Source organism: Mugil cephalus, chromosome 4 (assembly GCF_022458985.1).
Source record: "Mugil cephalus isolate CIBA_MC_2020 chromosome 4, CIBA_Mcephalus_1.1, whole genome shotgun sequence".
Taxonomy (NCBI): Eukaryota; Metazoa; Chordata; class Actinopteri; order Mugiliformes; family Mugilidae; genus Mugil; species Mugil cephalus.
Window position 1 is genome coordinate 3,971,317 of NC_061773.1, and position 54,394 is coordinate 4,025,710.

The 54,394-nt window shown below is 39.6% G+C and overlaps 1 protein-coding gene across 3 annotated transcripts; it reads right to left on the bottom strand.

The window, feature by feature from the left end:
* Positions 1-17,112: 17,112 nt before the first annotated feature.
* Positions 17,113-44,769, bottom strand: rad18 (RAD18 E3 ubiquitin protein ligase). 3 transcript variants are annotated; one of them, XR_007112675.1, is made up of 14 exons: positions 44,620-44,769; positions 43,852-43,930; positions 42,884-42,945; positions 42,499-42,569; positions 37,980-38,410; positions 36,799-36,901; positions 34,442-34,629; positions 33,600-33,670; positions 32,538-32,598; positions 26,657-26,785; positions 25,511-25,637; positions 22,210-22,254; positions 20,237-20,493; positions 17,737-20,145 (listed from the first exon to the last, which is right to left on the bottom strand). XR_007112675.1 is itself a non-coding variant. In XM_047584069.1 (13 exons), exons 1-13 carry the CDS (start codon positions 44,668-44,670, stop codon positions 17,631-17,633), a joined length of 1,509 nt encoding a protein of 502 aa, XP_047440025.1. In that variant the 5' UTR covers positions 44,671-44,769; the 3' UTR covers positions 17,113-17,630. The 3 variants fall into 3 exon arrangements, 2 of the variants coding, with proteins under 2 accessions (XP_047440025.1, XP_047440026.1); XM_047584069.1 differs by lacking the exons at positions 17,737-20,145; positions 20,237-20,493 and adding an exon at positions 17,113-17,721; XM_047584070.1 differs by having other exon boundaries at positions 17,737-20,493.
* Between the last annotated feature and the right edge of the window lie 9,625 nt (positions 44,770-54,394).

Consider the following 54,394-nt stretch of genomic DNA (forward strand, 5'->3'; position numbering starts at 1 on the left):
TAATCTGTGGTTTGGCATTTCTTCTATACGTGCAGCATAAAGGCCTCTGGAGGGAGAGAGTTGAAAAAGCCAGCTAGAGTTACCAACTTTACATGGGCGCCCAACTAAATGTTCTGAAAAAGAGATGTGTGTTTACATCGACCACCCCCAGACCCCTCAAACCATCTATCAGAGTACAACGTTTGTTTGTGCAATATGGTTCTGCTGTTTGTGGGGAACTGAATCCAATGTGAACTAAGGGAGGGGAAGAAGAAAAATTGTTAAAAATAATTATAAAATAAATAAATGTATTTTATTTTTTATTTTTTAATTATCTTTATTATTTTTATTTTTCACCTGTTTGATCTCTTTTTCTCTTTATTAGTGGTTCTCAAGCGTGTTTTTCTTATATGCAACTGAGCTACTGTGACCAAGCAGTGAATTACAGTAAGTCTGTCTCAATTTAATAAGCGGTTTCCCCAATTTAATTAACTAATTAATTTCTAATTTTTACAATATTGCCACCCACATCAGTACCAACTTGAATAAATCTTTGGAATTATTCGTTTTAAAACTAACAGTTTTTCCTGCCACCATGTATCTGACCGTCCCCGGTCACCTCACCTAACGTGGGTCAGGCCAGTCTGTGTTGGAAGAGATGGAAATTTTCTACCTCATGATCACTTTTAAATGGCAAAATTCTTTGAAAATGATTTATTCTGTGAGGAGAACCTGGGCCTAGAATCACATCATCTCAAAATAAAGCTTTATATTTGAAATTATAATAACTGGTAGCTAAAACATATTAAATAGTCTCGTTGGATTGTGTGACACGGGCATTTATGTCGTAACAGGTGATTCTTAACACTGAATCTAGTGAGGTGAGACATTCCACCTGAGCTCACAAAGACAGACGAGGAGAGGTCACTTCTACGCTTTCTGTCTCTGCATGTTGCCGAACACGTTGGACTGTGAAAATTAGGGATGATCTCATCCAAACACGAAACAGTGATCTCTAGCACACGTTCCCCTGCACAGGCCTGAGTCTCCAAAGGAGGTTTTAATGTCGCTGTGACCCCCAGAACCACGGTAGTCAGTCGTATAATCAGACTGTCTGACTGTCTCGGCTGTTCCGTTTAGAAGTTTGACACGTAGACTTGGTTTGCCACCTAGGAATGGAATAACTTTCCATAAAGTGTAATGTGAGAGCCTAATTAGTTCCACAGAAGTTAAGACTCGATGCAGTCTGGAGAGCTCGTAGCATGATCTGAAAATATTATTTTATGAGTAAGGAAAATAATTCTTTTTAGACTTAAAAGCTTAATATGCACGCCAAAGATCTAACTACTGTGTGTCCGGATAGAATAGAGAAAAGGTGAGACAACATTTTGCTGTGTACACAGTGTTGTTATAGAGAGGAACTACTACTACTGTGGATTTAGTATCTTAGAACAGGTTTAATCTGAGGCTTCAAAATAATAATTCAGAATGCTGTTCAAAATATAGCCGCCCCATTTCCAGCCGGTCTGTATGAAGGCAGGTATTTTGCTTTATCACATTGTGTCTTCACGAAAAGGCCGCTCAAAATATATGTAATTTTCAAAATAACTAATTACATTTTCCAATATACTGCACTAACCAGGCAACTGACAACATCTGTCAAACAGCCCTCCAGGACTTCGCTATGCTCTTTGGCACAGCTTCTACCTCAAACAAACTGATAAATTCAATTGTTACCGCTGTGAATAAACAGCTTACGTTTCTTGGCCTGCAGATGGTAGATGGCGGGAGGTTTTCCAGACCTTGGGTGAAATCCAGTGGTCGGTTGTAACAAAAGCATTTGTTAGATGTAAGTACAATTTTGAGGTTGCTGAGTGCTTCCCTTTCTTCTACTTTATCTTTCTGCTTTTATTTTCCTCCAACATAAAGCATAACTCCATGTTATTAATGTTCCTGTGTACATTTTCACCTTTTAATCCCTCCTATGAGCATAATATATATATATACTTTTTTTGTACAGTTGTTCTAATACAAATGTTGTATGTTGTTCACTTAATCTGTTTTATTTCCATGTAAGTCAGTGGTTAGATTAAGTCTGAGTGTTTTTTGTTTTAATTTAAAATAAAATCTGAGTAACTGATTATGACTAGTTATTTTCCATTAAACTACCCATCAATTAAATGAGCTCCACATTACCAGGTGCAGCTTTAAAGCTTTAAAAACAAGACTGCATCCTTTATTATTATACAGTAATACATATTGTTTGGCAACCACTGATTAACTGTAATTTTGATCCTTGCAAAACATACAATCTGCCTCATCCACACATATCAGTGACGATGTTGGCATTTGCAGGTATCTTTTGCACATTTGAACTTAAACAATATTTGCACATTCTGAATGTCCTGTACTGAGACAGCTGCACCTTACACACTTGCTCACTTAATTAATTTATTTATTTTTGACATGATTAGAGTAAGTTTATTTCCTTCGTTTAGTTTAGTTCACTAACTCACACAAAGTAAGAATTCCACTGCTCAGTGTAACCCCTGCTGTGTATATGACAGTAAACTACTTGAATCTTATTTGTGAGGAACCGTGATCTAATTTGATGCTGTGCACAGTTAAATAAATCGCTCCTTCTTGTTCCGTTGCGCACAGTATTTCAGACTGATCTCCTGTCAGACAAGTTGCATTTCCTGTGACTACTCAACAATAAAAGTCAGCTTGTGTCTGTCCAGTAAAACGTAGCAGGAGGACTGTCTTTCTGTACGTGCCCACCGACTCAGACAGATTCAGACTGCCTCTAAGCTCACCAGCCTTCATCCACTGACAATCTGACACTAATTTCTACCTGGATCGAATCAGAATGAAAGATGTTACACTTAAAAGAGTTGTCTCAAATGTCTTTATTATGGGTCTCTCCTAATTAAAATGCTTTTATTGTGGAGTTGCAGCAAACCTCTCACACCTTCAACCTCTCTTTCATAAGGAACTGTTGTGTAACAACCCCCATCACCTATTCCCCCGTCCCCCTGCACTCTACATCAGTGTCATGTTCATTCACCGTTGTACTAACTACATCCATCTGTCTAATACTGTGTGTTTTATTGTATGTAGTGTATTTTATTATGTATTGCTGCTATTGTTTTAAATTATTTTTATTGCTTCCCGAAGCAGAGAGCTGTTAAACTGTATTTTGTTGTTTTTCACCTGTCAATGACAAAAAAAAAAAAAAAAACTTTTTCTTTTTCTTAATTAGATTTATAATTAATTATAATTAGGATGTGGTCTAGTAGTTAAAGAAGCAGGTTTGGGTAAGGTGGTAAGGTGAACTGTGCAAGTCCCTGAATCTCTTCAAATTGTGCTCCAAGGTGCCTCACATGTCAGTCCACTGCTCCAAGTGTGCTCCCATGTATACAAATGGCTATATAGGTTTTGTAAAGTGTCTTGATGTAATTTATATTATTATTGTTGATACTATATAAATAAAAATGTAACTGAATTGATCTGATATGGCATTTTCTTCTGGAGACACCCAATTTGTAATGATGTGCATACAGGTGTTTTCATCTGTGGGACATAGTGTCACCATTGTAATCCTGAGAAAGGCAGGGACCTAGATGAACATATTAGACTTTGCCACTTTCAAAGGATCAGTTTGATTTCTTTTTATATAGGAAAACAAAACACAGTGTTTCCTGCAGAACTGGTAAAGTCTCCAGAGAAGAGAGGAATGAGTGGCAGAATGGGCCCTCGAGTCTTTAATAGGCGTAGGTGAAGACAAACAGGCGTACGAACATAGATAAACCGTAGAGGCGTTTGGAATATTTTCAACGTTTTGCTTCCTCGCCGTCAGATTTTGTAGTTTCAGCAAACAACCACCCTCCTATATTTAGCCTTGTTTGTATTCATTGTTTCATGGGAAGCCTGACAGGCTTGACGTTTAGCTGCTTAAGTGTTCCCCAAATTGCACGGTGAATAGCAAGTATCTCTACCTCCAGGTTCTTTTTTATCCACAGTGAGTCTCTTAGGTTCAGAGGCTCCCTGGAAAACACACACAGAGAAACAAAAGGCATATTACAAAACAGAAGTCTGGCATTAAATTGCCCCATGCCGCTCATTCAAATCAGAGCGAGGCGTCCCTCTGCGCCCGAATAGAAATGTTAGCGGGAGCCACTCCTCAAAGGATGCTGCGGTGGTTTGAAGGTATTACACCACAGCAACAGTAATGAGGGCAAATTAAACTAATTTCAAATAAAAGATTTAAAGCAAAGAAAAACTGAATGAGAACGGAAATGTGTTGTGCTGCTTTACTTTATTTAAATGCTGTTTTTATGGTGGTGTCTTTATTCAACCCTAACAGGTCAGAATGTGCCCAAACAACATTTAGCAGCTGTCAATTAAACTCATTCTGTTGGAAATGAGCAGCTCAAGGCATTGCTAGTGTGATTTTTATATCTTATGAACGTGAATTATGCACATGCTGCAACAGTTTGCTTGGGACTGGTGTAGCGGAGAATCAGCCTGAGTGGAAATCCTGCATTTTTATTTCTCTTAAAGGGAAACACTGTTACTAAATGGGAATAAATGCACACGCGGCGTCCTATGAGGCACGGTGCAGATGGTTTAATGCTGCAGCTTGGGACCTATGTGGGAGTTTATGGATATAAATTACATGAAATGAGGCATCTGTCAGCGCGGGCAGCAGAGAATACGTCATGTGTACACATGTGTCTCTTGGTCCTACACCATGATGACAGAACAAAGCGTACAGTCAACAGCGCATAAGGTAGAGGTGGACAGCTGTAAAGTCATAGGCACACAGGCTCATGCGCTTGGCCCCCAGTGACAGCCCTCTTGCAGATAATAGGTTTGACAATGCGAACACTGTGTGCTGTCTCCAAGGAACCATTTAATTTACAAGCCATTGAAATGATTACACGCACAATGTTCTCAACGTATTAATGGCGAGCTGATGTTTTCTCTCCCCCGATTGCATTATCCTATTTACAATCCCCCTGACAACTGGAAGCGCTCAGATCTGGCTCTATCAAAACTAATTTCTCCCACACCCCCTTCCGCTCCGACTAAAATCATTCGGGGTCACGTCAAAAGAGTGTGAGGGAGTGAGAAGAAGGTTTATGGAAATGGCACTGCGTGAGTTAATAAAATCAATTCAGTGAAAAATGTCAGCAGTCTCGAAAAACAGCGCAGGTGACTCAGTCAGACAAGCCGCAACTAAGCTCCTGACCCGTTCCACTCCTTCCTTTGACACAAAGCTTTTAAATCTGCTTCTTAATGATGTTTTTTTTTTTTCGTCAGCAAGTTCTGTGAAATTTTATTGTTTTATACCTTTCACAACATCCATGTAAGGCACAGAGGCGGATCAAGACTTGCACCCTGCTGAGCCTGAAGAGGCTGGCAGCAGTAACAAATACGGTCCTTTGTGGCACATTGCAAGATGAGAGGAAATCAAATGAAATGCTGCCCTCTGGAAGGACAGCTGTGTTTCTTATTACAGGAACGCAGCTTTGACCTGTGAATTGAGGGACACATCAGTACGCATAGCATGCCTCAGCTCAACTCTCATCCCCACAATAAGGGGATATGGGGATTGTGCCGCTGGAGTATATATAAAAAGCAAATGAAAGAACTGCGAGGACAAGCACCGAGAAAGTACCTCGGAAAAAGAGACGGTTCCTCTGACCTTAAAAAAAAACAAAACAAAAAAAACAAAAAAACTTTTAAAGGGTGACGCAAAAAAAGATGAGTGAGAATGTGAAACACTCACCTCTTCAGTTGGTGGTCGAAATCCAGGCAAAACCAGATCATGTCACCCATATTTCTCCTCGCTCTCCCTATTGTAGTAGTATAATAAATTTTAAATTATATGACATCTCTCACTGATATGGTCCTGAAGCGTTTGCTTTAGGGTGGAAAATACGAAAGAAGAAAAATGGCATGTTCAGCAACAGTTGGTTAAAAATAAACAGAAAGTTATTACCGTGAGCTGAAGTGCCTACTGCTCTGGATAACGCAGATGCTGATACCCGTGAAGCCATCAAGAGACAATCTAAGAAGAAAGACGCCTCACACTGTGTATCTGTGAAGTGTTTTTTTTTTTCTTTTTTTTTCTTTTTTTTCGAGAAGTGGATGTGGGCTTTTTTCTGTCTGTCCCCCCTGGTTCTGCCTACTTTATTTGTGAAGGAATGGGATTTCATGCTGTTCAACTTTGGCTTCCCGCTTTAAAAAAGTTTTATCTTAATTATCCACATTGTGCATGTTCTGCTTTGCATGCTACTTGCGTTACACCTCTGGGCTTTTTCATCCTGTTTAGCTGCCAAATGTTTGTGCTTGCTTTCTCCTGTGCTGAGGCTATTTGATGCTGTTCCACTATTGATATAATGGCTAATAAAAACACCTGGCCAATAGATGAAATCACTGGCACACTTAGAACGCCACAACATTATGACCACTGACAGGAAAAGCGAATACCAATAACCATCTTGTTCTCCTGGGAAATGTTTGGACCTGGCATTCATGTGGATGTTTTAGCACCCACCTAGACCAGACCAGACACCCCCACCCCATAGCAATGACACTCCTTGATGGCAGCAGCCATCCCCAGCAGGATGCATCACTGTTTGTAAATTGTATCTGAGGAAACATAATAAAAAAATATATATATATTTATGATTAAATTAAAAATGCGAAACTCTTATGTATATCTTTTGTTAGTCTGTGGCTGTGTAATTCTTCACCAAATGAAGTTGGCGAATAAGAAAAATGTCATCCTAAGAGGAAAGGGAAGAGGGTTCATTACTAAGAGGAAGCGTGGGACAAAAATAATCCCATGACCTTCAGCTTTCGTGGCGCAGAGCATACATGGATCTCCTGGTGTTTTCAATTTCCTGCTGGGTTTCCTCAATATTTACTTTTATTTAACCTCCATTTCTGCATAACCTTTGCATAATACCCAGGCAAACCATTAAGGACTGATTGTGGAAGCCAGCACCGAAGCAACACCTGCTGAAATGATCCCAGGATAAAAAAAAAAAAAAAATTTAAAAAAGGAAAGAGAAAGTTTACATAAAAGAAATGTTTCTTCAAAGAAGGCCTGGCAGAAACAGTTGCATATACGCCAGGATGCTGTCTCATAAATTGAGACCTGTGAGGTGAAGATAGAAATGAAATTGTCCAATTCCAGAGTCTTTTTAAACTCATTCTAGTTCCTGGGAGCAGCAAACCAAATTCGCTAAGAGACGTTGTCAGGCAGATGTTGCAGGAGTCCAATGTGATTTGCAGTGATGTGACATGCTCCATAGGGAGAGAGGGAGGACATTAGTGATAAACCTGATAAACATCAAGCCACTCAGAGACTCAGAGACACCCTCAGAGGAAAACATGCATGGCAACAGCATCATTTCATTTCAAACATAAATTCATATTGTTTATGTATTTTCGAGCAGCACAGGAGTGTTTTCTTCTGCACTCCCCACTGCTATATGTAGTTGACAAATTAATTGCTATTTCAAAAAAGTTGATATACCGAAACAATTTAAAAAAAAAAAAATCTGTTTATCTGCTTACCTTAAAACAGGGTTATATGTAGAGTTACTGACATCTGCACTGATCAAAAGACCCACAAGGATATTTTAAACCTAGTCACATCACTGTAAACCTATGTAGACTGAATTTACACTCACGGGCATTAGTGTAAAAATAAACAATAGGAGGAAAAGCTCATGAATTAATAAAATTCAGATTCACTTCTTGGAAAAGATTATTTATTTATTTTTTTAAATCTCTTTCTTGGTGAGATAAGACAGAAGAAATTTCATACAGGAGACAGTGCAGAGCTGCTTCCACGCTATCTTCACACTAAATTAAATGAGCAGCTTCTATGTCCAAAATGTGCCTTGGCTCAGGCAAACAATCAACTGTCAAATGTGAAAACAGAACGGAGGTTGTGTTAAACAATGGGCCAACTGATAAAGATGAAGCCTGTGACATTGACGAGCATATTTCATTGTGGTGGTACAGCGGTGTGTAACGTTATACTCTCCCACACACAACAAAGAAGAGGGTGGCAATGCGAGACAAACAATTATATACGTTGAGCTCAGCTTTGTGAAATCTTTTTTTTTTCCTTCTGTCCTTCGCTGGAACACAGTCATTTTGCACAAATGGATGTACGGTGCTGTAACAGCTCACATTAGACAGGAGAATGATTCAGAGAGAACTGTGCTAATCGTTGCAGAAACACATCATAATGAGGAACGCCAACGGTGTGACAGATTACAGTATGTCATGTTGCGAGCGGTGGAGATGCGACTATACGTATTTTATCTGTCTGTTCATTTCCAAAGCTAATTTGAAACAATGTTACTACAGCTATGGAAGATGCTTTAATAAAATGTTTAGCTCTAGGCAGAGTTTTCATAGTGTTGTCTTTGGAATCGTGATATTTAAAACAAATACTTGCAAAGATTCTATTGTTTTGTCTTCCTCGACAAAAACCTTGCTCCAACCTTCAACACGATCCAACCTCCAGTCACTGACAGTTTTGTAGATTCGCTTATAGCAGCTCATGTAACCTTGAACTGCTACAGGGGTTTTGAAGCTCGACACGGTGGCTCTTTCCATGTCTATGGCCATTTCCATCTTGGCGGTGCCTGACCTCACCTAACTCCTGGGTAATCAAAAATGTGCAAAGAGGTGGAGTGTGAGCAGAGTTCAGACAAGCAGGTGATGCCAAGGCAGAAAACCTAGTGACCCATGAAGGCCCCCACTTGCCGCTCAGGGCGGCCAGAGCTTTACACTGCACTGTAACCCACGCAGATGATAAAGCAGTGATTAATGGGGATGTTTGCCCTTTGTTCCCCTCTGATCGGTCTGCCGACCACCAACCACAGGGCTCATACCAATGTCCTATGTTACTGTTGCTGGGTAAAACAAACATCAGCAATGTCAGGGCACATTTGCGTGGAAATAGGTTGAACACCTGTAGACTTGAAGCTCGTAATTGTAATTCTTTAAAAACATGAAAAACCTAAGTGTGGGCACTGCTGTGGAAAGTCTCCTGATGTTGACATGGTGGTTGACGTTAGCTGTCTCGGCCCTTCACTATCTCTAGACTCTATTATTTCTTGTTTTTACCATTTTTCTATGGGAATGGATGCACGTGTTGCTATTGTTTGTCTAGGAACAACAACTCTGTGGCACCTAATAAAGCAGTTACGCTCAGCATTCATCCAGAGGTGGACCTTGAAATTTCACAGTCCTACAAATGCTTGTACCTTTAACCCTCCTCAGTGAATTTTTCTGCATTGTCTGTCCATCCCTATTGATCCAAAACAATCAATTTGAAAATTGTGGAGATGGAAATACTAAATGGAAATACGCTACTACCAAGCAGAACAATCACAGCTCTTGTGGTCTGAGTGGTCGTGACGTTACATTTCCGGGGAGGTGTACGTCAGGGGTCTGGGCTGACACTGTAGCTACGACAGAAGCATAAACCACCTATTAGGCCGGGGAAAGGTTTGTGGTCCTCCATATGACTGGAGACACAACATGTTTATCCACAGCTTGAAGCTGCGTCATCCGATTTGAAGCCACCAAAGATCTTACACAAGCTTTTTCCCATACAGAGTAGGGCATAAACATACTTTCGAGTGTAGAGTGGGTATGGGCTACTTCCGTATAACATAAACCATTTAAAATCCCATTCCACAAAAAGCAGTTTTAATAGGACACGGAAACACTCAGGTAATAATTCCACGTACTGCATATGAATTTAACACACTTAACACAACCATTCTAAACACAGGTAGGCACTGATGTGAAATGTTATCCAGGCAATCACGAAGGGAGCACATTTCAAAATATTATCATAATTTAGAGTGTTAAAAACTGATCATGTTTCCTGGATGAGCATGTACTTCACCTCTAATTAACCTCTCATCTGCCTCATTTGCACATGTCACGCCTCTTTTGGTGGAAGTCTCTCGGCGTGATATTACACACGGTAACAGGCACTGACAGTGAGCACTCAGGAAATGCCACTCATGGCAAGATTCCAAGTGAAAAATATCCTTGTGATAGAAAGTCTGTTGAACACAAACTGAAGGTTGTTCAAAGTTTGACAAGGGGGAAACGCAGACTGCTGCAACTCTCAGGGCATAGATATACCAGATGGAAATTATCTATTTTTATGACTTACTTATTTCTGAAATCTACTTGCCTTGCTCCACGCCGGCCTCATCACAAAAACTGTCAAAGGCACTGTACAACTGAACCTGTGAAGATGGGGCATGCAGTATTTTGCCACTTGAGTGCTGAAAGATGTTTGTCTTCTGTTATCTAGTCAAAAATGAGTTCTTTCAAGTCATTTCACAGACGATTGTTGAGGGAGTCATTGAGGTCTGTCATAGTTAGATAAGCCATTGAAAAAAAAAAAAAACTGTTGGCTTGGCTTTTTACTTTTAGATTAGATTCTGGGCACAAATTCAGGCCAAAATCACAATACTTGGCCCGCTGTTGTATTTTTGAAGTTGAATACGTCCAAAAATATCTTAAAAAGAAATAACAGATTGTTTTCATTGTCAAGAATAAACTTCAGTCATGCCAGTGTTATAATTCTGGTTGTGCTATAAGCTCCCTGTGAGCTCACTCTCTGAACTTCAGTTTATATGAAGACGCCTCGTTCAAAGTGGAACCAGGCTTGACACCGGATGAATTCCTTCTTCAGGACAAACACGAGAGTCAAAGATCAGTCAGCATCACTGGCAGGTTTTGCTCACATTATTCAATTTGAAGGAATCTCTACTGTGTTTATGCAAATGTCTTACATAAGACTTCATGCATTACAATAGTCATTGTGTGCAAACACTCCACAAATCTCTCCGCTGTCTATTGATGCAGGAGGCTAACTGGATCTGTTCAAAACTTGCACAAAGAGGCCTGAATATAAAACAGGGCTAAATGTGTCCATACCGGGAAGTGTCTGCTTATCTGCTCATCTGCTACAGCTGTCTACATACAGAATGTATGCTATTTTATGGAAATAGGATCTCCTACTAAACGTATGCACCTGCACTGAAAGGAGAGCATATGCCTTCTCTGGAAACCTACAACAACAGATTGAGTTCACCACATAATGCATATGTTGAGTGTTTGTGAGAAGGCAGAATCTGTCAGGCTGCATTAAATCATTTGAGCGTGCCTGTGCTGGAATAGCATCGCTGGTGCGATTCTCCCCTCTGCTAAGGGAAGAATTAAATGAACTGCCATGCTCTCATCTGGCACAGTGCGTACAAGTGGTGTGATGCGGTCAACCAACCTGTAAAGATGCAGTGAAACTTGACAATGAAATGAGTTTCAACAACTCTTTCTGTGTTCCAAACATACTGAAATCAGTCTGATCAAAGAATCCCACTTAGCTGGTGACATGGACGGTAAATAAAAGGATCAGATACGTGTGTTTACATGCGGTTAAAACATCCATCAGAATAAAACATTTTTGTCATAGGGAAAGTGGTTCTGCCTGATGTGCTGTACTGAATATGGTGGGTGTACACCGATCAGCCACAACATTATGAAAATTGACAGGAGAAGTAAATAACACTGATCATCCTGTGACAATTCAATGTTCTGCTGGGAAACTTTTGGACCTGGCGTTTATGTGGATGGTTACTTATGTACCACCCACCTAGACCAGACCAGACCCCCCCACCCCATAGCAATGACACTCCTTGATGGCAGCAGTCATCTGGCTGGAGTCTATCCCAGCTGTCATCGCGTGAGAGCCGGGGTACACCCTGGACAGGTCTCCTGTCTATCACAGGACTAACACAGAGAAAAACAACACATAGAAAAAAATAAAAAGCAAAAACACTTTTGCACTTAGACAGTAATTCTAAATTTATCACTAATAGAATCCGTTATCAAATGTGTAATATGAACATTTGTGAAATATGAACATGATGAACACAGTCTTTACTCAAAAAGCTGCCGTTTTCTGCCGATTTATGTTCTGTAACTTCTGTGCTAAATGATGGCTGCAGTATGCAGTACATCTCTTGGCTTTATCCTACTCGAGGAGTCTCTTTAAGCCACAGAGAAGCTTTTTGTTGCGTGTGCAAATCACCATGATTTAATCTGTCAGTCCAATTCAACACTCTGAGTTAAATCCTAAAAGTGAGCCGGCAATTGTCGTTGCAGACAAGTAAATGAAGGACTGAGACGGAAATGGGTCTCTCTTTTCTCTCTCTCTTTTCTCTCTCTCACGGCCTCACAGTCACACTTTACAAGGATAACAAAAGACAAAGAACTCACAAGTGCGTTCTTAAAGCCTTTCATTGTTTTGCGTCCGTTAGAGGGAGGATTATCACAGCTACAAATGGTAAAACATCAAAGCAGCTAAATTCAGGTTAGTCGCCTTCATATCAGTTTCATTTTAAAATTAAGATTCAGGAGCTCTTCAAGAATCTTAAGAGTCTTTTCAGAACAACTTGCAGAAGTAAAAAATAAAAATGTTCTGCATCAGTTTATCTGCTGCACAAGATGTTTATTATTTATCATAAAATACACCATTTAATTACAGGTTTTGGCTCATCTCCATGAGCTCCCTTTTATCTGCTAGTACGCCTCTGAGCCCGTGACATGAAGTTGTCTGTGCTGCTGGTGTTTCGTCCGACCAGGCAGCTGATTGCATTCATTTGGCAAGAGGTCTCAATAATTTTCTTTTTGATTGCAAGGAAGGAAACACAGCTCCGTTCCTGCAAGCTCGAAATAAATTTCGCACTGAAAGACGATAGTGTAAGCAAGGTTCAGTAAGTTTAAAGGAGGAAAAGGAGCCACATACATGGACGTACAGTCTCACGTCAGTAAGATTAGATCTCGCTCCGATTAAAGCTAATATGCCACTGTTGATGATCAACAACATGAAAAAAAGTCCTTTAATGGAAGTAATTCTACTGCCTGCATCCTATTTCATTTCTTATTTATAGATCATTACTCCTATTGGGTACGGAGGGTGCAGTTGGTTGTTGCTATGAGCAATCCAGAACTTGTATAACTGTATCTGTATCCTCGACACATTAGTCAAAAATGTTTCCGGTGGGTGTTGGGCCAAGGCTGTCCTTTGTCTTTGAATCTCAAGAATCTCAAGACGCAGGTGGGGTGATGAGGGTGTCTGGCACGGGAAACTCAGAATCCCGTCTCTGATCGTGGCCCTAAGCAAACAGAGCAAATGGAAGGTGGGTCAGTGCGGCAGCAGATGTAATGCAGGCACTGCACTGAACCATTGTAGTGAAGAAAGCACTGAGCAGGAAGGCAAAGCTTTGGATCTACCATCAGATCCAGGGTCTGACCCTAACGTACGGTCATGAACTTTTCTCTAAAGAGGAAGGCCTTAGAGCTGGGGTGAGGAGCTTCAACATAACTAGAGGGGCCTCAGAGTAAAGCCACTGAGTTAAAAGGGACCAGATGGTGGGTTGAGCTTGCCACCCTTTTAGAGGTACTACCGAATGGTGTGGAAATATAACAGAAGAAGTCACCTTGGGGGGAGAAAGCCTCGGAGCTCCTCATGGGGCACCAAAATGTGTCGGTAGGGAGGGGGACATTTGGGATACCATGCTTAGCGTGTCCCCACCAAGTCCAATCTTCAGATAAGAGGATTAAAATGAAAAGGTGGATTCTCAGTGGTAATTGTACCATGATAATAATTTGCGGACAAGGACCAGCAGACTTTTCCCCAGAGCTGTGACCATACTAAACTCTGCCCTCCGCTGACCCCTACACATCACTCCATTCCCTCTGACTGAAGACTGTTACAACATCACCACTGCACGACTAGGCTGTTCTGCACTTGAAACAATCTGTTTGCACAATACTATGCACCAAATATTGCACTAGTTTACTAAGATTAGGTCGCTACTGCTTATTATTTATGCACTGGTTAATGTTCACTTTTTCTGTATTTGTGTCACCTAATTTATCATCTGCTCACTTCCTCTCGTGTAAATGATGCTGTAGGTCCTGTATATAGTCTACTTACCTCTAATGTAAAAATCCATCTGTATAATACGTTCATAGCACCTCAGTCAATCATTGTGTATATTTTGCTCACTCATCTGTACATAGGTTTCCATCTGTAAATATTGTCCATATGCTATAAAACCAACCTGTAGCATACCTCTTATATACCACACTATTTATGCTACATGCACTTACTGCTTATTGCACTTTATCTACTTGCTCTGTACCTGTACATGTGCAATGACAATAAAGTTGAATCTTAATATCCATATATATGTATATATATATATATATATATATATATATATATATATATAATATATATATATATATATATATAATATTCAGTAATCTAAGTAATCAGTAATCTAATATTTTTCATATACGTTCCAATGAAAAACCAATGATTTTCTCCATTGCACTATGAAAAACAAACAAAAACATAGGAACTTCACATTTGACAAACAAGCATTCACAGTCACACTCAGGGTCAATTTAGAATCACCAATGAACCTAACAGCATGTCTTTGGAGGTGGGAGGAAACCGGAGTACCTGGAGAGAACCCACACTAACACAGGGAACCTGAAGATGATCTTCAAGAAAATACATTTCACATAAGAAATCCTCTTCAGAGACATGCAAGTAAAAGTCAAAAGCCTCTATAAAGTGGTATAGGAGCGAGTCGTCATGGAGATGCTTTAGCTCATCCGTCACAGACAGCCCTAAGATGCATCATGAGAAGGAATTTATAGTTAAGGTGATTCAAATGTCAATGAGCAACTCGTTGACTTAACATTCCCGTGTCTCGTGTTCTTTGCACCCACGAGCGCCATGCTCTCGACCACTCTGTTATTTTTCTTAAGATGTTTTGGTCCGCACCGTGACCAAATTTTATTATGACTGACACCAACTTTAACAACAAGATGTGGGCTCTATTTCAGCATGTTGTACTTGTTGTGTTCTCGATTCGATTTCATCGCATCTGTATTTAATAACAGTAACACCTGCCAAGTTCACGTTTGTTCCCTTTCCATTTTGATTTTCTATTTATTTCTGTTTCTATTTACATGAATGAATGCCAGGTCTAAATACTTCCCAGCAGAACATTTAATTGTCACGAGATGGTCAATGTTATTTACTTCTCCTGTCAGTGGTTTTAATGTTGTGGCTGATCAGTGTACTATAAGTCGATAAAGGTTTGCAGAACACATTAATGAAAGAGAAAGTCCAGCAAAGTTGGTGTGAAAAGGTTGAAATGGCACACTTACATTAAAAAAAAAAGAAAAAAGAAAGAAAGGAAAGAGCAGCTGGTGGTCTTCATGAGTAGCAGACAGACTTTCATGAGGGAAATTACTTTGTCACAGTAGCTTAGTTGCACATAAAATTAACACTCTTAACAACCACAAGAAAGATAAAATAAGATTAGATTAAAATAAAATAAAAATAAATATTATCTAGTAAAATAAAATAAACAGTGTAATCAAAAAATTTACAGAATTAGAACTTTTTCCGAGTTCAGACCTTTTTCATTCTTCACGACGCCTGGAATCATTGTTCCGCTTCATTCAGACTCTCAAACTGGACTGGACTGAAATGAACGTCTTCAGCTATGACTTGTTTATTATTTCTAAGTGTGAATTTCAACATCTGAGCCAGAATAAAGGATCTCTGAAAGAGAAAATAAAATGAAAAGAGGAGTCTAACTTCACCTTACAATACTTATCTTGTTTCCAACCAGAGTAAAAAAAATATTTTGAAAGCCTTGCCACACAGCAGTGCCTGGTGTCCTCCCACAGTCCAAAGGGAGGCTTTTTTTTTTTTTTTTATTAATCCTTCATTTTAAATTGGCCATAGGGGTGGATGTGAATGGTAATGATTGTCTGTGTCTCTGCACTAGCTGAGAAGCTGGTTTTGTGGAACTAAAATTCAGTATTCCTTTTTTTTGTTTTTTTACCAAGCACTGGTAAGTGCAATGTAAACAGCAGCGGTTGCGGAGAGCTACAGAGAGGCAAGTTCAAGCAGGACACTAAAGATTAATGCGACCCCGACTGCATCCTCATCTGCTGTCAGAAAGGGAAGGCTCCCTCACTCTCACTGCGACATTAAGATCGGTCATCCTTTCTTAGGAGGAGTGGAGGGATGTGGATTCTTACAAAAGGTTGTCAAAGGGTGTTTGGAATCTAAGTGAGTGTGATTTAGTTAGGGACAAGTGTGAGAAGGTTGTCACATAATTACTGCAAATTTATGAAGTTTTAAATCTCTTTCATCCCCTGCTGAACAGATGATAAATATCCCCTCCCACATTACTGTCCAGACAGACAGTGACTCGGGCACAGACTCAGAATCTGTCATAGTGGAAATATATGGGGATCAATGATATCACCGCACGCATCAATGCCTCTTAATCGAGGCAGAGATCAGAAGCCACTCAGTGCTCTCCTCTGGTTTAAATCAGGAGTAACACTCCTGTAAATTAGGCCAGACAGCAGCGTCATTGTGTGAGAGTGATGTGAGGATGCAGTGGAATCAGGAATGTGCAGTGTAATGTTCATTCCACCGCTCACATCAGAGTCCGGTGACGTCTGTCAGTGCGTCTCTGCTTTGTCTGGGGGGCGAGACGGATGAGTCAGAAGCACCGTGTGTCCGACTCCAGGCGAGCCCTGCTTCCAATCAAGGACAGCTCCCAAACGTGTTCCCCGCCAACCCCGCCACGCACGTATACATAAACACCATCTCCTCTTCAGCGGTTACACTCTTGTTTGCCTTGACCCGAGGTTTTCCTTGAGTTTAACTGAATTATACCGACCCTAGTTAGCTCTCTTCTCAACAAAAACAATCAATTCAAAAGCTGCAGATTCTTTGCTGACTTTGAAATTGCACATGACAGAGGGATCATGCTAACTGGACTTGGGGGAAAACATCAGGAAAATGTTGAGGACGGGGGTGAGAGGTTGGCAAACAAACCGACATCCAGTGATTTGGTCGGGAACAAAGCGCATTTGCTGCTGATTTAATAGAAAAAAATCCAAAGGTTTAAATCTCTTCCCAGTAGAAAAATGTTGACAGGTCATGACTACACAGGCAGCTAAAGTCAGAAAATTATTTTATTATATAAAGTTGTATATACACAGTATAATAGTACAATACTGTTATTTGAAAAGTATTTAGAAACTAAACATTCCGCATGATGTTTGTTTCAAGTTTTATGCTGGACCTTATAATGCTCAACAGTGACACAAACCATGGGATTCTAAAAAACAAAAAATAACCAGAAAATGTGTTTTAAAAAAAAAATGATGAGCAGCAATAGAAAAATACTGGTACTGACTGGAAAACCAGCTGTAAGTAGAAAACCTGTTTAAATCCAACAGCGTGTTCTTGCGTGGACACTAAATCTCTATGACCCCACTGGAGAAAATATTGATTGAGTCCTTCTACTCCTCAGGAAAAGTAATGAAATGCTAAGACAACAAAATACCAAACAACTGAGTGAATATTGCAACTTCAGAAAATGAAGTACGACGTGTTTATGCGTCAAAGTCTGTCAGAAATGTATTGCTATTGAAAGCCGGGGTTGAGGCTCCCCTCTGCTCCCCTCCTTCTCTTATGATTTGCGCTGTCGCTTCGACGACGAAGATACGCCGTCTCCTCTGGAGCTCCTCGTTCGCTTTGGGACTGGGGTGCTCTCTGCGTCACTGTGAATAAATACATTCAGAAATAACCAGTTAAATGTTTTGTGAGTGAAAGATGGAAAATCTTTTAAAACCAAGACTGGGGTTGTAACAGTAGCAGACTTTGGTAAAATGGAAAATGAAAAAAAAAAAAGGAGCAAGAACAGTAAAGCACAAGTGTTTGAAGATTTGCTCTGTTTCACAGTGGGTCACTTTATCTCCATGTCACACAGCTCTGCACTAATCCTGCACGTTTAGTGGACACAAGCGGCTGATGAAGCGCCATGAAGACTCCCCTAAATCCATAATAACTGCATTAAGTTACATGGAAGTAGAAAAGATGGAAAATGAGCGCCGTTAAACTTGCTTTCCTCTCTTCTAGCAGCCAACAACAGACCAGAGTGTACATCTTGAGAAAACACATGACAAATTTAAGAGGGTGTGTAAAATCTTATCATCTAATCGCTTCTGAGATTAGGTAATTTTCTGGTCAGGCGCCTGCGAGCGTGATTACTTTAACCATTATCGTCTCAGTGTTTCAAGTCTAACAAGGCTTGCAAAGTAGTTACACACATGGTGAAAGAAATCCAGAGGCTAGCTTTCCTTCAGCTGCCTCTAAGTGACTAAGGGACCAGGAGTTCAAACCAAACCAAAGCCATTTTTACTTTGACCAATGAATGCAGAAAACAGCCGTTATGTTGTAGAGTTCATGATCTTACCAACCAGTGCTGCTAAAGATGGTTAAAATGGCTACATCCAGCTGTGTTTCATCATGATTTAAGTTTTTTTTGTTCTTTTACTGGCGCAGCCGGTGGCAGTCAGCCAGCCCATTGCTCTTTTTTCTTTTTTTTTTTATCTCTTCCACCCAGTGCACTTTATCACTTAGGTGAATTTCATCTTTAGTTTGGTACAATAAACTTATTTTTAGCCATAACCGATGTGCGGTCTCCTATCCTTTGTCCAGCCTTGAGCTGTGTTGTGACAGCAAATACATTGCAGCTGAATAAAAGGCTCCTCTCACACACCAGCAGAAAATGACTCTGTGAGGCCGGCTGAAAGGAAGAATGTATGCCACAGGTGGCTGTCAATCCAGCAAAGTGAAAAACCTGAAGAGCTGAAAAGAAAACTGGTTTCTAATCAGAATATTAAAATGAAATGGCTTCTCTTTGTGGAAGCACAGAGGTGAACATACACAAATATTAAATTAAAATGACCAGAAGCTGCACCGTAAAGCACAGACAGAACCGATATAATTAACCTGGATTAAATTAAGGTCTGTGAAATATGTTGCAGCGGATACTGCACAAGTTCAAAACTGTTGTTCATTAAAACACCGAGTACACAAAGAAATGAACTCTGTGACACATGAACGTTGCCTAAAGAGCAACGCAAAATCTATGCAGTAAATGATAAAATATACGTATTTAAAATATGTAAGAGGCAAATGAAATGCGTCTTCACTCACAGTGTTGTCAAACCAAATTCAACAGACTGAACATGATGTTTATTGTACCGTTATTATATTTCTTGTTTATTTTACGTGAACCTGCACATTTTTTAGTTACTTTCCGCTTTTCATACAGAAAGATTCCTTGCGGTCAGAGGAACACGTAATCAATACCTTATAAGCACTTTTCTCCAAATGGGTTGCCTTGTATCGCGGGCTTCAGAGTTCAGGCAGAGTTAAGTTACAGCCCCATTACTGAATCACCCTTGACATTAACTGGCAATAGCTCTGAGGCCTCTTCTTCTTCTTAAGGAATGTCCAGATAACATGGCTTAGAAACCAAAAGGGAGCCCTAAAACTCCTGTGACTTACACGTGGAATCACTTACGGCTTCCCGCGGGGGGCATTCTGCGGCTGATCGGGCTAAAGATGTAATGGACCTTCCAGCCAGACGTAAGGTGTACGACTCTTAATCATGACTGCATGGAGCGGGAAAACAAAATTCCAGTATTGGAATTTGGGGGGAAAATTCCACGTTTGGGTAGGAGAATGAGGTGTAGTGGATTGCTAGTCAACAGGCTACCAAGCTAAACGCTGTTTAGGTCCCGGTCAACATTTTGTACAGTCACAACTTAATCAGTGGTTTTTGTGGCTGAAGGTAAATCCTCGCCTGACGGAAGGAAATGTCTTTTCATGCTCTTTTCAAACACACACTTGGCTCCCATCCATCCATCGGATTGATGAGGCATCCCAAGGTCTAACACTACTGGTGTATTATGACCAAAGTGTTCCGTGGAGGGATAACATCAGGAGTGAAAAGTGACAGGTTTGGATTAAGCTTCAGGGCCATTCAGAAATAGATGAAGAGCAGAGTCTAGATTATCCACACCGCACCAGGTGAAAATGAATTCAGATGTTTTTGTTTCATCAGCAGCGCGACAGTAGAGCTTTCTGGGTGTAAAATGTCCTTGAACAAAAGCGTGTGTGTGTGTTTTGTTAAGCTGCAAAGTGAATGACAGGACTGTTAGGACAGCACCATTTCACAAAACAAAAAAATAGTTATGCTCAGTAACATGTCACGCATTAAAATACCTGACTGACTTAAGTTTGTTATTGCTACTCCTCCAACAGCGCTATCAGTTTTTGTCTGCAGGCAGAAGGCAGGGAGGGAGAAAAGATGCAATTCTGTGGAAGTGAAACAACACCACACTGGTGTTATGGGGGTATGTCTCAGCGTCCCAGTCCGTGGCTCGCAAGTGAATGAGCTCCGAGTCAGAGCAGTTATTTATGAAAGTCCTTTGGGGGGTGAAGTGCTGTGTGTGGCTGTCTCATTGCACTGTCATGCCCATCTGACATAGATGTCGACGGTAGCAGCCCAGGAAAAATAAAAATGAGAGGTACAGAAGAAAACGTGAAAATCAGAAAGCAGTCTTTGAAACACTATAAAAATGAAGACTGAGTGTTCAACACATTTGTCACAGCTGTAATTGGTTCAAAATGTGACACCATCACCTTTGGACAATAAGATTTGCTGACAGGACTAAGTGTTTGACAGCGTAATGGATACAAAAAAATATTGCCAGGGAGATCATCCAAAACAATATAATCACCGGAGGCTTTCTGACATAAATTACAAAAACAGCACACTTCTTGGCCAAAAAAAAAAAAAAAAAAAAAGGTTGGTGAGTGTAACTCAGAAAGCAGAGCTACCTGGCTGCCTCCGATAACGAGGCACTTTCCCACACCGGCTCTGCAGAAAGCACCACAGTACGTGGCCATGGAGGACACCAGAGACAACCTGCCCAACCCCAGACTGCGGGCAGAAGCACATTCATCATGTGCCTATCTACCGTGTGATATAATTCACCGCACTGAACAATGTTCTACAAGGACGTGGATCCTTGTTCAACAAGGGGCGTTTTTAGACACAGTACTTTTAGTTACATGTGTGGTGTACACAGGTTTTCTGCAAAGAGCCTAAAGCGTTGTGCTGGTAAACCTACATCACTTTGTATTTACACTGCCAACATGCTACAGGCGCTAGAGACTTCAATCCATATTTATTTTTGAAACCAATTTATACATTAAAAAATATTAAGTCTGAAAAAGGAATAAGGGCTTTATAATGGGGGCCTTTTTCCCATACTCATCCTAAAAGCTACCCCAATTAGGATCCCTACTAGGTACAGTAAAATGCTTCATGGACATTAGGGTCTTGTAATATTATTATAGTATTAAAATGATCCTAGAAATATTCATAGACACACCTACACTCAACACTTCACACAGTGTATAATACCTTAAAAGCTAAACTAAAATATAATTCATATCCTACAACAGCTAGCCGGTGCTTAAAAGGTGCCCGAACCAGTGCTTAAAGAATGGAAATCATACAAACTTTCATTTTGCATTTTGTGACGTGCCAGTTGAACAGAATGTTAATTTATTAAATACAAATACAACTAAGAAATAAATGAAAATATTTATAATTTAATAAGAAATAAAATTCACAACAAACTCATAATTATCAGAATATAAACAGTGGTGTGGGACTATCAAAGACGTACATTTCTCTCCTTTTTTTAAATAAATAAATAAAAAACGCTATGTGTCATCACATATTTAATCAAATTCAAGCTGTTTCCTCCCTTGCACAATACCGCCTTAGAGGGCTTGTTGCAGAGTCTGCATCTTTTGAGGTGAAGTACAAGCAAACCTTTGCCTGACCCTGAATTTCCACTGGACACGTCTGCGGTGTGGAGAAAAACCCACACGACGTCACGTGTAGTATGAAATTCAGTCGCACCGAACAATGCAACAATGAAATCTGCACAGCTTTTTGGTCTGGTTATTACCGTTTGTATCAGCTCTGGTGCCATTATGGCACCGAGTATCAGTACCCATCCTTAGATACCAGTAGTGGAAATGACAGTGAGAAAGCACCAACATCCAGTCTACACATCTCCATAAACTGGCATTTTAACAGTCATGAAAGAGGATGTAACATATAGAAAAAATATCTTTTTTTTTTTCTAGTCAATCACACTACTAAAAAATTCACTTACTCAAGGCTTATGACAGGCTCTGGACCAAAGATGTCTGAAAGAGAACTGTAAGGGATGAAAGAGGGAGAGGAGACAAAGAGAGAACACATGAGTTAAACCGATACTTGCTGTTTTCCGTAGACAAAGTTTCAACTCTTTTCACTGTATCACACTCACTCAAACATAATTTTTAAACTCGTGGAAAGGCTATTGACAATCACGGCAAAGTGTCAAAAAACAATACAACGCAGGATGTTACTTCAAAATGAGGGAAAATCTAAAATCATTTTTCTACACACCAAAATTGATCCTCAGTCTTCTGCCTGACTTGAAACAGAAGAGTGAGGTGACCTCAGGCAAACACAAGACAGACTACGGATATATAAAAAATACATTTGTCCTCTTCGCCCCTCATGCTGCACATCAGGTAGGTCTCCGAGTTTGCCTTTATAACGTATGCGTGGCTGTACTTCTTGAGATCACTCACAGCCTACATAACAGGTTGCTGTGCTAAATCAATTTGGCCCGTGTGCCATAGTTCTGGTCTCATCTCTCAGGTGCATGCTTCTGTGTACGGTCAAAATAAAATGCTTGCAAGCCACTGATAACTAAATCAATCTGTTGTCACATGCACCATGGTCGATCTGCCACCATATCTATGTGACCTATGAGGCTGTTGAGATTCATCTTGCACAAACAGATAGGTGTGTGCCATGAGTTCTTCCGTTACTATCCCCTCCATAAAACAAGGTTAACAAGCTATTGTTCTCTAGCAACCTTAGCCACTTGTGTTTGTTCTTGTGCGATGGTGGTTTGAACCTCTGGACTTTCTGACTATATTTGCATTTGAAAGGGATTTTAAACAACAACAGCGTGAGAGGGAGAGATCTGTTAAAAAAAAAAAAAAAAAGAAAGAAGCATTATTCCACTCATTTGTTCGATGGCTTTAAAAAGGACGATAAATTGGTCCATTGTGATTAGTAACACCCTCTCATCCAGTAAAAGCAGTGCACCAATGGAAAAATGAACTGAAACTAGCAGGCTCAATAGGCTGTACCTGTGTGGTCGCAATTTCCTCCACTTCGAGTAGTGACTGTGTCGTGAATTTTTAATTAACATTGTATCAAACTGTGGTGGGTAACATTGAAGCCTCACAGCAAGAAGTTTCTAGGTTTTACCGGTTACAGAAACTGAATGAATGAATGTATCAAACAGCCTGTCTGTAACTCGTTTCTCTCATTACCCATTTAGACTCTTAACTGAGTTGAAATTGTAATTGCTGAGTCATATGGATGAATGGCACAGTGAATCAAGCGGGAACCGTCTCTGTTTGGCTTGGGGGTTCTTAAAGGATTTGTTGAGAATGGAAGCATTAAATGACTGTCGCAACTGGGAGAGATTGGGTTTTCCACTTGAGAGAGGACGCAGCTTGAGTTTGACTCAACATATGCTGTTGCAAACCATAAGCCGACACTGGGTATTTCCCCATGGAGATGACAGACGCCACTACATCGCACAGTATTTTTCAGCGCAAGATATGTCACCGTCGTATTTCTGCAGATGTTAAGTACATATGGTAGAAATTAAGTATGCCAAGTGAAAAGAACAATTGTTGGTTATTTGTAAGAAAATACATCATGGATGCACAGCCATTTTCAAGGTGAAAGGGTTTCTCAACAAGTACAAATAACACGCACAGCAACAGGTTGAAGTATGGGAAGCATCAAGCTTGCTGGAATAGAACTGAACAAGTTGCAAATGAGGTTGGATGTTCCACTGGCAATAATTTTCCCGATTAACTTGTGATGCCCGGGGGAAATGGACACAGGTGTGCTGAAATAACTTAATTTCCCTCAACAAATTTCAACCTTTAAAGCTACATCAGACCTGCAGGGCTTCTTCTCCTTAAAGATGAATAATATTGTCGAGCACCAAATGTACTAGATCATTTCAAGGTAAGCAATGTTGACTTTGTTCTAAGGGTAAATGCAATTTACCTGCATTCTGAACACAGTGAACAGACTGTGCACACTATTATTTGTAACAGTGTGCACTGTTATTTGTAAGTAATGAAATTACATTTATGTCCCGACACCAGCAACATATTTGCAGTGGTTGCTATGGCAGCACTGTGGCCCCAGTAGCCCCTTTAGCTATGCTAGTGAAGCAGCTTTCAATTGTCTTGTTGCTGTGGATTCTTTTCAGCTTGGTGTGCGCCAGCAGAATAATTAGTTTGCCTTTAGTTTGTCTGTCTGCTGATGGCCGCATGTGTCCTATAGGTTTCCACCACCAACAAAATCTTCAGCACCTCCATCTCTCTGAACTTGCAGCAGAAACAATTCAAATATGGTTTGGACCAAGTCTGCAAAAGCAGCATTTTAATTCAGACTTTCTAAAAATCAATTTGAGTGCAATCTGGTATGTGATATGCGCTGGTACTCGGAACAATACCTAAATATGATGTTCAATGTATCTTTCAGCCAGAGCTCAAAAGAAACAAATCTCACTAATGAATTCCACTGGGTTTTTTTCCCAATTCCCTCTTCACATTTACTTATATTTCATATTTGACTCTGGTAATTTGGACAAAATACTTCAAGGGCAGAGGGAATAGAGTGTTGGGATTTTGGTTTCAGCCAGAGCCTCTGACCAACTAACTTTAAATGACAGTCTTGCCTGATTCCTGCAGCATCCTGTTGGAAGTGCACACAAGAGGCTATCAGTGTCCTTTTAAATGGCAAATGGTTTCAAACAAAGGAGCTTGACTGGTTCCCCAGACGCAGCACTTAGGCTTTATTTAGAGACAGCCGGTTATAATCGCTCTATAGATTTATACCCGAAGATATAATTGAGCTCAGACCGAAGACAATTTCAGGCTGCAAACCTGATTGGAAAAAAACAGGAGAATGAACATGAAACAGCAAATTAACTGTTTTACTAACAAGTTTAGGACTGGTCTGTGAATCTGGGGGTTCTGAGTAAAAGAAAAAAGACAAATTGACAAAAGTCTTGTGTTTGAATTCATGATAATGTATCCACTGAACAGAATACATGCCTTCAGCAACCGAATTACAAATTTGCATCTTTAAATAATGCACTGTGTGGGATTTTAATACTGAAACTAAACTGTCACAGATTATGGATGATTTATGAATAATAAAATACAACAGCGTTGTGCTTAAAGTGTTTTTCTGAGTGCTTATAGACTACGCCATCAATATCCCCACTGTGAGTAAGATTATCTTATCTTGTGATGAGGTTTATGGGAAAAAAAAAAAAAAAACACTTTGAGCGTTTACATCTACTGTAAGTTTTCCGTTACCTGCTGACGGACACATCGCTGTAGGTGGGGCTGGATGGCAAGTCAATCCCTCTTGCAGACAGCTCATTGTCACTTTCTCCATCTTCTATCTTTATCACTAAGGAGCTCTTTGATTCTGCAGATTTATCTGAAGGAGGCAAAAATATATATCATCATGTCAGACATCCACTAGAGAAATGAACTGTCAAAAAAAAAAAAAAAAAAAAAATGTGCATAAAATAAAAGCAACAGAGCGTCCCTTGGAGAGTGGAATGTTTTATGTTTTCATACTTTCATACTAAGCTTTTATTTAATAAATCAAAAAAAAAAATCAATCATCAATCATACATCAATAATTTTTATTTTCTTGTAGATTACACAAATGCAAAGCCAGACAGTGGTCTGGTCCATATTTTTAGATGTTAAACTTAATCAGTATGCTATAGCTGACACCATGTCTCACATTATGACCAATAAATAAATATATATAAGTTCTTATACAACCAGTGTTGTTTTATCCCTACTATTAAGAACACATTACTTTTACCTCTATAAATTATATTTTAACTAATTAATACCAGACCTTATTTTCTTATTGAGAAGCATATAGGATAAACCAGCTTTATATGTAATTCTTCTGCCTTTATCTGTACTGTAGGACTTACTGCCGCCTGAAACTGCTGCTGAAATGAAGAGACACAGTGCTGAACAGGTACAGTACTGTTAGTAGAGAGGAGCTGAATGACCTCAGGGTTACTAAAATGGAGCCAAATACGATACAAAGCCTTTAGCTTAGTGCTCAGTGGTTCTATAAAAGATACCGAGAGACCCACCCTCATGTAAACAGGCTGTGACACACACATGGCACTGATGGAAAAAACCTCCCTCAGAAGCATGTTCTAAGTGTAGTTTCTAATCCATATTACGCTCTGCAGCATCTGATGTAATGTCACTTCCATTATCGGGGCAATTATAATGTAATTTTCTTACTTATTGCCCAATAAATTATCGCCTGCTGATTCGTTATGAGGCACTTCTGCTACATGCCGCATGTGAAATAACGTTTGCTTGGACACATTTTCTTCAACACGTTCTTCTTTGACGTTCCATGAATGGCTTTCCAGTTTCTGTTTTACTACTTGGGAAGAGTAATTAACGGTGAAGCACCTGCAGAGTGTGTTTTTTGTTCGTCACTCTTCTCCGCGTCTTCCTGTTTAATGCGACTCTGCCTGTTTGTCTCGAAGCGTCCCCGGACCTGGGCAATTAATCTGGAAAAGTCACTGCTGTTCTGCTTCCCTGCGGGCAAAATAACATGTGGAAGAGGTTAAAAAGACAGAAAGTTTAATGGGCAAGATGCTAAAACCTTAAGCGACAACTAATCAATCTGCTACAATCTATTGATTACTTGGCAGTGAGATTATTCCTAAATGCAGTGAACCTAACAGTTGCCAATACTACAAAGTTGAATAGATTGTTTTAAAGTAGTGAGAGCCAAAGTGCTAACAAAGACAGCTCAAAGGGAAGAAACACAAGTATGGATTTGTGTTTCCTTTAGACAGATAGCCAATTTAACCATTAACATATTAGGTCAGTCCAACACATACTTATTTTTAGAAAGTTCCAAACCTTGAGAGGCTGAAGAGGGTTTTTTATGTTTAAATTAAGATGTCACAGATGCAGCTACCGTGGAGGAGGCCAAACATCACTAAAATCCCATTATGCAAACGGAGGCGAGCAAAAGAAGAAGCCAAAAACATAAATAATTGAATCGCTTTCACAGAAACCCAGAGCATCTGAAAACCTTCCTTTCATTTGACCATCAAATTCTAATCAGTTCATCCTCGGATCCAACACAACGTTTGTGCCAAATTTGAAAATAAATGAAGACTTTCCCAAAACACTGATTAATCACAAGAATGAGAAAAATGAAGGAGAAAAACGAGCTTGACACTCCGGGTATGAGTGGCTCCCGTCAGGTCGCAGATTATGCTGTCCACGTTGCAGGACACAAAGAGGAGAGCTGCATTTGTCCCCACAGCCGTCCAGCTCCTGAACCCTGACCCTCCCTGCTCTGCCATCACACTGACGCTCTGTCCCTCAATGGACAGTTTTCCTCTCTGAAACTAGACCGCATGTAGCACTTTGGAGCTGAGAGCTTTGTCAGTCAGGAACAATCATGGTGGATAATGGGCCCTGTGTCTTTGCATTTTGCACATTTGTTGTCCTGTGCGTCCATGTTGTTGCTCTCTGTGCCTTTTTAACGGCCCATCAGGGATTAATATATTTTTTTACGCTTTGAATTTCAATTGTCCTCTGATGACCAAAATCAAATCAGTTCGTCAAAAGGGGCTTTATGCCCAAACACCCATTAACATGGGTGTAATGTAAATATCCACATCAGCAGTTCACTCGTAAGCAGGTTCGTGTTTGCGGATTTTAAACAGAGACAGTAATGAAATGCTGAAACAAATAAGACTTGTGCACATTTAAGGTAATCTGGCATAGGCATAAGATGATGACCTTTATGTTTTTACTAACTACCCTGATTTAGAAAATGCCCAATATAAAATGTGTGATCAAAAAGGATTTCGCTCACTTAAATACCAAACTGTGTGTTGTTGTAGCTTTTTTTTTTTTTTTTTTTTTTTTTACTCGGACCAGTAATTTGATTAGTGTTGAGACAGACAGACTGACACATGAATTTGTGCGTTAGGTGGCATCTAACGCACAAATTTAATTTGACACACAAGGGATGCAGCAGCACTTCTAAACTCAATTTCACAATCAGCTCCATGAGACAGCTAAATGCATATCAGCCTGGTTACAAAAAAGAAAACAATTCCAGTTGTCTAAATCTATTTGTTTTCCCATTAAGTAAAATTTCATTAATGCACCTTAACTATCCAATACGTCTCTCACCTCTCTGTGACCTTCTATTAGTGTATGGGGTTTGGAACACATAAACATATTTGACTTCTTGCTGTCCAACAACAGAAATTAAAAAAAAAAAACAACTATTTATTTCAGTTGAAAAATAAGTGAATTATTGAGAACTAACTTACTGCAGAAAACAGAGCATGTTTTGCATAGGGATGCGTATCATTTGGATTTGGTAGAGTCTGGTTCTTAGTTTTACTTCTTAAACATTCACACATGCATTTCACTTTAAATGTTTTGATAATCTGCATGTTTTTAAACAGCTCAAACTATCCTTAAACAGTGAACACAATTCGCAGGTTAATTCTTAATGAGAATAATCTTTACGTTCTGTCGTATCCAAAAGATTCTAACTGAGCTTTACCTCAACCTGATACAAAAACAAGTCCCGCTTTATGTGTCTTAATAATATGATATAACTTATAATATACAAGTTGAGAAGCAAATAAGTAGAATCAAAAACTATTTTTATGTGGTTCCTTAGGAATAAACTTTTTGGAACCATTACCAAATTGAAACTGATTTTCATGCCCAACCCCAGTTAACCCCTAACTATCAGTGGATACGTCGCAGCCTGATGTGTTTATGTGTTTATGAGGCATCCACTTTTTCTCTCTCAGCAACAGCTGTGATTGGTCTGAAATGCACTTCTTCATCAAAGTCACGGAGTAGTTGGACAAGAACAGATGAAATCACCCTCTTTCTGCCCCTCACACCATCCATTCCAACTTCTTCTCTCTTGTCCACATTGCTGCGTGATTTCTCTAAAATAACTCTTCAACATTATCTACAACATGAGTGGTTCAGTTGCAGACGTGAGGCTGTACGAAGGCTCTGCGTAGGTGCCAAAGCTGTCGTCACAGTCTCTGCGTCAACTTAACGTAGAAGCAGAAACCACTTAGCGTATGCTCCGTGTTGATTCGTTAAGGGACTGAACCAAGCTTTACTCTGCTCACAACCTTTTCAGTGGGTAAGCATATTAATATATCAGACTCCTAAGATCTCTTCTTACCAAGCACAGATTCTAGTTTTCCAGCCACTGACTGTATTAACACATCGTCTTAATAGGAATAGATTGCAAGCTCCCAGTGTGTTGGCTGTGTACATGTGTATGTGCTGCATTTCACCACCTTGGCTGTTCAGAAAGTCACCATTCCCCATGCTGGCAGGGTGAGTCATCCACATCCTTCTCTGATAAATCAAGAGGTTATCACAGCAGTGCAGCTATTTATAGAATCCACCTCCTGTGCCTCGCCTCCATTTTTCAAAGACTTTTAAAGTTAGCTCTGGAGAATTATTTCCAACATCGCGTTTCATCTAGTCCAACCGTATCAACAAGACATCAAATAGTGCCCTCTAATGCTCCCGTTTCACTTGACCTCTACACTAAAGAAGGATCACACAGATCAGGTCGAGGTTTCTGTCTGTCTGTCTCCCGCTGTGATCATCTATGTGCTCATAGGCAATGGAAAAATCAAGTCTTGCACAGCCAAGTAAAAACCTAGCCCAGCTCATGGTCTCTGACATTTCCATTCCTTTCTGCTAAATTACTCACTGCAGACACAGCTATTCTGCTTGTTTCTGTTTCTTGTTGATGAAGTAAAATGAGGCGAGCTCCAAATGAACCAGGCCTCCAGATTGATTAAAACAAAAGTGAGATCAGCGCTGTGTGATACACAAACTACGCAAACTGCTAATGATCGTGCAGAAGACGGAAATAGATCATTTTGTGAATACTGCTACTCTACTTCTTACCACGCAAACACTACTCAACTCGGACTGCAGTCAGCGTCACATATTTTCCGTGACGGATTAGCTCCTAACCAAGAATGATGTCTGCACAAGTGTGTCTTGACCTCGATGCCGACATGAAAGTGAATCCACTGACTTAGCCAAAAGCCTGGGCTATGCTTTAGAAAACTGTCATCACAGTGCATCTGATCTTTCAGCATATCATAATGTATTTCAGAGCCAGGACCTCTGAAACATTTACAGCTTGGGCTTGTACACAACAAGGTTCAACAAAGTTTGACATGTTAAATTATCACATCTTGAAATCACCTCAGCTACCGTGAGGAAAAATGAACACACATTAACCTAGAAAGAACATTTAATATTTCATCGTGTTTGTTGAACTTCCATTACTGCCTCTGATGAGTCACAAGGGAGACATACACAATAATAAGAAGGTGATCATAATGTTATGTCTGATTGGTGTTTAGTTATGGTTTAATTGAAAAGTACTATAGATAGACTGAAGTTTTCAATTAACTTTTATTCTGTGCGCAACTGATTTTTTTAACAAAGTTGTTTAGTCTTGAAGTTGGTTTTGTAAGAAATATTTATCTTTGAGGGTCATTTAATGGAGAATGCCTTTAGCACTGAGATGTACTGTTTAAAGTGAAAGCCTGCTTTTCCTAAATGACACATGGACATTGCCATTGCCAAAACTGCACTCTCTCCCTTTCACAAGGATTTGGTAGAGGATCGCTACTACAAATTATTTTTTTCTGCAAGATTTACTGGCAGAAGCTGCTGGAGATGCTAAGGACGCTGCGGACCGTGCAGCCCATACATGGCCCTAACCCACTAGCATTGTGTAATTTTTATCATGAGGAGATTTTTTTTTTTTTTATCAGGGAGAAAAAGCAGTATCGGCTCCAGCCATCAGCTCAGAAAAATCGGCAGCACCCATCAGCCATCAGTCAAGGCTGATGTAAAAAAAATAAAAATTGGTATCGGCCCTAAAAAATCCATATCCTTGATCTCTAGTACCTACATAGCAAAACAGAGAGAATAATCACCCTAAAGTGTTTTCCAGTGTTATTCTTTTCAGGGGCTGTGAAATATATGCCACAGTAAAAGCAAGCGAAGAGACATACAATTTCAGTGAATGTAAAATTGCTCTTTTCAACAACAGCAAAAAAGTCCTATTTGGAGACGAGTGGTGCGCCGACAACATTTTCATTTTTTTTTTTTTGCTTCGTGCTTTCATGGAACTTGTATTTTGCTCCATTTTTTGCCCCACAAAAACAGGATTTTTGCCACTGAAGATTTTTGTTTTTCCCTCTCAGTAAACGTATGGCATCCACCACACAAACTTTATTTAATCAGCAAAGATTACTTTCGTTAAATATGTAAACTAAAATAAATCACGTTAAAGAGAACATACGGTAATCATGAATTCTGTGGTATCCGTCAATACCAGGTCTATGCGCAAAAATTAGAGAAATGAGACAATTTGAAGTTTTACTGACTTTAAGATAAAGCACTTTTTGTTGCTGTGTATATTGATGAATTACAGGATCTATATTTTGATATTTTAAAAGGGTTAATATGGTTTTGTACTATTGGATTATATTGGTTAAAGAAATCTTACCACTTGTTAAGTCTTTACAACTGATTCAAATGGACCATGTGAGAGAGCTAGGGTCATGCAGGGCTATTATATTATTATACATTATATACAGTGACAATGCAGACCCCTACCCAGAGCCTAGCGCCATAGTGTCCTTGACATGCACCTCCCCAGAAATGTAACTATGCGCCATGGCACAGAGTGCAAGAGCCGTGATTGGTCCACTTGGTAGTCACCTGTTTCTGCTTTAGCATTCTGCAATTTCCTAATTGATTGTTTTGGATCAATAAAGAATTGGTCTGAGATACAGACATCTGTATAGAGCCTTTCACACATTGCACATAAAATCCTGTGTTCTTCTGGGTCGTCGCAGGTCTTTTTTAGGCAGTTTCAAAGGCCGACCCGGCATTTCTTCCTGTGTCAAATGACCCGGCAATCGAACCGGGATTTTAGCAGCTCGGAGACAACAACAGTAACATTCGACTCCCTGACGTCCAGTGCACTTAAATGTGTAATGATGACGTTGTCAACACAATGATGTATGAGAGGGAAGCAAAAAAAAAAAAAAAACGCAGCTCTAACAGCGGGAGGTCAGACCCGGGACTGCTGGCAGTGTGAAAGCACACCAAGGCAGGTCAATCTGGGTTAAAAAATCCCACGACAATGTGGGATTTTCAGTTTGAACGCAGTATATGATTCATGTTTGGTAAACATGCAAGAAGTAGAAAGTGAAATATAAAATAAATCACTTACTGTAATTTGAATGCATCTCATCAATCTCCTTCTCAGACTGATTCTTTGAGAACACCAAGACCTACAAGAGGATTAATTAGGAAAAAATAAATAAATAAAACATGACTACAATATCTATAAGACCAACCTGCTAACTTTACAGCAATGTAATGGAGCAGACAAAAGATGACAAGAAAGGGAAATCAGATGGAAGTTTCTGCAATTTAAATAAACAAATGAGGTCTTTTGGAGGATTTTGATTTTAAACAAAGGCGATGAGTAGGTCAGCTTTTCAAAATTAAAACTTTCTTTTAACAGAATACTTTTAACTGATTTTAGACTTTCACAATAAAAGCTCTTGTAAAGAAAGAAGGTTTCTGTGCACTGAAATGCTACAGGCCTTCTGAAGTGTAGCAGATACAGATGCATTAACAGCATAAGGCAGTTCTGGTGTCAACTTGACTTTAATCAGATAAAATTTGATTTAAAAAAAAAAAATAATCTGAACTTGTGCAACCTCTATTGTGCCACCATGACTGTGACAGTGACTTAAAGACTAAACCTGTGAGGTTTATCATTATCAGACAGAATTAATAATTTTTAATTATGGTTCAGTCTGTCAGCGTGGACTCACTTCACAGGGCTCATTATTTCCATTTCCTCTTGCATTCACAATCTGAATGCTATTCAAAGGAGGATGCATTTGTATTTACTGCCAGTGTGGACTGGTGATGGAGACTTTCTCATAGCAAATAATAACGCATTCGCAGTCCTCTCCTCACAGTTACCTTTCAAAACCTGGATCTGCACAATTCACACAAATCACCTGGTTGAGACGAGCTTTACAGTCCAACTTCTCCTGCCCACTAAATGTTTGTGGCAAAAACTTGTCTGTAACTGATCCATTGGAGGCTAATACTTTTCCCTCTGCAGTTGAAACACAGTCCATTAAGAAATCCAAATGGCGTGTGACTAAACTAATATTCTTAAAAAGATCAGTAAGTGGCTTTTAAAAATGTCCGAAAGCTGAATATTTTGGAAGAAAAATAATATGGTTCAAACTCATATACAGTGAGTACGTACAGGTTTGGATTTTCCGTGCAGCTGAGTTTTGAGCTTCTCATTGGCCTCCACTTCTTTGGCAATATCTTCAGCTGTTGACAGAGGAAAGAGAAATCTTTATTAAACCTGATATCACAAATATTGCCCAATGTGCCGAGTGGCTTGTGCAATCAAACACACACAAGGCTTTGACCGGTAAAGGTTGCTGTGCTAAATTCAGACATTCAAGGACGGCAAAGAAAAACACAACCAGTGAGATGAAACGTGTCAACATTCTTGCCTGATATAAAAAAGGGACTCATATCAGAGCATTATAATCTTTTAAGTTAATGAATTCTTAATTACTGTAGGAATCTGCTTGTGCAATTTTCCTGCTCATCTCTGGGTTTGTGGTGTATGTTTTAATACGTGCATTGTGTTTTGGTGTGTGTTATATTATCTCTAGGTGTTGCAATGTATAATGAAAAGAACGCAAGCGTCATTACAGATCTTATGAAGTCCTTCAGGGCTGCGTGTCGGACACCTTTCTAATACCGAATATTTCTGTAACGTTCAAAAAAACGATTCTCATTCACCCTCCTCATGCCGCCATCAGTCATCTTGAACGTCAACTCACTTCTTCATTTGTCACACACCTATTTGACACCCCTTTCATGTGCACAGCGCAACACTGAATGTCTTCCTGGAGAAATCACTGCAATCATCCCTGTTTTTAAGCAAGGCTGCATTGCTATGACAGTTCCTCATCTTTCAGCTTTCTTGCAGATTTAAATTATTTATGTAACATTTACATACACTAAAATACTCTGCCTTCACAATTCAAATGAATTCATTTTAGGTAACCGCAGACCAAAAACACGTACCTGACTTTGGGTTCAGTGAGTCACATTGGGCATTGTACAAGTGCACAAACTCTTGGTGCCTCTTGATCATCTGGTCTCGTGAACCTCGCACAGACAGGTGACATTCCTTCAGCCTCCTCTTCAGCTCCTGCACTGAAAGAAGGTTGTACACCAGCTTCCCCATTGGTTGCCTCCTCGTGCCAAGAGAGCTGAAAAGACATGCCGACCGTTTATCCTCAGTCATCACCTTATGCACATTACACAGAAATGCGCCAGGTGCATGTCTGCGTTCAGCTGAAATAAAGATCTAAGACATCACAGGACATCATGAGCAGGCGACAGAAGATGAAATGTGAACCTAATCAATAGAACCACACAGGCTAAATATATGACAAAATGTAATTAAGGAATGGTTAGACAAAGACAGAATATTAAAACCGCGGCAATTCATCACTATGACATAAAGGTCCAGTCCAAATTAAGCATTTTGCACAGCTACAGAAACGTGACTAATCATAACAGACCCACATAATTGATACACCGGTCATAAATCACCAACAAAAAAAAAATAGTTTCAAAGGCCATTCAAGCGGATCAGTCTCTTAAATCATGCCAGACACCTCGTCTTCAGCAAGATACGTAGCCAGGTTGATGGCAGAAGCAATTGTATAATTGCAGTAATTCTGCCATTTCAAGCAAACAAAAGCTGATTAACGCTAAGTGGATGGCTTCAGAGTACACATGCTGAAGTTTCAAAGATTAAATAAATCATCACACTCGCCTGACTTCACCCTGAAAATACACGAGAGCTTTGCGCAGCAAGTACAATCGATCCAAAAAAGGGGAGAGAACAGATGGTACAAAATTCTAACGGTGGTGCATTTTGCACAGACTTCTAGTTAAATAACATTTGCGCATAAAATGTGGCTCCTTGAGGCAGCAAGAACAAAGTTTGGTTTCTGCACGCTTTTTGTGGCCAAAAGACATTTGACATAAATCTACATTGTGACTGTGTTTGAGCCCGTCTGCATCAGTTTCTCCATATAACAAAGAAACGTTTAGAGTGGAACTAGATTATATATATATATACACACACACACACACACACACACACACACACACACACACACACACACACACTTGATGATCTTTACACATTTTACCTGCCTATTTTTTGTTTTTTAAAAACATTTATTTTATTCCAGTGGAAAACTGGGTTATATTTGTTGTGCTTATACGTTACAAATGTGAACGACAAACTGCAATCAACTATCCAAGTTCAGTAGTCATGGGCAAATGAAAAACACATTATCGGATATTATTTTAACCCCTTTTTGGAACCACGCATAAGTGAGCCAAAATAAATATTGTTTTGAAGCGGCTTTAAGCGAACCCAGTGACTAGTGTTGGTGTAAAGCGCTTGCTGTGAACAGCCATCGGTGATCGAGTACAATAACACTGAATCCATGTTTAATTTGCACGCTTCTAATTGAAGTTCCAAAGGAGTTTTCGGTTGATGAGCGAATCCAAACTGTAACACACAGGGGTCAACATGTTGCTGCACACTGGTAGTGCCAGCTGACTAAGGTCCACAGCATAATAGCGAAGGCTCCATAAAGACTCCAAAGGCAGACACAAGTCACAGCTCCTGTGATTTAAAGACATTACCAAAAGAGGCTTGCATGTGAGTTTGGGTACTAGTACTAGCAGCTCTGCTTTCTCTACACTCAGGGGAATGGTAACGTGACCTTTTCAAATGGCAGTCTGTTGTGTTTTCCATCTCTGTGGGCGCAGGTCACCCGGAGCATCACCGACCTCGATCTGCCACATTTTCCTTTTTTTTTTTTTTTGTTTATTTCCTTTCTACATGCGTCACGTACAGCTACCCCACTACTGCACCCTTATAGAGTGATTGTGCAGGTGAGAGTCAATCCACATGCAGGACTGTTACATGCACTATAAATTATGAATTGGTCAAGACAAGCTTACTCCATCATGTCCGAGTGGAATTTCGGCAAAAGTTTCAGTCGCCATTGTTGAAAATGACGCAGGAAGTAGAGACAGAAATTAACCCGACTAGCAAAAAAAATAAATAAATACACAGTGCCAACTAGCATTTTAACAGAGCGAGTCAGGCTGAGGAAAGAGCCTCAACACAGACACACACACAAAAACTGTTTAAGAATTGGCCTCGTGTGGGCCCGTCTGTGTAACAACTCTCAGTCTAACACAAAGTGTGATCCTTCTCTCATCATTTTAGTTTATACAACACAGAAATCTATTGAGACCCCCCCCACACCTCTCTGCAGAACATCACAGCTTCGTCAAACAACAACAGAGAGCTTTCGTGGAAGTGATTAGTTAAGTGGGTGTTTTACCTCCTCCTCAGGCTTTCTTTCTTCTCTCCTCTGGTAAGACACGCATCTAGATGCTTGTTGATAAAGGACTCCAAGACACTTACAGAACACACAGGGCACTCCACTGCAAAAACAAATAAATGAATAAGAATAATTCAAGTCAGACATAAAGTTATTAGCTTCTTAAGCTGCGGTTTTGTTGTGAAAGGCAATACATTTCACACTTCATTATAGCAGCACAATGCCTATGTTTAGAATTCAAATCCAACTCATTTAAAAGTCAAACAGTCTTTTTGTTTGTTTGTGTAGTTTAGTCCCACTCATTTCCATTAATTATTATACATCTTAGTAATGGTATACTATTACGAAAAAAAAAAAAATACAAAAAGAACATTTTCTGATTAGTTCCCACTTAGTAAAATCTTCTTTGTCACACGACAAAACAAAGTAGCAATGGAATTTCCAAACTAAGGAAATTGAGAATTTCTAAATGTCAAACATCCAGGAACTCTGCTGCCTTCTATGGGCTCTGGGAAATGGAAAACTTTTCTCTTTTATTAAATGCTACATTTCTGGAAATTGTGGACGTCGTGTCCTTCCGATTGAGGAGGAGAGGAACCATCTGGCTTATTATCAATGCACAGCTTAAAAGCCTGCATCTGTGAAGGCACGAGGGCGCATCGGCGCACATGGCACAGTTAACTTGCGCGGAGAATGTGCGAGGGCACCATTAATGGTATGCAATTTAGAACATACAGGTTTTCGAGCAGCATCCGCTACCATCCAGACATTTTAACGAAAGGCCTTGCTTATTTCAATATCACACAGCACTCCACATGTACAGCAACAGACTACAGGTAAAACACGACCCTGCAGTCAAGATCTGTCTCCCATTTCAGAATTAAAATATTAATAACAATGCATTTTTTGTACTAGTTATTGTACGGTTTAACCGACCTTCAAACTCTCCATTCTGTTTTTGTTTACTTTTAACAAAGTGTTCCAACAGTTTTTGGTTGTACATAGACATTTCTTTCCTGTTTGATGAAGCACTTTAAGAGGCATTAAACTAATCTGACAATGATGGAACATAATGTATGAGCCTTTTGATTAAATTCTGTAGCCTGGTGACTGTGAATAAATGAGACTAGGCGCTGGTGGGTGATGCATTGCTCTAAACGCTAGGCGTAAAACGTGTTCACCTTTTATTGTGGGCTTCACGTCTTGAGGCGGTGACGAGGAATGCGGCCTTTCTGTCCCAGTGCCATCACTGTGTGAGGCTGTGTCTTCTCGCTTGACTGTCGCCAAACCCCGGGTAGGTACGTCCTCCACATCCATCGGCTCTTCCTTCACAACTACCGCAAGCTGAGCTTTTTCTGAATGTAGGTCAGCGGCATTTGCATTCTGCGTCTGTGCGGTCGGCCTTTTCCTCGTCATAACGGAGTGCGTGTCAGGACAATCTTGCTGCTTTTTTATACTGGGAGGCGTTTTGGGCTTCTTTTGGAAAAAGGCACTCAGAACGGAACCGTTACACTTCAGGCCACCCGCTCTGGGAGTTTTGCATTTGACAGCTGAAGAAGGCGTCTTCGGCGAAATTGGAGGAGAGTCAAAGTTTGCTTTTGACAACTGTTGCCTGAAATAAGAAGAAATATAAAAGTGCACGTGAATGAAAACGTTTGTAGTTTATGATTTAGACCACCATGCCCTATTGGAGCAGACTAGACTGTGACAAAACAACTAATTATTCACCTCAAAAAAACAACAACAACAAAAAAAAATATGAACAGTGGCACAAAATTAATCTTCTCAGTATTGAAATATATTACAGAGGATCAACTGAATGCCCCATTTAAATAAAACTTTGATTTTGTGCTGGTAAATGGTGCTGACGTTAAAATGAGCCCTTTGCCGCTAAACCGCACCTGCTCAATTATCCCTTTTCTACTGAGCTGGTGAAAGGAGACACTTTGGCCACAGTCTTGGAAATGTGGAAAGCAAACAAATTGCAGCTGGACCATTACTTGGCAATAAAACGGAACCAATGAGGTGTGTGATGCTCTGCTTTCCATATTTAAAACTTATTTGTGCTTACTGTCCACGCAAGAGTGGATTTATGCACAGTCACACAGACCCGGCCACCCACACCAAAGTGGCTTTACACAAATGTGATGTGGACAGTGTCTCCTCCCCCCAACAGAGATCTTACAGAAATATGCTCTCTCATTACAATTCACCTGTAACGCTGCATTCACTCAGGTGTGACGACACTAAAATGAGAAGTTAAAAAATAAAAAATGGTGTGTGAAAACTAAAAACACCTGTGGGGGATAGAAAAAATCTGGTTTAATATATTTTCCTCGAGCTGCGCACCTGTCTTCTTTTAATGGTGAGCTCAACGTTATTCAATACAACCTGTATAACGCAAGTGCTATCTGCTCATGGTTTCTGCCTCATTTGAGAAAGAACAGGATCACTTTAGAATGTTAAATGGTTCTAAATATAATGGTTCCAAATATATCGCCGTTGCCATAGAGAAACGACTTAAATTAGTAACCAACTACTACATCATAGTTACTTTGGGACACACATATATTCCAATTTGATGACTCAGGCTGCTGTAAAACTGTTTTTTCTCTAAGTGAATTTGTGTTTTGTGAGTGTCTTCTGGGAGTAACCATTTATGCACCTTTGATCAGTTTCCTCAAATGATGTTCACCAGTACCGTCTAGAGCCATAAAGACTGGGAAGATAGTTGATATATTACTAACTGCAACCACACCGATCAGGCATAACATTAAAACTACCTTCCTAATATCAAGGAGTGTCATTGCTATGGGGTGGGGGTGTCTGGTCTGGTCTGGTCTAGGTGGGTGCTACATGCTTAAGTAACATCCCCATGAATATCAGGTCCAAATGTTTCCCAGCAGAATACTGAATTGTCACAAGAAGATTAATTTTATTTATACTTCTCCTGTCAGTGGTCATAATGTTCTGCCTGGTCGGTGCATCTTTTCTTGACATCCTTTTATGGTTCACCATTCAATATAAATGGGGGAGAAAAATACTTCTGCATGCTATGTACAGTCTCAGTGGAGATCATGACCTGCAGTAACCAAAGCAGCCAAAAGTGAGTCAGTACCATCCATTTAAATTCCAGGCCCTAATTTAATTTAGAAAATGTTCAATCTAATTGATTTCCACAAAACCTTTTATAATTAGCATCAGCTTTTAAAGTGCAAGAGCAACTTCTCCTGGGAAACTTTTGGACACTCTGGCATTGATTCATGTGGATGTGACGTGTAGCACCCACACAGACCAGACACCCCCACCCCATAGTGATGACACTCCATGATGTCAGCAGCCATCCCCAGCAGGATGCAGCCTGACGCAGACACACACACACAAAAACACTTTAGGAACAACTGAAAAATATGAAGAACAGCTCAAGGTGTTGACCTGATCTCTGTTGTACAGTTATGGTGTAATAGAAAAGTACTACAATAGATGATACAGCTATTCAGAAATATGATTACATACTACAATTACACGCTACATTTCCACAATAGAAAAACACATCATGTCCGTGATGATCAAATACACACTCACTTGCCAAAACATTAAGAAAAACTTGTGAAAACAAAGGCATTATATCATAACAGTCCTGGTTTAAAACTCCACGCATGACTGTTAGCACGTTCAGGTCATGTTTATGTTGAAACACTATGAAACGGGAGGTGATCTAACTGCTGAAGATGTGTTTCTGTCGTTTAACCTAGCCAACTCTCTAAAATGGGATTGTCAAAATAATCGGAACACAACTGAATCAACAGCTCTCTCGGACATCTTAAATAAACTCATCAAGAAAAGATTTAGTTAGATTTAGTGCGACCTTTAAATCAGAATACTTCTGTTTTCACTGGTGAACCTAATGAACCGGGGAGTGAGTGTACTGAGTAGCAGCGTACCTGACATATCAATGCACCAGAGTAAACACATGAGAGGTAAGGTAACTGGTTACTGTGGCACTGTGTGCACGGCCCTGCGACAGCAGCTAATGCAGTGCTAGAAAAGTACGCCTCAGGTTTGATGGCAGCAAATTAGGACCATCAGCTGCATGACGCAGCGCTGTCACAGTGAGAACTGTGGGTGGCCTGTGAAGCATGGAAATGCCCCAACCACATCGGCAGGTGTTTTAAATATTCTTGTCTAAAATGACAAACCTGCAAGCTGTCCACATGAACGGTCTTTTAAAACGGTGTATTTGTGTCACAGCAAAGGAAATTATCCCAAACTAAACTGCATGGCCGAGACAGAGTCCCTATCAAAGAATCACATTTTTCAGACGCTCAGTTCAAGACGACAGGAAATTAAAAAGTGGACGAAGGAGAAGCTGCGTGATCCACTCATTCAACAACAGTGATGACAATCAAAAAGGTCTACAGTTTGAAGGGAGACCTTTAAGGGTGTTGATAATATTGACGTGACTGATGCAAGGGACAAAACATTGCGGCTGATAAGAGCATTCAGACATTCTACTGACGTCAGCACGGACACTGGAGAAACAATTCTGAGTATTTAAGTGTAGTATAGTGCATCTTTCAGTGACAATGACTCACGTTCAACTGTTTTGCAAAACTTGTCTGGTAACAGATCATTATCCATAAGGCAAAGCAAAAACACATCAGCAGAGCAGAGAGGGGCCTGTTCCGTTATGTTTTTGTTTGACCACTTCCAAGTTAAAAGAGAAATAAGACAGATGGGGATACAGAGCAGAGGCCAACTGGTGAGTGAAGGTTTCAAAACCCAAAACTAAAGGAATAGATCACCTCAAAGCCTGGGGTGACCCATTGAACCTCTTATATTTTAATATATTTCTCTTCGCAAAATAATTCCAAATGGGTTCGCTCAAGTGACTTGACCGAAAGAATGTGGGGTGAGCTGTGCCCATGTGGCCAGTGTTACTAATAACAGACAATCTGTTTGCAGGCGGCGTTATTCCAACATTGTGTCAAATGTCACGGACAAACTCAAATTCAAAGAAGCAAGAAATTTCCTTTGGCCCAGCCCGGGACATTGCTCCCATGTCTACATCCTGCTGTAATGAAAACATATCAGCCCTAAAGCCACAAAACAGAAAGGTAGGAGCAACGCAAGCAGACCCCGAAGGACCTCAGCTGATGAAAACAAAATCCCCGTTTTATTTACAGAAAATCTGCAAATCAGACATGGATTACTGGGGGGGCAATTATAAGCATTTCTCCTACGCAGGCTTTATTGAAGTATACTGAAATAGGGCCTCTGAGGGACATATTGTAATGTTCATAGTAATCATCTTTCTCCTCGGGTCTTAGAAGCATGAGGTAAAAACTAATTGGAGATGTGTTCAGGAGGAGCATTGGCCCTTGTGGTAAACAGGTTTTAAATGGATTGTGGTGGTAAATCTTACATCCTGGTCTGCTATTGTTCTTTCTCTTTTACTTGACCTATTTCACCATTGGAGGAAGTACAAAGAAAGTAGAAAGCAGTAGCAAAATTAATTGCTTATGTTCTTGTTCCCTGACTTGTGCGCAAAACGCCATGATACATTCTGTTAGAACAGTTCACAAAGCTATGTTTGCTGAATATTTCATTTGCATCGAAACCTTGACTGTGCAGGAAAAGTCTGAACACGTATGAGAACCAGGACAGTTCACTAGGCGTTTGTCACAGGACATGTGTTACCTTGCAGCCTGAAAGTTTACGACCAACTCATCCAGCAAACGGTTGTTCCTTAGATCTTGTTCTGTCATTTGCTGAAAGAAAAATAAAACAGATACTGCTTGAAGAATTCCTGGCTCTGGGGTTACAACTAATTAGAAATTATTTGATATCAGTTAATCATTTTGTGTGTAACAGGTCAACCACAGTTATTCAGTTTTCAACAGCGTGACATTTAGAAAATGGGGAAATCCTAACATTAAACTAGAAGCAGACAGATTCACTTGACATATGGTTTTAAAGATTAATTAATTGTCAAATTGTCATCCCCACTGGGATAAAGAGCTTAAAGATTAAAAAAAAACAACCTGGGAGTAGAATTACACATTCAAGTCATGCTCATACTTACTGCATTGCAAACAGGACACTGCAGCTTATAGGAGAGAAATTTTCGGATGCACAGGGAGCAAACTGCAAAATGAAATGCAAACAGGATTTATTTAATATTTACTCGGCTAGCCAACAGGTGTATAGACATGTTCTTTTTCATCAAAGTTACTTTAAAAGAGGATCTGTTGTGCTAAGTCTACAAACACAAAACTATAACACTGACTCAAATCTAACTCTATGTGAAACTTAAACAGGGAAAGCATGTAAGTGATGCAATGAAAAGAGACAACGCCAAGGCAGAATGTGGTTACTGTTCTCTTGCCCCGTGGTGATAATGATACCAATCCTCAGACGGTTATATAACTAAATAAGAAAGAAATTCTCATAATGTGGGTAATACAGTTATGAGCAATATTCTATGTTTTTCTCAGCTGTCAAAGTGCTTCTGGCTATTTGCAGATATTTTTGTCTGCTTGCACTTGTGCACAGCTCCCTGCAGTTTGAAAACATTAAACTGAATGGTCTTTTCTTTAAAAGGAATTCCATCTGTTTGTGTTTTTTTTTCCCTTTCTTTTACTTTTCAAATGATCTCAAAGTTCAAATTTGCTTATTTGTAAGCCAATCAATGCATCTGCCTTCAAGAACACCAATGATTTGCATTTGTTGGGGCTCCCTGAAAGGACCCTAGAGTCATAGCAGTAGGAAAACAGATGTCAAAGGGGGAAATATGGAGTGAAACTAAGTGGAATTAAGATATGTATGACTATAGTATGCTGACCTTTAACCTTTTAATTCCACCGGGATCTCTTTAAGGATCTTCCCTTGTCATTATTAATGACTCTTACAGCCTGTGGGGTGTTTCTAGGTTCTGAAAAGGGACATACCTGAGACAGTTTAAGAACCAATGGCATCACATGCACAAGGTTTTGACAAATGAGAAAAGTTGGCATTGAAGTAACTATGAAAGCTGCTCTACTTGTTACTTACAATTGTGTGAGCATTTAGTCATCATTGAGATATTAAGGAAGTCAAAGCAGATAGGACACCGGAGCAAGGCATCGACATTCTGTAGACGTGAAAAAACACAGTGGATTAAAATGTGTATTAAAAAAATCCTTCTTCATTTTAATAAAATTAAATTAGCATGAGATGTAACAATTCTAGCCATGAATAACAACTTGTTCTTGGTGGAACTAACTGCTTATATTGGTTATTTCCATGGTCATTCATCAATAACGCCATACTCTCCAACAACATTGGGACAAACAGATCACACGAATAACTTCTAAATTCATTTGAAGATTTTATATTTGTATTCATTTGATAATTGCACGTAATCGCTTGTCATGTTACGCCTATACAGCCTCCCCAAATGCGTCACCTCGTTTGACCTCAAGTAAGGCGTGTTTAAATAACTGTTTTGGCAGGCTAGCATCAGTTAGCGGGTTAGCATAATATCATATGTTATAGGTGGATTTGTTTAACCTACTTTAAGCGTTAAGTAACGTTGAGCAGAACGGTAGAGATTCAGTTTGACACAGCCGGTGTGCTATGATCAACTATGATCAAAACTAAGATGAACTACAAGTTAAAGCACAAACATGTTTCTTGTTGTGTGGCTATCAGCTTAGCTCCTGTTACATCAGCGTAGCATTAGCAGCTGGGGTATTCCTTCAGCTAAAGCCTAGTAACGTGAGTATGTCAACAAACAGATTGGACCGTACAGGCTGCAAAACACAAACATCTGCAACTTACTTTAAGACACGATAGTCCAGGAGGAAAATCCTCTTCTATTTGAAAGGCCATGTCTAGTAAACGAAGAGTCGATCTTGGAGGAACAACAGTACTTTACGTTTCAGTGTCCCGCTCTAACAGAGGGAGCCTACGTCTACGTCTGACGTCATTTATAACCACGCCCCTCATTCTTCTTCTCCTTATTCTTAGACTTAGACTTAAATGATCCACGAGGGAAATTACTTTCTCATTGTAGCTTCGTTGCACATAAAAGTACATAAAAACCACAAGAAAAATAAAATAATATTATATTAGTTGTTTTGTATTTTTTCGACCAGTGCTTGGCAATTAAATTCCACATATCCACAAATTTGTTTATTTTCTTTTATTTTCCTTTATTGTATTTTCTTTTCTTTATTTTACCAAGTTAGTCCCATTGAGTTCAATGATCTCATTTTCAAGGGAGGCCTGGCACTGCCAGTAAAAGTGTCCCACTCTGTTTTTATTTAAATTACACAGTATCAGAAATACATGTACATTAAAGAAGGATGCTGCCTTTAATGTCAACATTTAGAACCATAGCAAAAGCAACCAGCCCACTGGCTCTGAATCCCTACACAGTTATTTGCACACAGTAATTGTTTAACCTATCCTTAATCTTTATCTATATCTTTACTTATCCTTAGAGAAATTCAGTGTCCAGTAGTTTCATCACAATATAATAATAACAACAACAATAATGATAATAATAATAATAATAATAATAATAATAATAAAGCCACCTGGATTTAACATAATTTTAACACATGAATTGGCCACAGACTCCAGACCTTAACCCTACTGAGAATCTATTGGAGAAGAAGGCTTTGATCAGTGGTCAAACTCTCTCATCTCAATATAAGATTTTAGTGAAAAATGAATGCAACACTGGATGGAAATAAATCTTGTGACATTGAAGAAGCTCATCAAAACAACAGTGAATGATGCTGTAATCAAAGCTAGTTGATGGCAGTTGGTTCCTCACAGGGAAGCTTTGTAAAGTTGTATGGCCTGAATGACAAATGAACTCCTCCATGGAGCAGGACAGAGACAGCAGCCTGTCACTGAACAAGCTTCCTGACTCTGTGTTATAGTGGACGTTTGAGGTGTACAGGGTGAAGTGGACAGGGGGGATCACAGTCCCCTGTGGTGCTCCAGTGCTGCTGGCGATAGTCCCAGACGTGCAGTTCTCCAACCTGACATACTGAGGGGTCCCAGTGAGATAGTCCACTATCCAGGAAGTGAGGCGTGAGTCCACTCTCTGTTAGCTTGTCTCTCAGTAACAGTGGCTGGATGGTATTGAATTCGCTGGAAAAGTCAAAAAACATGATCCTCACACCAGCATTCCCTCTGTCAAACGTGATGTGATTTAGCAGCAGCCCCTCCATGGTCTTCGTATCCTGTCATGCAAGCAGGAAACCTGAGAGTGGAAAATGGGTATTCCAAAGCAACTTACTTACTGCGATTCCTCCGCCATGAAAACCTTACGACTCTTCTTCTCAGTTGGTCAGATTGCACGTAATCCTGGATGATAAGTGTAAGCATCGAAAATAATGCTATAACCAGTTGTGTGTTCCTTCAACAGTTGTTTTCAGGAAATTGTAGTTATTAATGAATGCTATTGGCTAATAGTTGTTCCCCTAAATTGAATAATGTTTAACAGGTTTTTCGAGGCCTCAGGCATAGACAAGCTGACAGTGAGCATATTTTCCGTCATGGAACTTTTTACTAGTAAGCGCTTACCAGAGGCCTACAATAACATATCAAATACCCCCTCTCATTATAGCCTGTGTTTATATTGTATTTAGTCACTTCGAACAATTACAGTAAATAACTTGGAACCTGAACATTTTACTTTTATAGCCTTGTCTGAGAGCATACAAAGTAGTTAATGCTTGCTGAACGTTTCTATTCATGATATAATGGTTAAATGGAGTTGAAAAGTGTTTTCCAACCCCGATATTTCATTCGTAAATTGTAATCTACTTTTAATGGGCGTACTGAACCGTACCATAGACGGTAAAAAATGTGAAACCATGACCACTCCTCTAAAGTGAAGCCAAAGCAAGTGGAGCTCCTGGTGGCTAGCTGCAGTATAGACTATAAACGCCACCTCCTCCATGTTAATGAAAGGGACCTGGGCCAAAGTAAAATACTAAAGTACAAGTCATATATGTTTTTTTTTTTTTTTCAAGACTGGTTTCAGTCATTTTAGGTTTTATGACAAGTTTCGTTTTGATCTGCAATTTGACGCTAGAAACAGAATGTGACTGTACGATGATGATTAGCAGCTGTCATGACAACCACTCAGTGAAATGGACTAGCAGGAAAAAATATATTAATAAATAAGTATGTCACATTGTCCATTTTTCTACAGTCTATGGACTGTATAAACAGACAAAGCCAAAATTATTCCCATCAGACAACATCAGCATAAAAAAGATGGGATTTACAAAACAAACAAGCAACACAGAGTAAATGTTCCACTGTAATAAGTCATCAGAAAAAGGTCTGACCTTGGAAGTAAAACTGCTGCACGAGAGCTTTCCAGTTTGATCAGTTAAATACCACAGTGGAGCACGTATTTCGGCTCTTTTTTCAGCAGCTTTCGGCTGTTACAGTCCTTAGTATCATTGATTACGCAAACTTACAATGGCATAAGACCATCGTCTCTTTTGGATGCATTATTTCCAAGTCTTTTATACAGTATGTGGGATTTTACATGCGTCTGTGTGCATACTGTATTTGAAAGGACATTTTCAAGTTTTACTGCACAAAATGACCAAATACTGTTTTGCGATCACTGTTGAGAGACGTAGTATGTCTTTGCGTGCGGCACGACTGACTGACACTAATTATTGAAAAGCTCACATTGCTCATGTGTTTAAACATTGAACAGTGGCCATTTGAACGAGCCACTAAAAGCTTCATAAATCATTAATGTGACAATATAAAGATACATTGTGCTGATCAGTCTTGCCAGTAAGTTTGCAGAGCATGAAAATCCAGGTAACGGGGTAACATCATTTATGGATTAATGATGAATGAACAAATAAATGTCAAATGTGAAAACGACTAACTACACATTCAGAGTGAATTATTCTTCCCTGTTTGCAGCAACACTGAACTTTTCATGAGAAGCTCGGACACTGCAGCACTAATTTTCAGTGACGTTAAGATCACTTTGACTTGGCATTTATCACGGGAAATGTTGGCACACAGGGAAAAATGGCATGCTTTTGTGATAAGCTGCTGTCTTTCATTATCCTTTTTTAGTTTCACGTTATTAAATGTTTCCCTTCCATCCATTATTTCCTCCGCGTCAAACCTGTTTGAATGTTTCAGGTGTCAGTGGAATTGTAAATGTCGAGGCCAATCAAGCTTTCCATTTGTCAGATCTGATTAATTGAATCCATCCAATCAAAGATAATATTATGCTGCACTAGTTTGCCTTTGCCTGCCTGAAGTCTTTATATCGGAACAACTCCCTCAGCTGTGTGGGTTTGCATGTGTCTTTCACACTTCACTGCTTCATTTGCTCTTCACGTGTTAAACCACAGAAGATATAATTACTTCTTTTTACTTTCTATCCGTAATGGAGAGATGCACACTCTGAACTGTTAGAAAATCAATTACTGTACACTAAATAGTCATGTAGAACAGAGATAACACAGATATATTAAACGACTCAAGTGAATCATGTATAACTGACTCAAAGTTTCCTTTGGATCAGTTGATTTTAGCTGGATTTTTTACCAGCCAACCATCTTTTTTTCAGCACTCTGCATAGAGACTCTAATGGCTTTGGGAACTGGGAATGTTAAACACTGGATGCTCAGCCAAGCAAAAATTATATGCTTATATTAGTAAGATTACATGATGTACGGAAAGCCCGTGAGACTGTCTCTTTCAGATTTTTAGGAATTGTGTTACAGATTAAACCCATTACCAGCTACTTTGCTCTGGCTCTATTTCAGTCTGCAGTCTATTTTAAATGTTCTTTTCACCACAGAATTGTGTTTCTGATCCGGTGTGTTTAAGGATTATCCACGGTAGAAGGTTTTCTGAAAATCTAGTTTGTTTTTCTTTTTTCTTTTTCTTTTGTTTTAGGTTATTCTTGTCACATGGTCGAAACATGATCATGGCACAGATAATATGTGTCTGGGGATGTTCTTTCTGAAGGGTGCTGGTGAAAGCTTTCAGTGTATTTGCAGGTTATTTCTGCCACGCTACAAACAGAGAAAAAGAAAACTGTCAGTATTTGTTACTGTATTGATATGCCCTGCATACATTTTTCTATATTATTTGTAGTGACTATTATTTAGTAATTCCTTGTAAGAGATTCAGTGGAAGTCGGTCAGACTTGACCATTTAAGGAAACTTTAAAACTGCGGTCAAGAGGTTTGTAGAATGTTATTTGGTTCTGTATATTTCCATGTATCCTATTTAACCCTTAGCTGGGAACCAAAGCTGCCAGGTGAAGGAGAGACACAGGGCTAAGGAGGGACATGATAAATCGGGAAAGCTTTTCAGTGGACGTAAAATTAGCGTCAAATATATACAACCACTAGCGCAGAATGAGTCATCAACAACTCTTTTGGCTGCCTTGGGCCAGATAGTGGTGTACGGATGAACTATAGTGCAAGACATCACATAAACACATAAGCATTCACTCGAGACAAGTTTTAAGGCGTTATAAAGTAATACTAGTTTATTTTCTTTTTAAAAGTTGCAGAGTGCCAACAACAACCCAAATTGTCTCAAGACACTTTACAAAACCCAGAGCCTTAAGACCCAGAGCGCAGACTAAGATGAACAGGGGAAGAAAAAAACCTGGAAAAAAAGAATTTGCAGGGAAAACCTTGAGTAGAAGGTCTTTCAAATGTTAATGTTAACTCCTGGCTGAAGTGCTGTCTCCATACTTCTGAAAGTCCATTATCAGTGGACTGGAGCCTTCTTAGCCACAGGAGATGTGATGCCCCAAGATCAAATTCAACAGTGGGATACAAAAATATAAAATCAGCCTCATAGTGGCAAATTCTGTGCAAACATCATTCTGTGAAATAAAGATTAAACATCTAGTGAGTAACGGTTATAGGAAAAGGCGCAGTTAAGGAACTGAAAGGAGTGATTAAACGAATTCAGTTTAATAAACAGGACATATTCAATGTGGTGGCAGTTCCTTTTCATTTTAAGACATCCCAATAGAAGTCAAGATATGCTTATGGATTTAGGCTGAAAACTATCCAGCAGACTCTTACCCGGTGACATTGCACAGAAAGTTTGAGCCAAAGCAGCATCTGCAAAGGAACAAAGTAACACAAAGGAGACATCCGCAGGGAAATCTTGTTCAGCTTTTCTTAAGTGAACTATAGCATGCGTGGCGCCTTGATGTGGATTCAATCTAACTCCACACATAAGACATACATTAAAGAAACTGTATCTTTGATTTGAGGTTCTTGACTGTGCAGCTTTGTATTGGCCTGTTTGTGCTTTTAAGAAATATGGTTCAAATGTTGAGAGTATGCAGCCACTGACATGTTTCTTATGCCCAGGGAAATGTTGGCCTTCACGTGAAACTAAAACCAGACAGTACTATGTTTTCCTGTTGAAAGGTATTTCGCAAATGCAGAAATATCTGCACTAAAGTAGATGCTGGGATGGAACAACGTCAGCGCTCAGCATCAGTCCGCGGTTTAACACCAGACTGCCTTTGTCTAAAAAAACATGACACAACGGACGTGGCATCAAAAACACTGCACCATGCTTCTGCCTTATCAGTTTTATACTGCTATCTATTCATCTATTCTCCATGCGTATATCTATGTCTAATGAGGCCCTGTGCATGAGTCATCAGGCCCAGTGTTACCAAGTACACAGGCTCGTACCTGTCTGGGATCCAAACAATGGCTGGAGCTGTGGGAAATGAGAACAAACAGATGAAGTCAGAGTTGTGTGGCATGTTAAACAATGGCCTTAAACAAGCCTTTTGTCTTTGAAGATATTGATGACAGACCTCTGTTTTATTGACTATTTGTTAATTAATCTGTCACTTTTCTGGATTGTTTGAAAATATACTTCTGTTCCATTTAGCAGGAATCACATGGCAACAGCATTCTCCTATGTACTAATATAAGTGTATATACAAAAAAAAGAAAAAAAAAAGAATATTGCTTCTTTCCTCATTTATGCATTTCAGTTTAATGCCTTTAATTTTAAGAGTGTGTTTGGGATTGTTTTGTGTGCATTGAATTTTGATGAGGCTGTTTTCCTCTTGTAACGCAATTATTAGTAGTCGTACTACACATTACATGAGATGTTAAATGAAAATGAACTTGATATACTTGCCAGTGACAAAGTGACTGTAATTGACAGAGGCTATTATTCTCATCAGAAATTCTATGTTTACATAATGTATTATGCTGGTTATGTGAATAGTCCACAGTGAAGTGCAGGTATTGAGCTGAGACCTCATTATCTGCAGGCTTCTTCTAGATGCTTGCATTTGTATCTTTGCTTTTATGTTTTGTTCACCTTATGATAAAAGTTGTGGGACATGAAGGTTTTCGATAGTTCTGCCAGAACAGATCTAGATGTCATAGAAAGGCTGAGAGAGGATGGCTTTGCTGAAAGGAAGAATTGTCATTGTCGGTTGCTGCTACCTCTTCCTAGTCTGCCACAAGGACACCACATCTGAACTACACACTATAACGATGTTTATGAATTTTACATAAGCTATGCTGCTCAGAGCATGCACACACGTTAATGTGTGCATGCTGAAACTACCGGCTTACGCTCACTTTGTATTTTATTAAAGCTGTGAAGAACGTGGCTGACATTTGCAAATAGCACAAATATGGATTTGCAGCTGTATTAATTTAAAACATCCGAGGCTGACGAGAGTCAACTGGATTGTCTTCATACAAACACATGCGCCGTCAAGGGGTGATTGATAATGCACGGTCAGCTCTGCCTCAGTGCACAAAAACTTCAAAGTTTCACCTCAACTTGGGAGGCAGACTTGGCGAGCAACAACGAAAAACATCATAAATACAAACAAGCGCCTATCAGATTTCAGAGCTTTATTGTGCAATCCATGCGCTCTTTGTTGCCAGGGCGTCTTATCAGGAGTGGAATGTGTTGATCTCGTGTCATGTGTAGCGTACCCAGTGTGTGAAATGGCGAACAGGAACAAAAACAGAAACCACGTCATTCCTGCCCGTGGCTCTGTGTCTTAGGTCTTAATCTATCATGCGTGCTGCGTGTGCCACGCTGCACCAGCCCTGCACCTCAGAGATACAGGCAGGCATGGCTGGAAAATATCACTGAACTCAGAGGTGCTGCCATTCGTTATAACCTTGAAAGTCTGATGACTGTGTGAGATCCTTTCCATTTATGCCTGATGAAGTGAGTCACGGTGTCACTTTCCTCATAATACAAAGTCACAGTTTCTGAGTGAGGTCGAACGCGGTTATGAAAACGCACCTCCGGACCGAGTTTGCTGTTTTTCAATTCAATATAAAGTATTAAGCACCTTAGGGATCACTTCTGCAGCCCGATCTCCATCTGGCACACTGATACAGGCAAAATATGAAAAATGAAGAAACCTTATGTTCTCATCTTTTTATAGAAACCTTGTCTCTTTCCTGCCAATGATATCTTGAACTGGTCTAACCTCTATCTTAACTGGAAAGCAGTCCATCCAATATTCATATATCATGTCAAAATATTGTTGAGCAAGGGATTAAACTCTTACCTACTTACTGTAAGTTATTAGAGGAAAGAGTGGGTTTGAGAAATTCATTGCATGGGTTCGCCTTATTCTTAATGTCTCTGGAGTTTTAGGTAAAAAAAAAAACTGAATTGTGATTTTAAAAAATATGTAAATAACATTTTTGCTGGGAGATAGCCCTTCAAACATGGAAACTCAATGTGACTTTGTTTAATTCTGACTATTACACTGATCTACAGATTAACTAAAGAACCTAAAGGGAGGGGTCATTATTTTTGTATGAAGGTAAAGAAAGTCAAGGTCGAAACAAAAAGGTATGTCATTTTGCTCTGCTGTGACACTCACAAAGACATTATGTTTTACTGAAGCATTCGCTCTCATTTGTGAATTCATTATAATGGAAGATAAGCCAAATTAGGCCGCTGGAGAGGGCTTACGCAACTTAGTTTGCAAACCAGCTGCTGCATCTGTCGTTGATGAGGAATACCTCATCCTAGAGAGGTATAAAAAGTTTCTGTCGTGCCAGATTCCAAAACAGCCTGAAAGTACGTTTGTTCGTTAGTTTCCTGTTCAAGTAATGCGAATAATTAATGGGATGTTTGCCATGTTTATCTGTGAGCAAAGCTCACATTTTCATTTCTAGAAGCTGACGCACATGTATTTTTTTACCGCCTTTATCCTTTTGGGCCTGTAAGTTCAGAGGTGACAGTTGCGTAAATTGATACATGTCATGATCTGTAAACACACACATTAATGTCTGGTTTTATTTATTTATTTTTCCTGCTATCGCATTTATCATGTCTCTCCTGATGTCACGGTCACGCCTGTTGCTTATTTCCTTCTCAGATGCTTGGCAGCACATGCTGGCTTTAAACTACATTTTAAAACTGCTACGATGATCTGTGAAACATTTTGGACATAATCTCTTAAAAAATCTCTTCAAAATCTCACACTGATTCATCCAGCTTTTTTAAAGGTATACACAAAGGTACTACTTTCTTGTTAGTATGTGCTACACCTCTCAGTCTGAAAAGATGTGAACACAACTGTTTGTTTGACATTTTCTTGTTGAACAGGAGCTTCTCAGGTGGAACAAATTGAATTTTGTTTTTTCTCTGCCAGTGTGAGCTCTTGGTGCAACACTCTCTGACCAGCGGACTAGAAAGTCAATTTCAAAGGGAGATGTAATCGGTTAATTTATGCAAAATCCTGTTTGCCATGCCACCGTCACAACTGTGGTTGTTGGTAATCAAAGTGATCAGTGTGTTGATTACATACTTGGCATGCAAAGCTTGTGCTCTTTATCAGGCACTTTGTCCGCTGCAGCATCGCCCCCATGTGGCCATAGAATGAACTACGCCATCCTGTTTATGGGTGACATCAACAATCATCAATTAATGTGAATTTATATATAGTAATATGTGTGTGTGTGTGTATGTACATTCACTGGACATTTTATTAGGGAAACCTTGCTAGTAAATAGTTACACCCCCAAAACGCCCTTAATTCTTCGTGACATATTTTCAACAACGTGTTGGAAATGTTCCTCAGAGATTTTGGTCCATCTGTCATGATCTTTGACCAAAACCTCTGAGGAATGACATGTTCAAGAAACCAGTTGGAAATGATATGAGCTTTGTGACATGGTGCATTATCCTGCTGGAAGTAGCCGTCAGAAGATGGGTCCACTGTAAACCATTCCACTAGAGATGGTTGTGCGTGAAAATCCCAGTAGATCAGCAGTTTCTGAAATACTCAGACCAGCCCACCTGGCACCAACAACCATACCATGTTCAAAGTCTCTTAAATCTCATTTCTTCCCCTGTTCTGATGCTCAGTTTGAACTTCAGCAAGTTGTCTTGATCTCCTCTACATGACTAAATGCATTGAATTGCAGCCCTGTGATTGGCTGATTAGCTATTTGTGTAAACCATCAATTGAACAGGTGTACCTAATAAAGTGGGCAGTGAGTGTATATATTCATTTTCCGTTTTTAAACATAAGACATAAAAAGGTATGAATAAA

Bases quoted from the DNA above. Each gene is read 5' to 3' on its own strand.
- rad18 (XM_047584069.1), bottom strand. From the start codon at position 44,670: ATGGCCTTTCAAATAGAAGAGGATTTTCCTCCTGGACTATCGTGTCTT. The intron at 34,630-36,798 runs GTAAAACACCCA...ATGTCTTTTCAG, and splicing joins AAAGAAAGCCTGAGGAGGAG to CTCTCTTGGCACGAGGAGGC. The intron at 22,255-25,510 runs GTAACGGAAAAC...CATCCCTTACAG, and splicing joins AGCGATGTGTCCGTCAGCAG to TTCTCTTTCAGACATCTTTG.